This window comes from Plectropomus leopardus, chromosome 2, assembly GCF_008729295.1.
Source record: "Plectropomus leopardus isolate mb chromosome 2, YSFRI_Pleo_2.0, whole genome shotgun sequence".
In the NCBI taxonomy this organism is placed as follows: Eukaryota; Metazoa; Chordata; class Actinopteri; order Perciformes; family Serranidae; genus Plectropomus; species Plectropomus leopardus.
Window position 1 is genome coordinate 3,056,062 of NC_056464.1, and position 72,089 is coordinate 3,128,150.

Here is a 72,089-nt window from a genome sequence, read left to right on the forward strand (position 1 = left end):
GATTAGCTCCAGCCCCCCCGCGAACCTTGCGATGACAAGTGGTTCGTACAATGAATGAATGAATATATATATAGGTATAGGTTAAAAATTAGATTAATTGTCTTTGAATAGTGGAGTATTTCCTTCATCGATATTCTGCTTCCAGCATTCAGTTTGTCAATCACTCGTTTCTTTTCTCAACTGCCCTGTTTTCAGATGCTCTCAGATCCAAACAGGCTTCTTGAATATACTAAATATGAATAAGGTGATCATACCAAAACATACCTATAAATACTGATCCCATTTCATTATTATTGATGTGTTTTTGAAAAACTGTTTTGCATCCTTTATTTGCTGTGATCGCAATTCACACGACCAAAAGAAATACTGTTTTGGACTGCACATAAAATACAGTATATGGCATCTGAGTTAATTATGGATTTATTATAAAAATCTTTAAAAAGTTTTGTCTTTTCGGGGCATATTTCTGTCCCTTTCTCCAGTGGAGATTGTACAAGCAGCCTGTCAGAGTTTCAGCCAATAAAACAGAAAACTGAAGAGAACATCTTGTCCATAGAGAGAGTGCATTTCCTCCTACTCATCCCCAGTCTGATCATCATTTCATCCTGTAACCTTGACGCCTACAGCTGACAGGCAACACGAGTCTTCATTGTGCATTTCTGCATCCTGTGGGAATCTTTCTCACCCTGTCAATGAAAAACTCTTTTGTACTCCATGGACGAGCTCTGCAGATGAACCATACGATGTTGGTAGATTAGTTCAAGAAAGGCCAAATGGGTTCAACAATGAGTTTTCTGTCATGATCAGTCAGATTTAGCATACCTACAAGCAGAGAAAAGCCATTAACCTCAGCCTCCTGCTAGTAACAGAACAACACGGGAATATCTCTTATGCTCTCAAATCTCTCGCTGCTCCTCATACTCTCATACTTTACCAAGAAAGGACACCACCAAATCTGCGTTTACAACTAGAACAGAATACAATTCCTAAAGAAAATGTTCATGCGCTTGATGTTGAAATGTAGCAATTGAATTATTTGAAATAAATCATAGACTGTATCTAGAGATCATCTCTGCTCCAGTTGAATAACTCCCGAGTTCGCCACATGATGCCATTGGGCCCAAAAAGACTTGATCCCATTGGTTTACATTTTGAAGGAGATGTCTGTAAATCACTTTTTTTTTGAGGGGCGTCACAATCCCCACAAGATGGCTTATTTCCCTTGCTGGATTTTTTGCCATTTGGTCCAATATCATTCGGAAAGTCTATAGAGCTTGTTCAAGTTAGCAGAGTGTTAAACTGTAAGCTGCTGGCTCGGCTGGTCTCTAGTCTCTGGTGCGCCTGCTCCATGGGCCCAATGATGCTGATGCAGCGCCGATCATCTGGGCAATTTAAAATTCCCACCCATATGCCCATCTGACCAATCGTTAGCAGTGCCATTGATCGCAACACACCAATGGACACACAGTTGTCAGTCATTACTTCAGACCTTTAATAGCATCAAATCAATAATTTAAAGAACATTTATCAGAAAAATAAACAGTTGAACAAGCATCAGGGTGATGAGAAATACTTGAAATGACAGAAAGCATCCTTGGGAAAGATGCATTTGGGCGTGCTCTTTGAGTTTTTAGTTTGACCCATGACCTATGCGCTAACACAGAGGGGGTAGGGCTTATAACCTTATACTGCAGCTAGCCACCATGTGGTGATTGCGATATTTCGGCTTCACTTTTGAGGAGCTGTCATGTCATCCATCTTTATAATACTTTACTTTGTTTAATGCTGAAACAGCTGGAGTTGCTGTTGAAGTGGCATTAAAAATACAAGAAGCTGTTGAATTAGAAATTTAAATAAAATAAGCTGACATCAGTTGCGTGTAGGTAATAAATTTAGTGGTTGGCTGAAAGTGTCATTTGAAGTGGAAATACTTTAAGAAACTGATACTAGTTTAAGTGTATAAATTGAGAGATGATGTCAGAGGAAGGGTCAGCTGAAGTGTCGGCTGTAGTGGGAGTAATCAGAGCTGTCGGAGTTAGCTGGGTATGAGCAGAGGAAGTACGAGTTTGACAAGCTGAAAAAGTTTTTTGTTGTTGCTGTTAAAATGTGAAGGCGTGAACCCTGAAAGGGTTTAATCAAAGTGTTCATCAAAGTGTAACCACTGAAATGCCAGTTGACGTGTGAGTGGTGCAAGCGGTTGCATTTTCATTCCAAGATTAAACGATGAAAGGAGTTTAAGAGGGGGGTCCATAATGAGTCTACTAGTTGTTTTAATGTTGCTACCTTTGCCAGCAGGCACCACAAATACCAGTCTGTTTAACCTATTATTATTGTTTGTATTGATTCATGCAATTGCCTTCACTTAATTAAAATGCTGTTGCAATGATTAGGTATGTTTCCTAAAGTTTTCTTTCCCTAAAGAATATTGTTTTTTTAGTAGATTTGTTTATTTGGTAAATTGTTGTCATGTTTTGTAGGATGATGATGCAGTGGTCATAGTGCATGGTGAAAAGTGCCACACATTCAGAGGAATAGGAATTACTTACTTAAAAATGCAATTACAAATGTCAAATGAGTCTCATAATATACACAATACTTTTTCGGACCATTTTGAACCTTGTGGATTAAGTCGCACTTATTTTGACTGTTTGCGAAGTGTTATTATGTTTTCAGTTTGTCTATATGTTCACCCTTTTTCATGAATGTAAAATCTCAAGAACACCTTTGAGATATCTCTTCAAATTTGGCACAAACGTACAGCTGAACTGGACTGAAGTAACTGATTAGATTTTACTGATCACAGGTCAAAGATCAAGGTCACTATGGCCTCGTCTGTCTTATTCTTGTGAATGCAATATCTATGTATAGGAATTTCTTCAAATTTGGCACAAACCTTCACTTTGACTTATGGATGAACTGAGCAGATTTTGGTGGTCAAGGGCTAATGTCACTGTGACATCACACAACATGTTTTTGTCCAAAACCCAAGAATTCGCTGCCTTATCTATGACAAAATTAACTAGTCCACAACGCTAGTCTAAATGTAAACTTCCTTTGAAATGTCAGGGAAATTAGCTGTTAGAAACATCCTTAGCTGAACGGTTACTTAATCAAATCATACAGGACACCTGTTTGGAAGCGTCTGCATTTGTTTATGTTCTTGTGCCTTTCTGCACAATTGTTTGTTTATGATTGCAGTTTTTACTGTAGCTCTTTCTCATTTCACATGCAGATGTAGAAATGTATATTTTTGGTTTGTCCCCAGGTGCCGTGCCTGTGCAGCAGTGCAACCTGTCTGATGTGCAGCTGCTGTCCAAGCACCAGGAACTCCACGGTGACCAGGATCATCTATGCCTCCATCTTGCTGCTGGGGACCATCGTGGCTTGCATCATGCTGTCGCCCGGAGTGGATCAGCAGCTAAAAAGGGTACGAGTAAACCGTGGGAGTACAGTGAATGTAAACATAGAACAGACATTCCTATTCACAGAAACACTCTATCCTTGTGTCAAACACACATTAGATAGTAATCATACGTGTGATGAAATTCACTGAAATCACTGACACTAAAAAACCCTGTTGTTATATTTAGGCAACAAAAGCACATTGCAGGCAACCAGCGATGGGACCTTAAAGCATCACAGTCAGATGGGATGCGAACACCGACCTCCTGTGCAAAAAACTACTAACAACACAAATACTATTTACCTAGAATATACAGCTATCCAAAAAAAATCACCAAAAAAACAGTATATATACTATCATTGACATGTAGAAAAATAGAAAAATATCAGCTTAATTGACAAACATCAGGTAATCAAACTGACGCCAACCAGCGGTGTATCATGCTGCCGCCGAAGGTGCTGTCCAGCTTTCCGGTGGCATATCTTAACACTGCAAAGGTTCTGTCTGGCCACGTTCTAACGTTCAGGATCTTATGCCAAAATCTTTTCAAAAGTGGTGGTATCTTGTGATTTTGGAATGAGAATGGGCTGATATTTCCTGTATGTGTGAGCGGTTGTCAGTTGTTCAAGGTGTGCCACCTCGCCATCAGTATTTTTATTTGCCATTTTTTCTTGATTAAAATAAAATGCCCATGGCATTGTAATTATGTCCTGCTTTGTTTGAGCAGCAGTCCTTATTGATCTTACTATCAAAGAAAATAAAGAAAAGTATTTCTAAAAATTGATCAAATTTGAGAGGCTGTAGCCTTTGCCATTTTTTGCCTAATAATTGCTTAAACAATGAAAGCAATTCTGCTGTTGTCATATTCCATCTGCAGGGTGATTCAGTGCATGTATTGCCATAAGAAAACTGCTGCATCTAAAACATTGCCCCATTGTCAAGTATATGTTGTATGACAGGATGTGTTTGTGGTAGTGGTACGAATTTCTTACGTTCTATTTTGAAGCCACAGCAATTTTCTGACTGTGTTTCCATTTAGCTTTGTTTTGACCACACCACCATCATGGCCTCTTTTTTAATATTAGCATCTGCATCTGTGGCCTCAATGGTAAATTTTACAACAATCGTGCCATTTTTCTCTCTGAGTTTATTATATCGGGAGGTGAGACACTTTGGCCTAAGTCTGCTCTCAATAAGGTATGCAACACAGGAACACGCTCACTGACAGTGTTCAGTTGTTACTTTGCGTTAGATGTCTTTTAGTGTAATAAATTCAGGTACATACCAGACTTGACTTATAGTGCAACTTTGGTATTTTTCAACATGGACCCTATTTTCCCATGAGTTTATATACAAGTAAATAGTCAGAAAAATAGTTTCTGAAACTGGCCCAGCACTGAATGAGAGGGCTGAAGCTGGGAGTCACGAAACAGGCTCCAATGTAACACTTGAAGCGTTTGTTCATCATCAGTTTACATGCACTGGAGGGCTTGTTTTTTGCAACTGACGGGCTCAGATTGTTATTCCAAGTGTCTGACAACATAATGGAAAGGATCCCCATAGAGACAGATCTTTTGTTAAAGAGTAAGATCTTTTCTTTCTAACCAGACCCCGAAATTGCTAATGCCAAACCCACTAGACTCCATTTAAATAAACAGTAATTTTGGAGTGTTTAGAGCCAGCATATTTTCACATCTTATTGGGTGAAATAAGGGTTTATTTCCACCAAAGCAGAGTTTGTGATTGTTGAGACAGTGGAGACACGAGCCAAGACAGCTTCTGTGAATTTTATTTTGTTTCTATCGACTTTGAATGAAGTGTGTTTCATAGTGATTCAGTTACTGTTTATTAAACTGGAGTTTGTTGGGTTTGGCAATAGAGATTTTGGGGCTGTTTCATCTACACAAAAATGATCCTATTCGTTGACAACCTTATGTCAGTTGGAAATGCAAGCACTTTTAGAGGATTTAGATTGACTGTGCACAAATGCCCCAACCTGTTTTGCAGCTGCCAGATGCAGAAAACATAGTGCAATCATGACATAACCTGGCAATTAAAATTCTGAAGATTAATGAATGTTTTATATTTATGATTAGGACTGATGTTGGTTAAACAATAAACTCATGAAAGCTTGATTTTGAAAAGCGCATCTTATGCACAGAACAATACAAGTGTGTGTGATATTAAAGCGAGCCCTAAGGGTTAATCTAAAATGTGACTTCCTGTGATTTGCTGTAGATCCCTGGTTTCTGTGAAGACGGAGCTGGCTCTTCTATCCCCAGCCTGCGGGCTGACGTCAACTGTGAAATGTTTGTGGGCTATAAGGCAGTGTACCGCATCTGCTTTGGCATGAGTATGTGGTTCCTGGGGTTTTCCATTCTGATGATTAACATCAAGAACAGCAGAGACCCCCGTGCAGCCATTCACAATGGGTAAGCACTGCAAAAACACCTGCAACACATGCTCTTAATGACCAACACTTCGCAGTGAAAGGTGGGTTTTGAGCACACTGTTTAATATGTGTCTAACTATCATTTATCTGGGATGCTTAAGCGTGCTTCTATTTTGAAAGCTATCAGCCTCAAGACTCAGCGACTTAAGGCCCGGAACGCTTTTTACTGTTGATTGAAACAAAAAGAACTTTGTCTCTCTTTGTCCTCTCACTAGGTCAGAGGTTTAATAAGTTACACAACCTATCATTCAGCTCATGGCCTTTGTCCTGCACACAGTGCCGGAACTAGATCATTCAGCCCCATACACTCATCTGACCAGTCATGAGCTGTGCTATTGATGGCGAGCACACTGATTTTCCTAAATAGCTGTCAATCATGTTGCCAAAACCCCTTTTTTATAGCATGCAGGAGAAAGCTGGATGGCTTTTCATTGCGGCCGTCACCTATTCTTGGAGTTCTATTCATGATTATGAAGTACACAGTAACCACATCCTTCCTCTGCTGATCACTGAGCAGCTCAGTATTTTTGTACCTTGTTAAATCTAGTAGTCTGTAATTTTGTTGTTGTCTCAAGATGGGTTGCACCAAAAAGGATTGATTTAATCTAAGATTAGCTTTAATCATAGTTTAGTAAAACTAGCTTTAAAATAAGTGAATTCAGATGTAAACTCAGCATTAAAAATAAACCGTGGTTTAGTAAAAACCAAGTTTATTTCTTTAAACTGAATTTAAACTGTGTTTAGTCAATATTGTCAAGTGTCATATCAGAATTAAAATAATAAATGAATGAACAAATACCTACATAAATAAATATATAGATGCATACTGTAAAACTTCAATTAATAGCTCAGGCTTTTATTTGCTTAAACCACTGAACTCAGCAGGCTCATAGGCTATATGGGACGGGCTTTTAATTCCCTTCACACAAAACTGTTGCTCAGCAAATATGGGAAATACAATCACATTGTTTATTTAAATCTCTTTTTGCATTTTTCTTGTTTTCTATGCTGGTATTATTGTCTTCATTGGTGCTTATGGTTTCAGTAAAACGAACTGAATGATTAGATTGTAGAGAATCTCACCAAGCAAAAATGTGTGTAGCATCCATATTGACAAAAGCTTAAACATTAATATTTCTTTATGTGATCTGAGCAGCTAACTAAGCTCCAGTGGGTGGCTAACAACCTAGTTTTATACATCCAAAGAACGTCTGTAAGATAAACAGCATAGTAACCAGACCGTGCTTCCAACTAAGACAGGCCGTTATTTGTCAAAATGCATATCCACACCAGGCTAGTAAAAGGGACTGGGCGTCTGATTGAGACAAAGCTTATATTTAAAGTTTTACAGTATTAAGCATGCTGTCTGCAACTAGTAAGCATAAAAGAGAGACGGAGGGCGGCGTTTAAACAGCTGCTTTTCTGTAACAATAAGTGTTACATTGTTTATAGCTCACTACAAGTTTGCAAGGTTAATGGTACTCATAATGGCTCAGCAAAGAGGCTCACATTTTTCTGTCTTTGAGAAAAACTTGTTGGCCAAATTAATGGAGAAGTATTGCCAAATCAAACAAGATTTTTTTTAACAAAATGTACAACAGTATTTCTGCCTGTCACTGCCATGTTTGACAATTTTAATCTAGTTCTAAAGTTTAGTGCATTCGACCAAAAACTTGATTTGGTTTAAAAGTTAGTGTTAAGTGTTTTACTTAGTAGAAATGCTTTGGACACTGTTGACCTGAGGGTGACTGGATAGATGTGCTCTTGATAAAATTCTAAAATGTATGTTTATGTACATTCCACTGGATAATCAAACATGAACCTCCGTTTTCAGATTTTGGTTCTTTAAGTTTGCTGCCTTGGTGGCAGTGACAGTCGGTGCCTTTTACATTCCTGAGGGGCCTTTTACCTACAGTAAGAACTTTATATATTAACAATTTGATATGACATCCAACAAACAGACACAGAATTGTGATAAATATGATAGATGAGTAACTGAATGAACTGTGTGTGTGTGTGTGTGTGTGTGTGTGTGTGCTGTGGCAGTGTGGTTTGTTGTGGGCTCTGGTGGAGCTTTCTTCTTCATTCTGATCCAGCTGGTGCTGCTGGTGGACTTTGCTCACTCCTGGAATGAGTCCTGGGTGGAAAAGATGGAGAGTGGCAACTCCAGGGGCTGGTATGCAGGTCAGTGACTCAAGCTGTGGCACAATTACATGCTGCATACACCATCTGACTGTGGTTTGAGTGTGTACCTTTCAAACCTCTGGGAACCCAAATCACCAAAAACTTTCTTAATATGTAATTTAGGGTCTTACATGCATGATAAAAGGATAAAAAAATAATCAGGCATTATCCTCAATCCATGTTTGAAATCTTGTAAGTAGTATATAACCCCCACTTTTGCATGTGCATGTGAAAATGCACATGGTAGAAGGGATTCTTCCTTATTTGAGGTTTCTACCATTATTCCTGTTATTGGTGGCTTTTTGAGGGGGATTTATTCCTTTACTTTTGTGAGGGTCTAAGGACAAAGGAATGTTATGCTGTGAAGCCCTCTGAGTCAAATTGTGATTTATTAAGTTTATTTGAATGATAGGTGATGTAAGGTTTTATTTACAAATTGAACTAAATTGAAAGTTTCAACTGCAACATTCAGAACATGTGTTAGAGGCCTAAGACTACATACATTTTTTTCTGTTTTGTTTTTGTGACATGATTAAAGGGATTTTTACCCTAAATTAAAAATAACATTCTGGTAACTAAGAGAAAACTAAAACACAGCATTGGAGGCATTTTACCATTTACAGGATGTTTTTCAGAACTAAAAATTTCCTAGCAGGACGGCCGGAGCAACAGATAAGGACACCTATGTAATGCACCACGTGGTGCATTACATAGTGCATTCCGAGCGTTTCCATTGGTAAAAATAGTAAGCCACACCTTCTAGGGGACATGGTGTTGCGTTTAGTCATTTCAACACTACGCTCGCCCGACCGCTGATTGTGCGACTCTCCTGCAACCCTTTTTGAGTGAACATTTCGACACCTTCATCAAACATGGTCTATCCAAACGGTAAGCATTCCACACTTTTACCCAATTTAAAAAAAATCTGTTTAGTCATTCAAACTATGGTATGCTTTTTTTAAAAAAAAGTATGATTCACTAGGTGCTGTACTGACTGTGCTAGCAGATGTGGAAAAAAAATCCTTCAGCTGCTTTTAATATAGAAGGTTGGTGTTTTATCACGTTACATTTTGTCAAATATATATATATATATATATATATATTTGGTCCAGATGTTAAAGCGGTGTTTGTAGCCTAATTTTTAAAACTTTTTTGTGAATCTTAGACCTACCTTGGGTGTAGAAAGGAGCTCCTGAGCTAGAGAAGTTTTGGGTCCTTTAAACAATGTTTCAAACGGTAAGTTTTTTTTTTGTTTATGTGAGAAACTATTTTACTTTATAAATCTGTTTGTTAAACTAAATCACTATGTTTTGTGTGTGTATATAGTTCCAGGGGTTCCAGGGCTAACTGTAAGAGATCCCAAACACAAAAGGAGATCAGGGAGCAGTCTGCTAAGAGAAGGCACAACAACAATACATGGTATGTACAAAAAGGAAACAAAACAAACAAGCTATGGTTTTTGGTTCATCCAAACTTAAGTGTTGTTTTTACATATATTTAAAATGTGTTTCCATCATGTGCCTGAAGGTACAGGTGCTTGGATGAAATAGAAACGGCTGTAAGTGTTCCGGAGGGCCTGAATAAAATAGCCGTCGAGAGGGATGACAGTGCACCACTGCCACAGTAACCCATGATCAGCATCCAAGGTGATGTGCATTCTTTTTTAACGGTGAGTTGTTTGATGAATGGTGCACAGTACCTGGGGTTGTAACAGATGCTGTCTCACGGGATTTGGTGAATAATCGTATAGAAACTCACGCAGCTGTTGACTGTGTCCCTGCGGCTGATGTACACATTCAAGCTAGTGTCCCTGTGTCTAACAAATTGAGTCAAACCTTCATCTCAGTGTCTGATAAAGCCTGTCAGGTTAGTGACGCAGCATGTGATAGAGCAACTGGTGTCACTGATCTTCTCCCCACAGAGCCCATTTGTCAAAGCCAGGCGGCTTCTTCATTAGATCGAACGCATTTTCATGAGCTGACCGACGATGAGTTAAATGTGCTTTATGACATGTATGAATTCTATTAATTTACCTGCTGTTGATAATATTGAAAACAACTTGCCAACACCACAGGCCTGTGAGCAGGAGTCATTGCGCCAGATAATAACAGACAGATTTGCCCAAATTAATAACAAACTTGATACTAAATTAAAACAAGTTGACAACAGACGCCTGGAGTCCATACTTTAAAATCTTATTAAAACAAACGCTAATTTATCTTATCTGATAACTTTAAGGCAATTGAAATTACATTTGCCAACTTCATAGCACAAACAGATTTCTGGAATGCTGGATTGTCTAGATAGTCAACCGCAGTAGATTTGTGTCATAAAAATCACTCATTTTCATTTTCCTCCTTATAAAATGTTTGAACACAGTGATGGAACTGGTCGGTCGGTTGTTAATAGTGATAATAACACCAAAACTTCTCATACACGTCCTAATTTTGTAGCCTTCAAACAGTGGTCTGATGACATAACAGTTAAACTTGATGTTTTACGAAGCTGCATGCAGTGCAGGCGCAAGCGTAAAGCCGGTCTTGCTGCTGCTGCTGCTACATCAAATAACTCCATTAAACTTCCTATACATGTCCTAATTGTGTAGCTTTTAAACAGTGGTCTGATAACATGACAAAGAAACTTGATGTTTAACAGAGTCGCGTGCAGCGCAGGCGTAAGCGTAAAGCTGGTCTCTCTGCTGCTACATTAAATAATTCCAATGCACTCATACAACTTCTAATTCTGTAGGTTCTGCGGGTGTGTCTGTCGTCTCTGATAATTCTGTAGCATCTGTTGCTGCTGATGATGCTGTTGTTACTGGGTCTGCAGCACACTTGCTGTGAGTCATTTGTCAGGTAGTGTGTCAACGGCACTGTGGTAGAATCTGGTAGTAAAATGCAGACTGAGCCATTGGTTTTGTCAGTTGGTGGTCATGGCGATGTTTAGCAGGGGTCTGGAGGACAGGCTCAGGTTAGGGATATACTGGCTTTTAATGCTTTAGAGTGTGCCAGTGAGTCAATTTTCGAGACATTGGTGTGAACAGCCCAAAGCAGGTGCCTGTTAGGCTCATAGAGAGGTTGGGTGGTGTTATTGATCAGGCCTAGAAGCTTCATAACCCGGCAGTGTTTTTAATTTTGTTTTGAGAAGGCCATCCCTGGCCAGCAAAGTACAGACCATTTTAAATGTGTATAATGATTACAATGTAGATCTGTTTATAGAGGAAATTGCTCAAGTGTTAGACAGCAACAAAACTTCTATATCAGATGATGAATTGGAGTTTGTTGTTACGGTTGCACAGAACAGAAGTGGTGGTGCCTGTCTAAGACCGGGTAACATGTCGTATGATGAGATTTTGTCAAAGAAAGGGCGGTTTCTGCACAACCCCATCAACAGTTCCAAAGACAACAACATGTGTTTCTGTTTATGCCTTGCACACTCTACCAATGCTGGTGTCTCTGATATAGAAAATTTAGAGTACGCCAAACAGTTGGAAAATGCTGTTAGGTTTGACCACACACACACCAGGTATCCTTCCTTGATGTTACCAAATTTGAAAGTATTTAAATCTTAAGATTATAATTTTTTATCATGCTGCAGGGGGCGCAAACACCTACAGTGTTTCCAAACACATGACACACCTCACAAACAGACCAGCTGGTTATACTTGCATAATGAACACTATTACATGATTGAAAATCCAACTGGGGTTTTTTGGGGCTCCTCATGTCTGTCAGTACTGTTACAGTACATATGAAACCCCGCTAATACACAACTGCAAGCATCTCTGTAATGTCTGCTTTACACAGTGCAATCAGTACCCAGGCACAACACTGAAATGTGATAAATGTAAACACATCTGCAAATCAACACATTGCTATCTACAACACAAGTTAAAAGAGACCACACACTATGTGAGTCCATGTGACACACTGAAATACTGCGCGGGCGTGTGGTAAAACATACAGGCATCAGAAAAACCCCCACAAGTGCGCACCCATTGTATGCGCACACTGCAGGGAGTGCCAATTAGATGGCGACCGTCCTCATCAACCTCATTTATCCAACCACTTGAAAAACAAGAACCCAGTGAAAATTACATTCTGTATGATTTTGAGTTTTCCTCTTGGTTGCTGCAAGTAGAAAAACTCTCACCCTCCCAGGGTGAGTGCTATGTTCAGAATTCTTAAAAGCAACTCAATAAACAGTAAATAACTGAATGTCCACACAGAATTTAGAATTTTAAGTTCAAACCTTTTAGTGAATCTTTTCAAGCAAGCAATGAGCAGTTACAGAGCTCTGGATCAGAAATGCCTCTCCCTAGCGATAACATCAGCGAGTCAGCCTGCATTCTGACAACCTGTCTTTCCCTGATCAGTCTTTTATACTATTTACAATGAGGAAATGTGCATGGAGGTGTTGTCTCCCTCTGATTGGATCCTCTCATTATCTGGCTCTCTTCTCCAGGGCGCAGGGTCTTCTCTGGATTGGTCAACACCGATCATTCTGCTGTACCTGTCAAACACAATCACAGAAACCAGACACCCACACCTTTCTTGTCTCACATACACATTACATACTTCCTCTTTTTTGTCTCTGCATACGGGTGACCTTCACATGACACTCCTAAATGATTAATACAGTAGCGTTTCAGTTCTTCTAACGCCAGTTTCAGCATTCCCACTTCGGCATTCTTGCAGTTACATAACAATTCTAGCCTTGCTTGGACAGAGCCTTAAGGGCTCATGTCACATAAAACTTGTTCTCTATCTTACCCTATCCTAGCATTATAATCACATTTTAGCTGGAATCATTGTTCAGTTACAGACATTTAGGTTACATACTTACATACTCCAACAACGGCAAGCATGAGGCCAATTTTATATGTGCAATGGACATGGATGGAAACAAGATTTGTTTCAACACTCTAAAGTGTGTAAGTGCTTTTGAGAAACATTACAGGCATCCAAAATTTTGCGGCTACGCATTTTTTGCTCAACGCGTCGGGTTTTGATAACTACCTACTGTTGGAGTACTTTGCCAAACACGGCATCGCTCCTAGTGTAACCATGAGAGGTAGTAGAGTCATCCTGATGTATGACAAGGCATACCGACAGCATTAGATAGATTCATTCAGCTTTTTACCCATGCGTCTGGCCAAAACACCAACCTTGGGTTTTGAGGACCTAGAAAAAAGGGTATTTCCCCCACAGGTTCAACACCAGGGCTAATGAGTATGATGTAGATGCTTATCCAGACCCCTCCTGTTACGTTTATGAAAGCATGAGTGAGTGTGAGAGGGTTAAATTCATGGCATGGTATGACACAATCCATGGGAAAACCCTTGATTTCCAGGCAGAAATGCACCGCCATTGTGTTAATGATGTAGAAGTGCTGCGCAAGGAATGCACCATATATCGTGAGACATTTCTGCAAGGCACACAACTGGATCCGTTTGCTTTGCTTTAACCACTCTGGCATCCAGTTGCATGGGGGTGTTTCTCCCCAAAGACACATTAGCTCTCACGTACGAAGGTGCATACATAAAGCAAAATAAGTCTTATTCAGATGTGTCGATACAGTGGCTTGAATATGTCGCCCACACAGAGAACAAAACAGTACAGCATGCGCTCAAAGGAGGTGAGTAGGGCCATATTTTGTCGATGGTTACAATATCGCCACAAATACATGCTACGAATTTGCAGGCTGCTTTTTTTCCGGGTTGTGTCAAATGCCACATAGAGAGTGATGTAAACCCCATCACCAAGGTGCCCTATGGTGAGCTTTCTTTACCATCTCTTTTGTGAGAAGGTGGCTGCTTTGGGGTCATATCATGGTGTGCGGGTTGTTGTGATGTGGGAGTGTGAATGATTGTCGGCAGACCTGGCAGTCAAAGCATTATTGGCCAGATACAGAAAGCCAGAACGCCTGAACCCCAGAAAGGCCATGTGTGTGTGGTGGCTGCACAAATGCCAAGAAATTGTACCACACCGCTGCTTGTGATGAAGGTGAAAAGATTCACTTCATTATTATTATTTCACCAGTCTACAGTTCAGTCTACAAATAACTATCTGACTGGCCACCCAATAACTATTCACTATTATTATTATTATATATAATAATAACAATAATAATATCTAATTAATTATTCACTTATTCAATAATTATTATTGCTACCACCAAGAGGTCTGTATCACCCCGTACTGCCCTACAGATGCCACAACAAGCTCATGTTCCCGCTGTGTTGCACTTGTGCTGAACAGCAGAATCAGAGCAGCGAATGTACGCATGGTGACAGTGACAGACAGTTGTCAGGAACATGGGTATCATTTGAGCTGGAAAAGGCTATACAAAAGGGGTACCAAATTGTCTGCATTGATGAAGTGTGGCAATTTTCCAACAAGACTGACAATTTGTTCAAGGAGTATGTCAAGACATTTCTGTATTTTTGCAAAAATACATTGCTGAGTACTATAAGAAGGAGGGCTTCACGTTAGACCCGGCCAGGATCCGTGTTAACAAGGCTGTCAGGAGTTGTAATAAATTACTCCTGAACTCTTTGTGGAGCAGGTTCAGCATGAGGAGCAACATGGTGCATGGTCCAAAGTGCTACGCTTATCGCACACATCAGGGGAAGAGTCAGGTGAAGTGCAAAGGTGTAACACTTAATGCTGTAAATGCTGAAGTGGTTACCCAAGAGTCATTGGCTGGGTTAGTTCATGCGTTTGTAGCCAACCAGAACACAGACGCTCATTTAAGAATGTTTCATCTTAAGAATGAAGCAGTTGTTAAAGAAGTTCAGGAAGTGTACAACAAGCGCAGGGTGCTGTCTGATTACACCACTCTACCATATGGATACTAAATCAGATCAAGGGTTTGATGGCAGACTGCAGCACTGCAGTCTGGTGGTTCTAATTGTGGGAAGACTTTTTTTTGTCAAGAGTGGTATTGAAAATGCATCGAGGGTTATTTCGCACAGTATTGACAACATTGTTTATATTTACTGCTTCTGGCAGCCTCTGTATAATCACCTCCTTCAGATAACATCAACTTTGTAAATGGTCTGCCAGAGTCTTTGTGTGATGAAGCACTACTACCCCTGGACGAAAACAATTTCATTATTATAGACGATTTGATTCATGATGCTAGTAATAACATAGAGGTAAAAAATGTATTCACCAAATATGTTCACCATAGAAATCTAAGTTGTATTTATTTAGTTCATAATTTGTTTATGCATGGTAAATCCAGTCGAACCATTAGTTTTGAAGGAGTTTCCCTCTTTAGCCACTGCAAGTAGAAAAACTCTCACCCTCCCAGGGTGAGTGCTATGTTCAGAATTCTTAAAAGCAACTCAATAAACAGTAAATAACTGAATGTCCACACAGAATTAGAATTTGAATTCAAACCTTTTAGTGAATCTTTTCAGCAAGCAATGAGCAGTTACAGAGCTCTGGATCAGAAATGCCTCGCCCTAGCTGATAACACCAGCTAGTCAGCCTGCATTCTGACAACCTGTCTTTCCCTGATCCAGTATTTTTTGTACTATTACAAACAAGGAAATGTGCAAGGGTGCAGTGTCTTCTTCTGATTGGCTCCTCTCATCTTCCAACTCCTCTTCTGACTCCGTCCTTGGGTATGACCTGAAACTAAACACACACACATTCCACTCTATCGCATGTCTTACTTCTGTGCTCAACGACGATCTCCCCAACAAGGAGTTACCCTGATAGTGCCCTGTGTTTATCTTTGTCGAAAACAGAGGTCTACATTTTACCTTTCCCTGGCCTCATTGCGTGACTGTCCTTCAGCTCTACACACAATGTTCCTTTCACATAACACTCCTAAATGTCTAATACTTTGAGTACACTAAAGCATCTAATTTCTAGCGCAAGTTTCAACATAGTCACTGATAGTACATTCTTGCAGAAACATAGTAATTCAATCTTAACTGAGCAAAGCCTTAAGGGCTCGGCCCTATAGCAACAACACCATAATGTATAAAAGGTAAAATAATAACAACAATCACTTCAGTTGATTTAACAGTATAGTACTTGTGAACTGCTGATTATATATATAAAGAACACAATGTAACTCAGTACCATGATCATACTACAGCTTGAATCATCATTAGATTAAAAGCATATATACTCCAACAGTTTAAACACCAACTACCTAGTTCTGTTTAATAATCCTAGATATAAATACCAAATTTCACTTTTAGGCAGACAAATGTTTCCGGGTAACACCAATTTTGTTTTAGAAACGTTTAATGCTGCAACTGGCATCCCCTTTGGGTATCTTCTCATAGATTATAAAGCTAAGACACCTGAATATTTAAGACTCAGAACCAATTTGCTGTCAAACCAGACAGTTGTTTATACTCCTAAAAGAAATAAATAAAGGGGGCTAACGACATAGTCATGTGTGAAGAGAAATCTTCCGCTGCTGGAGTTGTTATATAAATCGTCGCCAATTGTGTGAAAGGTTATTATTAGTAATACAAGCGTTGACTTTATTAATGTGCTGTGTGAAGTAGTCCTCAACGTGATAAGAGGTAGCATTCTTCTGACTAAGCATCAGTACAGACTGTTGAAAAAGTAAAAGTCAATAATTAGACTGATCGTCGACAAAAAGGTCAACATTTTGAATAAAAAAAAGATTGTTAACCAGTCTGGTGGATTTTTATTGCCATTATTAGGTGCAGCCATTCTGTTTATTACCAGTCTAATGACTCGTGGGTAAAAAAAAATGGAGCATACACAAAAAAATATTTCTGGTCTCTCAACACCAGCTGGACTTGTTAAAACAACAGCAGCAGCAGAATACAGGATCCATTAGACATGCGCACAGAATGAGTTGGACAAAGCCGTGACTGAGGTGTTGCAACTGTCAGACTTAAATGTGTATGAGAAAGCTAAAAAATGTGCACATATTCTCCAGAGATACCTGTCATTGGTAAAGCAGGGAGAACGTGAAAAGACTGTATTGACGTTATCTTTGCCTGCTGAAAGTTGCGATGCGGCTCGTACGACTCAGGATGCTGCACATCATGTTAATGATGATATCAGTGTAAAGGATGGGATTGATGGAGGAGGTTTTGAAACACATGCCCAAAAGAAACAAAAACAAAATGCAGAGCACAGTTTGGCAGCATTGGCCCGTGCATCAGATGTTGTATCATGACATGACCAGGGTAAAATTATTATTAACTAACGACCAATCAGAGGCTGGCACTACAATTTGATAAAAACGTCATAGCAATGCACACTGTTTCTGATGTTTTTAGAGCTGCAGGGTGGGCTTTGTTTTTAAAAACACTGGCTGACTTAAATGTAGCGTTATCGGCCATCCCGAACACACAGGTGCACCGGGATGTTGCTGGATTTAAAAGGGGGTCATGATACAATTGGTGAACTGACTTTTTACACACATCCTAAATCTGCAGGTAAGAGGAGGAGGTGGGTGAGAGTTGACTCACACAGTTATAGCACTCATCTTGGCACACATGGGTCAAAACAGTTAAGGTCAGACACTGACAATGAGTGGTTAGATTATTGATTTGTTTGTGACAATGGGACTGTTTTATTCATTTTTGTTTTTATAATCTATGTTGTATATATCAGGCCTGGTGAACAAATGTATGTTTCTTCACCTAAGCGAAATGATGTAACAGTGACAGAATGAATGTATTTTATGTATTTTTTTATTTTTACTCTAAAATAAAAAATGTATTTTTCTTCTTGTATTTTTTTACTCCAGAAAACTAATGTAGAAACAACATAATGAATGTATTTTTCTTCTTTTTTATGTATTTTTTTACATGCATATTGTAAGCAAATGTTGCTATTTGTTGTTGTCCATTAAAATGTAAATAAATGTCTTTGAACCACTGTCGTGTTTTTTAAAATGTGTGTTTATTGGGAAGTATCATTATTAAATAACATTATTTAACACATTGCACACATGTAAAATTATCTTCAGGACACACAGCAGTAGGCTGTATTTTGTAAACAAATGGACAAACCATAGCATTGTTACAAATCAGACTGGTCTTGTACATGTTCATCAATTATGTATAAGGTATCCTTTTTTGTACATGATACAGAAAAAACACACAATGCTGACCACACGCCATTGCATCGTCATTTTGAACCTGTTTTCTTGAATAAGATACATCCGTACAGTTTTTCACAAGGAAATTGTATTTCTCAGGTGGAAATGTATGAGTCAGGAGGGTTGCAAAAATGTCAAAGAAATAACCCTGTTTGTCCTTGGTGATATACATAGCCACCCAGTGCTTGCCAGGTATCATAGAGGGATGGGTGTTAACAATCACCATGGTAGGAAAGGTACTGACAGGGCATTTTGGGAGCTGGTCACATGCCAGTACTCCCAGATATTTAATGAAATTTTTTTCTGTCATTTAGATGACGACTGGTGGTTTGTACAAGCTGGCAAAACTCTTGCGCGAACTGACCTCTCTAAGACCTCTCTCTCGCTACAGTACTAATCATGGTAAAACAACCTCCAGCCTCCTAATATACTGAGGGGTTTCTCTCTCTCTCACACACACACACACACACACACACACACAGTATTAGGTTTTAGTTATCTTATTAATGTGTCTCTTTTCAATTTTGTAAATACACAAAGGATGACAAAGACTATTTTATTTCTCTTTTAATTTTTTTTATTGCAACATCAGATGGTTGAATTGGATACAAAAATCACACGCTTATAACCACTTACCTTCAGCAGAAGGAGCCAAAAATGTCACATCCACTAATGCAACAGCCAATAGATAGCCAGATATAAAGAGACGAGGGGGCAGGACATATGCGTGCGCACATAGAGAGGGACGGACAGGTGCGTGCGCTGGCGGAAGACTGTGCTCTTACTAAATCCATCATCTTTTCTAAGTTGCATACTTGACACTTGACATGACTTTTACTTTTGTACTTTGTATCATTGTTCACTTTATTGTCAATGGCCAGAAAGTTCACCAATGACGTATTGATCCCAGACTGCCCTTAAAAATCTCCTTAAACAATTTCCCATGACACACACACACACACACACACACACACACACACAAAATATACAACGGATGATAATAGAAAATAGCTGCAAAATGAGTAAAACAAGTAGTATCATAAACTATCATAAACAGGAGTATAAGCCTCTTCTACAGTACATCAGACCAATAGTCACTAGCTATGTAAAGTTCACCTTGTTTAACAAGATGATCACCAAGTGTTATGTTATACATTTCTAAGATTTTATCTGTAACACTCCACCGATTTCAGTTCATGTAGAATCGTCTCAGCCACAGCTTGGAGCACACACGTGCACGTGCAAAAGTGGGGGTTTTATACTGCTCTTGTAATTTTATTTTTTTTTCACAGTTTTCTGAAGTTGGGTTAATTTGGGCGTGGTTATCCCCCAATCCATATCACGTAATATGGATAAAGCCAATCAAAAAATCAAAGTCAGCTGTCAGTTGATACTACTTTAACACGCCAAACTGAAATCCCTCAGCGCTACTTTCAGTACTGTTGATGTAACACTATCAGACGAGGCAATGTCATCTTGTTAAGTCTTCAACTAACGTAATGTTTTAAGTGCAGCGTGCAGTGTTTGTGTGTGTTACCTGGCTTTTACCAACATTACACAGATGGTCACCAGTGAGTATGTGGCAAATAGGAAAGCAATTAAATAAGAATAAATTATTAATATGGCACTAGCATTAGCTAACCCTACAGTGCCATCATTTATCATTGCATTCATTTTGATAACAAACGGGTGCATCTCAGCTCGTGTTGTATGTGATACGTTATGCTAACTGTATGCTGAAGCAATATCATAACAAAGCAGTTTGTAAACTCACCATTCAGTGAACGAGTGATGTGTTTTATTTTGAGAATCTTCTGATTCTGGAAGTTCAGAGGGTGCGTTCGGAAAGACTCTCTCTGAGTGGTGGCACTCTGGGCAGTCTGTCTGAGGAGAAGGAGCAGCAAAGCGCCAAATGGAGTGAATATATGATGAACTTAACCGCACATTAATTCACAAAGAAATAAAATGATCTGTGGCTTTGAACAGCAGCTCTCTCATGTTAGTGCAGAGCTTCAGATTGGATTTAGGAACGCAGCCAGAGTCAGAGGGCTGCAACAGATTGAGCTGTACCACGCCGACATTGCTTTGCTCCATGGCTGTCATCGCGGAGACGAGAGACAGTTGACATAGGTGGGATCCAAGGAGCTGTCAATCAAAACCTGATCTGCCACGCCCACACAGTCTGGAGAAATGCTATTATCCTCAAAATGAGCCATTTTTAACTTGCTTTTCTAATGGTTGGAAACATTTATTTTCATGTGCATTCTTACTATTTCAAGCCACATTTCCAGAGGCTTTAACAATAAGAGAGCATAAAGCTCAGCTGGTAGCGATGTAATCCACTGTGGAAAATGAGTTTTGAAACCGGTAAAAATATTCAGAACCAATATGTAGCAATAAATCAATATTTTTGACAACAATATGAGGTACCATTACTAATATACAGTGCATTGTTATTGAGTTATTGAGTGAAATTGCTTGATTTTTCAGTGTGGTGTTGATGTACACAACACATCCACAATGTAGTACACAATAGAAAACTGCTCACAGCTGAAATAACACTTAAAATTTCTTGGTGCAGGGACTGAACATTTCAAATAAAACAAAAATGATGTCCTATATACCTCTTTATGTATGTTTTGGGCTATTTTTTTTCTGCTATTTACCTTTTCTCCCTTTTCAGCTTTGCTGACGGTCACAATCCTCAACTACACCATGTCATTAATCGCCATCGTTCTGTGCTTCGTCTTCTACACCAAGCCTGATGGATGCGCCCTCAACAAGTTCTTCATCAGCTTCAACATGTTACTCTGCATTGTGGCCTCTGTTGTCTCTGTGCTGCATAAAGTTCAGGTACAGGACAGAAACTTGTTCTGCAGTGTCAAACATTCAGTCAAGCAAAAGCAGATGTTTGATGAAAAGGCCAAAAATGTGACATGCTCTTGAGGTGGAAACAACATCAATTTACCATCCATCTAGGTCCGATGGGAATTGATGTTGTTGAAAGGAGCCAGCTGAGGTGGTTCATATTTCTTATCAGGATCCTCCTGGAAACAAATTTGCATTTCCTATGATAGTGAAGGCATGACACACCCAACTCCTCCTCTGAGTTGCTAGTACTTGTTGCCTTAGTTGGTTGTAATGGTTATGTTAAGGCAGGAGGAGTGAGACTGGTAAGGATAAGAATGTCATTATAAGCCAGTCAGAGGCAGAGGAGGGCAGGTCATTCCTTCGCTATCCTAGGAAACGCAAATTTCACTCTGGACTCCTCCCGTTAATGGTTTTTGAGCCAGGTACAACTGGTAATTTTTGATCTAATCTGGCCATGGATGGATGGATGGATGGATGCATGGATACATGGATACATAGATGGATGGATTGATGGGTTTTCCCGTACTTTCAGCCACATTAGAGTCTTAGTTAGAGTCTTCATCATTGAACTGAGTTTGCTCAATCATGGAGTTTTTCAAGCCTGAAACTTACAGATTTCTCTTTTATCTGTGTGTGTCCCCAGGAGTCTCAGGCACGTTCAGGTCTTCTGCAGTCCTCCATTATCACCCTTTACACCATGTATCTGACCTGGTCTGCCATGACCAATGAGCCCGGTGAGAATGTTTACTGGTCATCTGAAATATTGCCATCCACTGGCTCCAAACACAAAGCAGGATGACGTGTTTGTCTCTGGTTTTGTTATGCATTGTTATAATCATTTTAAAGAAATAGCATCCTGTTTAGGTCATATGACCATGAGTTATTGCTTTTGTTAGTAAGGTCTTTTGTTACTCTGTTCAGCACACATGATGTATGTTGTGCTAGCAGTAATTTGTAGTGAATTAATTCCTCAATAGAATGTGAAGCACACACAAAGCATTAATATAGATTTTGAATGGTGTGTCACTTTCAAGCTACTTTTCATGGATTTCATGTCTTGTGCTCACGTTTTTTTCCCCCAGAAACATGCATTTAAAGGGGAACACCTTACATTTTTTTTAAAGATGTTATTGAGGAGGCTATATAACATGATGGAAAATATACTGCAACCTGCACATGAACACGCATATTGCAAGGGCATGCTGGGAAACCACTAGGTGGCAGTGTCATCAGGGTAAACAGAAGTTGCCTGCTCAGGAAAACAGTAAAAATGACAAATTCCAAAGCAAAAGCCCAGAATGACACCCAGAATACAGAGCACGTTTTTATAATTTGATGTCTGTGGGATCAAAAAGTGCAGTTTGAATGGGTTTCAATGGCACATTATTATGAATAAACGTATGAATGTAACAATCTGGTTTCCACAATGTATTTTAGACTTGTTGTAGGAGATGAGCTGGAAATTTCTAGGTTAAACAAAATACACAATGTTGCCAAATGTACGCCATATGCACGAACACAGCCAAAATTGTCAAAAAACGAAGAATGAAAAGCATGTAAAATGCAGTCCCTAAGGGTTAAACAATATTTACAATATAAGTAAACATGCTGTCACTTGTAAAATGAGTTTTTTTGTTAACATTAAACACTTATAAGACAGGGAAAATGTGTCCAACCTTTCTTACTTCCTTCATCTTCCAGTAGTTATAGTTTATGCAGGACTTGTCTTTCTGAACTGAAAAATCCACTGGAATGGAATAATCCATGACAGGATTTCTGTACATGATGTGATGGTCATCCGGCCTGCCCATAGGACAATTGCTGCTGTCAACTAGCAGCAACAGGCACACCCTGCAAATTACATTTCTGATGACTAATAAAATAACACTAGCTATAGCTAATTTCATAAATATAGCACTAACATTAGAACTTTGGTGACTGGTGTGCTGCTAGCTGACAGTCACAATCCTGTCATGGATTACTCTGCTTGAGTGGACTTCTCAGTGTTTAGCCTCCTGAATAATGTCTTTTTTTAAAGACATTAGAAGAAGAAGAAGAAGATATGTCTGCAAAAAGGGGCCCTTATTTTCCATCAGACTCAGTCTCTTTCACCATTTTTCCTTAAACACTGACCTACAGATCTAAACATGGCATTTGTTTTTTTTTTCCTCCTCCCGTCAGATGAAGCATGTAACCCCAGCCTCCTGAGCATCATCCAGCAGATTGCTGTCCCCACCGAGGCCCCCCTGGAGATAGAGAACCAGACGGCTGTGGTGATCATCGGGCCAGAGGAGCCTGTCCCAACGTCCCCGTACCTGCAGTGGTGGGACGCCCAGAGCATTGTGGGGCTCGCTATATTTGTCCTGTGCATCCTCTACTCAAGGTAGGATCACTGGGTGGGATAAGAAACAGTGTGACTGTGCTGCGTGTAAACTATTTCACAGTCAAGCTTCATTCACAAGCTTTCTATGAGGTGTAGAAATAGTCACATGAAAATCACGGTTGGTTCTGGTCAGGTGGTTGCCGTGCCGTGGGTGGGCACTGATAGGCAGAGAACTGATTATTGATTTTCCCCCCATCGCCCGCATCTAACTGCGTTGTTGTTGCTCAGTCAGTGTGACTCAGACACATTTTCCGTATTTTCATTTTTTGACCACAAGGATTTCATTTGTATGGGCTGTCTGTGGGATACTGTGGAGAAATGTTTTTTGTCACAGGACCTACATTTTTCACAGCTCAGCCCAGTACTGTTACCAGAGACTTGGGGCTGCTGTGGCTCAGAGGTAGAGCGGGTCATTCTCTAATCGGAAGGTGAGTGGTTGATCCCCGGCCAGTCAACATGTTGAAGTATTCTTGGGCAAGATACTGAACCCCAAATTGCTCCCGATGCTGCGCCATTGGAGATGGCGTGTGTGTGAATGATTACCGAGTAGCAGGTGAGACCTTGTACGGTAGCATCGGCCATCAGTGTGTGAATGTATGTGTGAATGTTTGTCAATGGGTGAATGTAAAGCGGGCGCCCCATGTACAGAGGCTTTGTCCTTGCTGCAGTGGCCGTGGGTTTGATTCCAGACTCAGCCCTTTGCTGCATGTCATTGCCTCTGTCTCCCCCTTTCACGCTTAAGCTGTCCTGTCAATAAAGGCAAAAACCTGAAAAAAAAAAAAGAATCTTTTAAAACAAACTCTGGGTAGCTTAATGTTATAAACTAACAACCAATCAGTGTGAGAAATGTTGCTGTTCCCGTGTCATCATTTGTTTTTCCATGAGATGTTGTGGCTGGCACTGTCAAAGAAACCACAGTTTGTATTTGTAAATGAACTTACAGTATTCATTTATCCATTCATCTTTGTCCTGCCCTCAGCATTCGTTCGTCCAGCACCAGCCAGGTGAACAAACTGACCATGGCCTCCAAAGACTCCACCATACTGGCTGAGGGCGGCAGCAGCACCGACCTGTCAGAGGAGTCAACAGGACCCAGGCGGGTGGAGGACAATGAGCGGGACATGGTCCAGTACAGCTACTCCTTTTTCCACTTCATGCTCTTCCTGGCCTCCCTCTACATTATGATGACCCTCACCAGCTGGTACAGGTCAGTCACTTTATCTTACAACTCAGGATACATTTCCAGTTACAGCTGAACAAACTGGTACTGAGCAGTCAGATAGGAAGCTGTTGCTGCACCTGGCAACACACACAACACTCACTGACAGGTGTCAATCTGAAAGCCCCCTTTCAGACGGTTTGATTTTTGCAAAAAAGTGAGAGACTGGCGTGCTCAAAGTGTGGAGTTAATTTTTATAAGACAAGGTGCTGTGTGTTCTGTTAAATGTTTAAAAAAAAAACAGAGCCAAAAGGAACCAGCTTACTTAGATGTGGTAGAGTGGTCCTGAAGCAGGTACAGGCACTCGTGTAACAGAGAGAAAAAAGAGTAGGAAAGTAAAGACAGGTAGGAAAAAATTGCTGATGTGTTTCATCACAGCAGCCTTCGTCAGGGCGCTGTGATCCTGCACAGGTGTGCTGGGATATAATAAGAAATTAGTATTTCCTTATTGTGTGGTCACATGACATCTTACCTCATGTGGTGTGTAAATGTTGATAGTATGAGAAATGTGTCTAGAGCAAAAATAGTAAATTAATTGGAAAAGGAAAAAGATGCAATAGTGAAAAATATATGTATAAAAAAGGGTTTAGTAAAAATTTCCTCATTCAAAAGTCATGGCATTGAGTTTGAAAATCCACTATGTCTCTCTGGAGACGTTTTTTGACACGGTCACTCCCTCTTGTGGCTGATTTGATGTGCTCTCGTCCTTCTGCTTTTAAGAGAGTTTAATTGCTGGAGAGTTTAGGTTAAAATGTCTTGTTTTGGGGTAATCCATATTGTTTGTTTTGATGGTTTCCTTTTGGGAAAATATTACACTATTAAATGTTTCAAACATTTGGAGCTGCTGCCATGGCAAATATTTTAAACAGAAAAATGCCTGCATTTCTTCCACTGCTAAACAGTTGATTTGTTTTTGCTTTGCTAGGAGTTCCTGAAGAAGGTGATTTTACTCATATTAAACCACAACTAACACTTTGTTTGTCTTCAACTTATCTTTTATTGGCTAAATAATGCGACTGAGAGGAGTGGTACGTACACACAGAGGGGGGATGGGACAGACGCACAGAAAACATACATACAGTGTTTTGAGGAGCAAGAAGCTTAAGGGGGAGGCTATTTACTGATTTATATTCCTTCAGTTGAAAACTAAAACACTATCCACCTGGGTGGACATGTGAAAAACTCACTCAGGTTGGCTTGGTTTCTTTAGAAAAACATGGAAAAAAGGCAATGAGCTATGAAAGCAGAAATTACCCCAAAATTAGCAAGAAATTAGTCAAAAGTACAAGAAATGACCTAAAAATTAATTTAAAAAAAGATGAAAAATGAAGCAATGAAAAGAAAAAAAGGTTAAACAAACAAACAAACTATAAAAACAAGATTTGAAAAAAGTACTTAAAGTAAATTATAATAATTCTATAACCACATTTTAAGTATGTAATTATGAACATTCTAAATATTTCTTTCCTGGACATTTTTCCCCAGTCTGTATTAAATATTATTTTCTACATCTACTAATTTCTTGCAGTTAGTGTAACATTTCTTGCCAAGTTGCTAATTTCCTTTTTTGTTACGTTTTTGAAAGAAATCAGGTTTAAATACTTGTAAAAGGCGTCTGAATGCAGCACAAGAAAAGTGATGTTGATTTATGTTTCTAGGGGTTAAAAGGAATAAAAACCTGTTAAAAAATCTTGACTGAGGTAGTCATAATTAATAAATGAAAGTGTTAAAGCCGTCTAGTGAGATTCCAGGAGACACCAGGTTATGTTGAAAGTCACAGATGTATTTTCAGCATTATGAGCAGAGAAATGCTGATGACTGACGATGTGTTGTTGTCGTTCTGCTGACAGCCCTGACGCAGACTACACCATCACCAGCAAGTGGCCTGCAGTGTGGGTGAAGATCACCTCCAGCTGGGTGTGTCTAGCGCTGTACATCTGGACCCTGGTGGCCCCCCTGATCCTCACCAACCGGGACTTCAGCTGATCAGTAACTCCACCTGCTGCTCCACTCTGTCCTCCACAAACCTCCTTCTTTCTTTCTTTTTTTCTTTGCAGAAATTCTGATCATGTTGCCAATATGTTCCTTTTAAAATGGTCTCACATTTTAACGTTTTAGCAGGAGTTTAGTTTGTTTATGAAGTTAAACATCGGGTCTGATTCAGGGGTGCCATAACAGCTGCTTCAGGTATTTACAGTAGTGATTTCATACCATCACATAGCAGCAGCTCATTCATTGCACAGGACAATCATACATTTTCTACTGAGGCACAAAAACACAGCGAAGAGAAAACATTCAATGTGCTTGTCTGCATTTATGTGAGCATTAACCCTTTAAAACTTGAGCAAATGTGCTTGATTTCTATGAAAAACATGGAAAGACGGCAACGAACGACTTCACCAGAAAAGACCCCAAAATAAGCAAGACATTAGTAAAAAGTTACAAGAAAATTAGGTGGGAAAAAAAGTATAGTGCAAAACAAGGAGATGACCAGAAAGAAATGCTATATATATGCTATGTATATACACACGCATAAAAATAGTGATATTTTTTCCCTGTAATCTCATTTTGAATATATGATTATAATGTTATTTAATTTAGTTTTCTTGATACTTTTCCCTTGTTATTTGACAATTTTCTAAAGATTCTCTTAAGGTAGAAGGCAGATTTATTTGCGATCTTAAATGTGGTTTAAGAAAAAATGAAATTAAAGTTAAATCCCACTCTCTCTCTTTTAGTTAACTTTCAGGTCATTTCCTTGTTACCTTTTACTCCTTTTTTGCAATTTTATTGCCTGTTTTCCATGTTTTGGAAAGAAATCACATTTCAAAGGTTTAAGTTCTTGTGAAAGGTGTATGAACGCAACACAAGAAAAGTGATGTTGATCCAGGTTTCAAAGGGTTAAATCAAATACAAGGTCCAAAATAAAACCAGCATCACATTTTGACACAATGTGCTCTTTAATATCTACATTTATCTTTGTAACTGTAACTGTAACAACAACAAACATTAGTCAGATTCAGTGTTGGGGGTAACGCGTCACAAAGTAACACATGACTTTAATCACATAAAACGCAGTAATGTAACGCATTACTGTTCCAAAGTCATCAATCACATTACATTTAACAATGCATCAAACAATGATGTCATTACTTTCTTTTACATGATTCTTTGGCATAATGAGTGGACAGAAAAAAAATCGAACGTGCCGTCAACAAAACCATGAGCACCAAATTATAATTTATTTACCACAATATACCATAAAGCATGGAGACAAAAAGTGGTGATTCCCTCCCTTTGAAGCGGCCATAAAATCCAAATGTGTCCAAATGTGTTCCTTGATTATATTTACCTTCAGTATGAAAGGGCCCACTGATTTAAAGACTTAAAACAGACTTTAATAAAATGTAATCCGAGTTGTAGATGCTGTTTCCACTGAAAAAGTGCTGTTGAGGTTGTTGACGAAATCTGTGTTCATTTGATCGCACTGTGAGAACAATCCTTGTGTACACATATCTACAAAAACAACCGAAAACGCTGTCGTATGCATGCCAGGCCAGTGGTTGTTGATGTAACCTCGTAGGACATACCATAGAAGAACACCACGTGCAAAGTGCGGCTGTGACGTCACCGTTCTTGTTCTTGTTTTCAAAAGATCGCTCACACTCTGGAACCCAGTTTCAAAAGTTTGCCTTTTCAGGCTCCCAAAATGCTGTTGTCGTTTGAACAAAAGGCCAAACTGCACCAAAAGTTTAACGTTTCATGCAAGAACCATTGCAGCCCTGAATTTAAGTAATGCATTACTCCTTTTAAAAGTAATGATTAATGTGTAATATATTACTTTTTGGAGTAACAACCCCAACACTGTTTCAGATTGAATCAAACCATTTTTACACCGCTTAAAGACATGAATGTATGACAGTATTAATACTGCACACAGTAGTGAGCTCATGTAGTTTGCTGCAATGCCTTATAAACATGACTCAAAGTCAAGTTTCTGCCAAATATTTATGGACTAAGATATTTGATGTAAAGTGGTTTTAGAGTTGTGGTGATTTTTAGGCTGTAAAATAAATCCGGGTGACACAGCTGCACTGAACTCATATGCTGTCAGAATATGCTTAAAGCTGACGCGGGTGATGATTTTCCTTTTTTCTGTGCACCATTGTATGACTCCAAAATGTATAGAATATCTGTAATGTTTATGATTTTACTCGTAAAGAATGCCATCTTTTTTAAATGAAAAAAAGCTGTTTTTTTGTTAGAAATGTCAGGGAATGAAATGGTTACATATGTTAAAGAATATGAATCAAACCAGATTTATGTGATATAAACACTGACCAAATGCCTTGTAAGCCAAAGTGATTTGCTGTAGTTGCTGTTTGATAAGCGGATACGCTTCTGCATTTTCTGTTTATTGATAGTCATTTATGTTCACTTTGATTCCATTTTCACAACAGAGATTCAGTGTGCAAAACTTTAAACACACAACAAAACAAGCCAATCCAGTTTGCATCATGTTTATCAGTTTATCATTATATATGTCCAATAATGAAATGTCATGTCATGTTCAAGCGATCATTGTGAAATGATTGTTTCAAACAAAGCAGAGAATGCAGCGGCTGATGCTGCTTTGATCTGAGAGTTCTCATATATTTATTTGGTTTTACACTTTTTCTGAGTTGCCTGTAGATGTTCAAATTAGCGAGGCAGTTTGGCTTTTTTTCAAGGTTGCAAGTCCAAACACTGAAACTCTGTTGTGACTTACATCAATTCTGCGAGTACCATAAAGAATAAAAGCAGATTTATAACTGAGCTTTAGTCCTGATTCAGTCACTTGTCTTGGTGTGGATTAAATTAAATTAAATTGCATATTAATCTACACATTTGTGAATATTTGAAAGCCCTGTGTGGGTGGTAGCTGATGCCGGAGGGTTTATGTTTTTTCGGGTTGGTTGTCCTGTGAACATTATATTTCAAGGACCCCTTGAGAAAATGTCTTTAAATCTAGCACTCAGACTGAAGGACGAACTGATTAAATTTTGGTGGTCATAAGTGAAAGGTCAAGGTCCCTGTGACCTATCTGTCTCATTCTTGTGAAAGCCATATCTCATGAAAATCTTGAGAGAATTTCCTCAAATTTGGCGCAAACGTCAAAGGATAAGCCCAATAGATTTTGGTGGTCAAAGGTGAAGGTCATGGTAACCTTGCAGTCGTTGGTATAAGATGATAACACTGCTGGACGGAACTAATCCTACTGCGTGATATGTCGCTGGTAATGTCATAATTTAAGGTCCCTATAAGGCTGGCAGGAGGGGTGGTGGATGGGTCTGACAAACTCCGAACTTTGGTCTACACTTCCTGTTTGAATGTGATGTTTTTTTCTACACCAGACTGTGTGCCTCTTTTGCCTAATTCTAACCATGTGCTTTTGACATCCCAGCATCGGTAGCAGAACCCCAGAACGTCAACAGCAGATGCAGAAGTATACCTTGAGCGTAATATGTAGACGCTGAAGTCCACTGCTAGGTGGCAACATGTGATGACTGGGGATGAAAACGTGTTGGATGATCTATGTCTGGATGCTTCTTGGAGAACAAATAATGTAGATTACATAGTAGTATAAAGTCAGAATGGTGAGTGCATTGGCAGACCTACAGGGCCAGCACAGGAACGTGTAAAAGCAATATGAGGGTTGTGCAAGAATGTCTTGTCATAAGTTCAAAAAAACCCAGCAGCTTTAAAAGATCTCAAGATCCACAAATTCACAACAACATGCTGTGGCAAGCTGAGAGCCTGCCTACATGTCATGTTTCTGCAGAGCCTCAAATCAAAGAATCGCGGCTCCTGCCAGCAGAATGACTGTGGGCCACATTCTGCCTGCTGCTGCAGGTTTGCTGAGTGTGTGTGTGAAAGCCGGCATGAGACATATCTGGTCCGAAGTGAACTGTGGTGAGAGAGAGGCAGCTCCTGGATCCCGTCTCACCCAGTGGACTCTTGTTATTGTATCAGCAGATGCTTTAGTGTATTTTAGGCTGAATGAGTCATTTCCGTTTACATACTTCTCGCTAAATCGCTGCATTAACTATTTTCAGAGCCAGGTGAGAGCACTGGTGGTCCGTCTTTGGTGGGCAGATGTGTAGAAGAGACTGAGGTTGACTTTGAGGGGAAATAAGCATCAATTACGACGTTAAACTGAAACAATTTCTGTGGTGGGCTTTTGATGCTTTCAATACACATTATTCCAAAGCAAATTAATCAGTTTAATTTATGTTATCCATTATATCAGTGCATGAACACAGAACCTGAATGGAACCATCTAGTCATGTTTAACCCTTTGAAACCTGAGCAAATTGATAACCTTCCAAAAACATGGGAAAAGGGCAAAAAGCAACTTTAGAAGACATGGCCCAAAAATTAACCCAAAAAAAGTAAAAAGTACAAAAATACCTAAAAAAATAGAAAGAAAAGAAAAGTTAAAGGAAAAAGGGAAACGACCTTAGAAAAGTGCTTCAATATATAAATGATTTTGTAAAATAATTTCAAATTATATAATTATGTTAATTAGAAATAAAATTTTTTGGACACTCTCCTCTAAAAAAACCCTAATTTTTCAAAGCTACCAATTTATTGCAATTTGCAGAACAGTTAAAAGTTGCTCATTGTCCCATGTTTTCAAAAGAAAGCAAACCAGTTTGCTCAGCTTTTGAAAGTTTAAATGATGATAAAAGCGTCTGAACGCAGCACTAGAACACTGATGTCAATCCAGTTTTCAGAGGGTTAACCTGTCAGGCTCAAGCCATCTCTCTCAACAGTGTTCTCTAAAGCTTGGATCTCACTAGGACATTCATATCCTTATCTAAGCGGATGAAAAGACAGCTTCCATATTCAGATTTGTTCTAATTTCATCTGACAGGAATAAAATGAAACCCTATACATGTAATGGGAGCTTTATCAAGATCATTGAAAAAAATAAATTAATAAAGCAACTTGAGTCTTTTTTTAACAATTCTTACGATCATATTTGAATGCAGCTACTTGACTAAAATAAAGTGAGATGTGGCAACAATGAAAAGTCAGACACTGAGATTTGTTACAAACAAACCTTTAGGTCAGCCAGTATTTATAGATCACAGCCAGTATTTATAGATCACAAGAATATCAGTTATACACTGTGAAAAAGGCTGAAAATATCATAAAATAGGCATGTAAGCGTAGACAATATAGGCATCGAGACTGTACTAGGTAGGGATCTATGGTGGGAGCGAGTCACACCAGATGCAAATACATCTTTATCGTGGTCGCCAGTGAAAGTCTGAACATTGTAGGCTTATTCTACATATGCCATTAAAACTCAATAAATGAATATTGCCTTAGTTTCTTTGCTAATTGTATTTCAAATAAAGATGAAGAGGGGATTGCTGGGTAATTGGTGTATGTTATTGTCCAATCGTACGTGTATTTGATCATGTGACAAGACTACAAGACTCCGGTTAGGTGAAGCCGAAAATCTCTCAACACTGAGGAGCTGAACACACCATGGCCAGGCCAGCCAGCAGTCATGCTAGTTTAACGCAGAAGAAAAGACAGGAGAGAGATGAACATGGGGAGAAGGTCAAAAGCTCCCTAAAATACTTTTTCTTTTTTTTCCTAAACAGTCCCTGGCTCAGGGACAGGCCCCTCGCAGCTGCCCTCAGTGTGTCAACAAACATGTAGCAGGTGAGCTAACGTTAGCAGCAAGCTAAATAACAGTGTTCTGTAACGTTTAGCCATTGTGTTAGATTTAAGTTTTTAGACAAGGCAGACATGTATTATGTAACCTAAGTTGTAGGCTGCTAATGAATAAATTTCTCTACAGGTGGATAGTTAGCCTATAAATTTTTATGGGAAGCTAACTAATAACCTAATAGATAACTGGCATATTTACATATTTTCGGTTGCAGGTTTAACCAGTCAGAGACATAAGCGTTAAAATAGTTACGTACAGGTGTGCTTTCAGGGGGATTTGGGGTATCTGTTGGGCCGCCTTGCTCCTGTTTCAAAGCTTGTTATTATGCAGCCTCAGTCAGAGCTAGCGGGAACCACGAAGGTGGTTATCAGCTTTCTGTCTTAGCTCTGGCTTTCTGCTTCAGACTGTGCGCGTTCACAGAAAACGAGTTAAACGAGGCGCTGAAAGTCTTTTGACACATAAGACCATCACGTGCTGCCGCCTACTTCCGACTTTGAAGAATATTAAAATGTATTGCAACCGATTTCTAATAGATCCATGATTACAACACAAAGCAAAAGTGTTGCCTCAATTAAGGCAAGCGCTGACAGAAAATGACGTATGGTAAATGCAGGTTAATATAGACGATCTTTGTAGGCGATATATCATTCCGTTATTCCTAACGGGTCAGCCGCTCATTCTGCAGCGCCGAAACTTTAAACTTGATGCAGCAGATTTAAACATAATCAAAAACTTTATTTAGGTCTGACACTGTCCCTTAATGACAGAGGTAAAAATCACTTTAGTTTTTTGGCAAATTGAAGTAACATGGGTTTCACGGATAGAATAATATCTGTGATAAATACCAACGCAGTGTAAAAACAGACTTCAGCCAGTCAGCACCAAGCATATCCTAGACAGAAGAAGTTATAATAACAGAATGATCCGATTTAATTTAATTATGTTGCATTTAATGTGAAATTAACATCATCAGAGTTAAAAGTAGAGTGACCTGTTACTTTATAATGCAGTCAGTGGTTTTAGAGCCACTGTGGATTAATTGAGCAGAAAACACCATAAACACATTCAATAGTTCAGTGAGAGCCATGACCAGATGAATAAGGTGAAAGATATTCTGTCTCAGGTTTCCTGCATTACTGATAAACTCAAGGCTCCTGAGGGGGGGTTGAAATGCATATAGCGATATTGTAACTGTGTGGCTTAATTACGAGGCATTTTTGTAACATTAAGGCTGAACAAGTTGAATCAAGTGTATTTATCACGTGTTCAGCTCATATGCTGACGCTGATTAAGTCAAGTCAAGTGAATTTTATTTATACAGCCTATTATCACAAAACACAGTTTGCCTCAGAGGGCTTTACAGCATACAGCATCCCTCTGCACTTAGACCCTCACATCGTCTAAGGAAAAACTTCCCCAAAAAACCCTGTAACGGAGGAAAAAATGGGTAGTGAGTACTGAGTGACGCTCCTCAAAGAAGCTGTGAAAGATGCTTTTCAGCTGACATCAAGATGAAACTCAGAACATAACCTGCTCCTGACCAGATTAAGTTTGACACACAAGTTACCATGGTGATCCAGTCAGGTTAGAAGAGAGCCACCTTCGTAGTACAGGAAACCCTGGCTTTAGACTCAGCAGACCTCGCTAAGGCACTAATCTCACTTCCTAGTACACCCCTCTGTTTCATTGTGTGTGTGACTTTGGTGGGTAAACTGTGGCTGGATCCCAAGTCCTTTAAATTGAATCCTTGCTTCCCTCACTTGCGTCTTTCCCTTGAGTCTAAGCCCCGCCCACCAAGGATGCATGGAGAGACGCAAGGAAACCCGCTTATGAGTGAAGTGAATCTAGCAGCCACAACATGTGGCTGGTGGTTGGTGCTAACTCCAACTCTGGCTAAAAGGCTTTGATAATAATGAAAATCAATAGAGAATCATTGGGTATGCTCTGTCCGCTCTAGATTATAGAGCAGACATACAAAGTGAACTTCTGCCGTGTGTGTTAGACATACAGGAATTGAAAATATGTTTCTTTCCATGCCCACGATGCAAAGAAAAATTACAAAGAGAAAATAAAGAATAAAAAATATAAACATAGAATTAAATAATAAGACATTAGAAGGAAATAAAGAAATAATATATATACATACCTATATATTATATTTAAAGCACAACAATTACATTACAGAACAACTGATAAATTATACAATTAACCCAAATAGTGAACAAATTAACTGTAGGAAGTTTGTGTAAAATTAGTTATTTGCATGAATTTTTGTTTTTGCTTCAGATGACCTTTTTTTAAAACCTTTTATATAATTCTCTGTCTGTGTTATGAACCTTTACATTTAAACAAATATATTTTATAAGACACATTTAAAATGTGAAAGTCTTTTCAGCTTGTGTTAACCACAGACCTTATTTAAGGCTTCTAACCAAAAACCCATTAAAAGAAAAAAAAAAAAAAAAAAAAATTGACTTTAAGACGAAGGAGCCGGAGGTGCTGAAATGCTAACTGATAGTGAGAGTCATTTCTGGTGGCTCTTGATACCATGTTGTTTGGCAGTATAGTTTGTCTCAGTAGTAGGCTACTCCCTCGACTCTGACTGAACCTGATTGTGATGCAGGCTGCTGTCATTCTGTAGCCACGGGCGATAAACCTTATCCATGCAGATTAACAGTTTAAATATAAACAGGGATTGCCATTAAACTACCATAACAGGGAGCCAAAGTCAAACAAAGGATAGGAGGTAGGCTTAATTTTTGTTGTGTAAGTCAAAAACTGAGTGAGTATTGTCTAATTTATTGTTGTGTAACCATTATCTGGCATTAGCTTGTTAGCTAGTATCAGGCTAACCGTGTTATTCAATTGAGGAAATCATGTCTATTAACTAAAACATCAGTTAGACTGTTAAGTAATGTATTTTAGGCTAATTGAGTGTCTTGTTGTTAATTCTACCGATGTCTTTTACATGGCCTCAGTGAGTGACTGACAATTATAAAAACATTTCTGAGGTAACGTTAGCTAGCTTGTTGGTTCAAGTAAGCTGGCCTGGTTTAGTTAGCTTGGCTGTGGCTTTTTCTTGCAGAGATAACCAGACCAAATTAGTTGTCAAAAATATGGAAAATTATTTACCTTACCCTTTTGTCTTCATTAATGTGTTACTGCATGACTTGAACACATGCAAAACATTTTTATTTATTACATTTTAAATGACCATCTACAATAATAAGCTACAGACAACAGTGACATTGCGCTAACAACAAAAGTCACTTTGGGGTAGAAAACCAGCCACTGTTTTTTTTTGTTTTATTGTTTTTGTTCATCTCAATTATTATTTTTATTGTGGTTTTTCAGGCAAATAATAACTCATACAACAGATACATAGAAACAGAATTTACATAAACAATAACACAACCGAGGCACAAAAACTAAACGGAACAAAACAAAAATTAAAAACACACACATCTCATATGAGTTTTAGCAGTAATGTTGAGTCATATTAAATTGTTTAAAATCTAGCGGTGCAGCATTGTCCTGCTGTGGATGGGGCCTTGGCAAAACATATTTTAGCTCCCTAAAAAAAATCAGTATCAGTTTCTATACACAGAAATGAAAGATTTGCTCTGTTTTACCTTATGTAATAGCTGATAGAGGCAGTGGTAGAGCAGCAACTTTGCTGTTGAGTGGAGTAAAATTATGTTTTTTTTCTCAGTGGAGTCTGGTGTTTTTGATACAACGGCTTCAAATCCCTGTCGAAAAAGGCTCTCTTGTGACAAGGTAAAGTGGTGTAAATATTCTAATACATAACATATACTTAAACAGATATTGATTTTTTTGGCTTAAAACTAATCAGTTAAGGTTTGCTCAGTGCTATTTGGATATATGCATGTGATGTGGTGGTTTTCTACCTGGAAGTTATTGTAAATTTGTATTTGTATTTGTATTTATTTATTTAGCAGGACAGTGTGCAGAGACATTGAATATTCTCGTAGAATATAAAGATGGCTGCACCAGATTTAGTGTAGCGCTAATTTCCATCTGTAGTCCTCACATAAAAGACAACATAAAATCAACATTGCAATTCAGTCTATTCATAGGATTCATAGTGAATCCTATGATTTAAATGATGACATGGGATTTTGAATAATTGTTCATAAGCACACTCACAATACAAAAAAATATAGAAGTTCATATTGTTAATAATCAGTTAACATAAAACATGAACCTAAAATTTAATTTAAGTAATGTTGAATATTTCTCACAGAACAATGAGTTCCTTTTTTAAAGAAATTTGTAGATGGATAATTGCCTTTTTATTTTGAATGTGATGGGTTTCCATTGGTATTAGGAAACTGTGGAAGGACAGGCTCAGTTTGTAGCGCCATAGTTGACAGATTTGGGTAGGTATGTTGTCAGATTATTGACTGGCTGGTAGGTTTAGGCATGACTTTGGACTTTGGAGTGGTCAAAGTAAGCAGCTGAAGTGCAGACACACCGATAATCTGTTATGATTTTATTGGTTGGCATTTTTTATTTCCCTTCTGTGGTCGACATTCATGACACAACAATCAAGGTTAAGGTCAAAGTTACATGGTGGATTTTGGATTTTTGTAATGCATTGACATGAGATGAATCATACATTGTTTCCTTTATCTTAAAATCAGGATGTGTGATGTGTTAAATATAACAGGGCAGTAAAAACTTTATTTTTTATTTGATACTATGACAATGGTGCAAAGGTGGCCTTTCAGTTTCATTTTATGTAACTCATAACATGTTTTTGTAAACATTGTCTCAGACATTTCTGAAATACACACTGAATTGTTGCCTGTATGGTTGTGTATAGTCCACACACTGTTAATGAATATATATATATGTATGTTACAATTGCCATGGATGAAGTCATGCAGGCTGGTACAAGCTCAGATGAGTGTGAATCCAAGGAGGTCAGTACGCAGATGGATTCTCTCACAGACCTCCGCAACCAAATCCTACAGCTGCTCTGCACCACCCTGAGTGACCACTCCTTTATGGTTAGTATAACACAATATAGAGCGGGTTACAAGTCATATACTTTTCTATTGTTGTTTTTGTGTTATCATACATTATTGGTCTACATATTGTAAATTACATCTTGACCTTTAGTGGGCAAAGGCAAATGGATGGGCCATGGGAGGTGTAATTTTAAAATATGAAGCCATCTTTGATAGTTTTTCCACATCCAGGCAAGGAGCACTTCTGGTCTCCCTCAGACCACAGGTGCTTATGGAAGGGAATACCTGGAGGGGGGGGGGGGTATAAAAGATCCAGTTCCAGGCACTCAGGATGTTTTCAAAAACAAAAAATACACCAATGCATATCAGCTTGCATCTTCTTCATGGTGTAGTGACACACTGAGACACTGTCCACATGGTCTGCTTTAGATTACCAACACACTAAAATCCCACACTGTCTAAAATCCCATCATTTGTATATGATGCTAACTTGCAAACAGCAGCTACATTTGCCTCATTTTTGCCGAACGAATCCAACAACAGCCAAAAAACAAAACAATCCACAAAATTTCAAAAACTTGTTCGAAATACTCTCAAACTTTACGCAGTTATTGCTCTCTATTGTCTGCTGCTGCTTCCGCCACACTTCTGCTACACTTTCCAAAGAACTTGATTTCCTGTCAACTGCAACTGTTGCGCATGCTGCTGGGGATATTCCTACTGCACATGTGCATGTGGACCTCTGCTATGTCTGCAGCCAGGTGCCTCTGGGTTTTTTAACCATCTTCAAAGTCCTTCACTAGTGTAAGTAGTTTCTGAGGGATGTGATGTAGCCTGAGAGCTGGGGCACATAGCAGAGCACCTGTAGACTCATGACTTCATGTGATGTATTATCAAGGTGATACAGAAGGAGCTGCAGGTCATGCAGAGGAGCTCATACTACTTGAAAATCGAATGTGATGATTTGCAGCCAAGTTTAGAAGAGGAGGAGCCCTTTTTGGATTTTTCTGACAGCTCAATGTGGCATTTCCTTGAGCAGCGGAGGCTGCAGCATGCCTGGAGCCAGGCTCACACCCATGTGAAAATCCTCATTTATTTTCTGGGAATGCTTTACAAAGAGATCTTCCGAGGCTGTCGTGAGCTGGAGGCCTTCATCGTTGAATATAACCAGGGTTTGGTGGACAGTGACACAGCAGCTTCCATCAAGCAGAAGCTCCAGCAAACCCACCAGTACGTGAACAAGTTTAAAAGGAAAGTGACTTGGAACATCGGCCCGCTGAACCTGCAGAAGAAGCTCTTCTACCACGTGGACAACATCCCCATACAGCTCAGTGCATCAGTGGTCGTCAAGATGCCGGTCATATTTAACAGGCTCAAGTCGTGCGTGACATCCACCGCTGTGCATCTCTTTTGGGACGTTGAAGGCGAGCAGTCTCAGGAGCTGGACCAACAGTTTGAGATCCACATAAAGAGCCTTCAGCCAACCAATGCTGAACAAGGCCAGTTGACTTCATGTAAATGCCAGTCATACGACACCAGTGTCAACGAACTGGTGCCTGACACGTACTACGAATTCTCCGTCCAGAGAGCCGATGCTGTAAACTTAGTGTATGGATGGTGGCTTGACACCATCACCCTGAAGACCTTGGACATTCCCAGTTAAGAGTGTGATTTCTCTTTTGGAACATGAAGAGAATGAAGAGAGCTCAGTATATTTACAAAGAGATCATAATTTTATCTGCTTTATTGCAAATAAAATAACTTGTTGGATTTCTTGAACTGAAGACTGTGTTCTGTACATGATACACTATAAAATGGTTGGTCAAATTGACGGCTCCTGGTGAACAAAAATCTAAATAAACACACAGTGGTACCCTAGAGCATAACATTTTGGACACAGCAAACTTCAACTAATTAAAACCCATCTTTAACCCTTTGAAACCTGGATCGTCATCACTTTTTTTTGTGCTGCATTCAAACGCCTTTCACAAGTACTTAAACCTTTGATCATCCCTGATACATTTGTTTTTTAAATAAAACCAAAAAAAAAAATAAAAAAAATCAATATTCATTTCCCAAACCAAATGATAAAAACAGAAAACAACTTGTTTTTCCTATTTCTGAGTTTGTGTTCACATAGAAAAAATTAAGAAAAAAAATAACAGATAAGGAGGGTGGTCTAGTGTCCATGTATCATCCGTTCATTCATTATTCAATTCCTTCTGGAAAAACAAAAAAACAAGTGAGAATTTCATTTATTTGTTTTTCTGTGTAAACCAAATATTGAAAAAAAGATGTTTCTTTTCTCATCATCTGCTTGAAGGGAAAAAAATCAACCAAACAAAAATTTACGTTGTTCTTTATTTTTATTTATTTATTTTCTTAATTCTGATGGTGCCATTCTGCTGCGGCTCTGAGCTTCGCACATGCGCCATCAGGAGAGTGACACTCAGAATTAAGGAAATGATGATGGAGAAGATTTCAAAAATATTTACAGTATTACCAGAGCAGAGGTCACCAACTTTGCGTATGCCTGGGTGTAACTTTTAGGTACAGTTTGGAGCAGCTGTAAGCTGTAAAGTGAATCAAATATCCATGGTAATGCATCTTGTGTATCTCAATAAATGGATCGTTGTGGATTTTTGAAGTGGGGCTGTATGAGATACTTATGTACAGTCAGTGTGTTACATAGGCTACAGTAGCTGGTGGTTGGCGTGCTCCTGGTTTGCAGAAACAGAGGGGGCATTTTAGCAACTTGAAAAAAGGCCTACCTAAAAAAAAAAAAAAAAAAAAATATCCGTCTAAGTGGATGCTATATTTAGAGTTTTTTCACCACAACCCCACCATCACACAGTCTTTTCCTTGGGCACTACATTTCTCATCTGCCACCGGTGTCGTGCTGTTACATGGATCAAACAGTCAAAGCATGTAAATACACATAACTTAATGTCCATGGTAAGAGCATAGGTATGTCTTTTTGAAACTTTAATGTTTTTTGAAACCCAATTTTCAGGTGTTTGCGATTTATAGTTTGACCAAGCATGACATTTACGCCTAAAATTTTGTTTACATTTTGAAAGTAGTCTATCATTCTTTACAGATGGGTCATGTAAAAATGAAGGTATTATCTGCTATTATCCTTATGAGCCTGCATAATATTACCTGCTCTTTGCACGAAATTTTAATCACTCCAGTCCTTTTTACCTCCTTTTACCTTTTGAAATACCTTAGCCAGTACAACACATAAAAACCTGTCAAAAAGTGTTTGCAGCTCCTATCTTGTCACTAAAAGGTTGTTTCTGCCTCAAAATTTCATTCATAGTGACATATTTGACAGTCTGCAGTTCACCCAGTCCTTTTTTACCTGTGTAAATACCTTCATTTATTTTCATTCGTTTATTTTATTTAAGATTTCGGAAAACACATTGAGGGTAAACCCTCAATCAAAAATACAAGGCTTTCCCAATATAAGAAATAAAAAACAAACAAACAAATCTAAAAACACAAACCAATCTAAAAACAATGACAGTCACAATCAGTGAGATCACAAATTAAACCTTTGAATTCCCTTTGTGTTATTAATGAGGACAGCTTAAAATTTGAGTGTTACTCAAATACTCAATACTCAATTACTTGAGTATTAAGTAATACCTGAGTATTCCAAGTATGAGGGGCATAGTAGGAAAAGGCTGTTCTTCCTAGCTCAGTGCGAATTTTTGGCACTTGCAGTGTGAGCAACAACTGTGAACAGGTACAAACAATCCATGATAGCATGGTTAAAAGACAGGAGGGGAACTTTTGCAGAAGAGCTTTGTAAATAAATAAGAATAAATGCTGGTCCGTCCTCACAGAGAGAGCAGGGGGGGCAGTTTTTTGATAAAGAGGATAGTGGTGTGTCCGATAGGTATCACCAGTGATGAATCTTAAGGCTGAATGATAAACTGCATTTCATGGTTGGAGAGTGGAACTGGATGCATGCCCATAAATAACATCACCAAACTCCAAAATGGAAAGGAAAACAACTTCAACAATTCTTTTTCTGGTGTATGATGGAAAGCAGGATTTGTTCCTAAAAAGAGAGCCTAATTTCACCCTCAACTTTGACTGAAGTATGTCAACGTGTAAGTAAGTTTCTCATCAATTAAAATGATCTATTTATAATGTTGCACATTTTCGATTATGAAATTGTAAGCAGAACAGATTTCAATGTTTCCAATGTCAGTATTTCTTGTATTTGTGAACAGGATGCATTTTGTTTTTGTACAGTTTAGAGCTAGTTTAAGATCAGGAGATGTTTTTGAAGGAGGTTAGGGTGGCCTGAATCTGCACAGGAGTAAAGGACAGTATCATCTGCATAAAAATGGAAATCACAATTGTACAATGGAGAGAGGCAATATTGTTTATGTAAGTGGTGAAAAGGACCGGCCCAAGGACAGAACCCTGATGGACACCCTTTGTAATAGGAAGAAAAGAGGATTGGTAATGACCTATCTTGACGCACTGCAATTTGTGAACCACAGATAGCTGATATGGTCAAAACCTAAAGAAGAGAGCGTTTGTAACAGTAGAGTGTGGTCAACTGTGTCAAATGCATTCTTGAAATCAATGAATAGAGCTGCACAGTGTTTTTTGTTATCTAGAGCAGAAACTATATTTTTGATTACTAGAGCAGTCGCAGAAACCAGACTGAAATGGGGCTAATATGGAGTCAGTGGATAAAAATAATTTCAACTGTTCGTTTACCAGGGACTCAAGTATTTTTGCTACACAAGATAGCTTTGATATTGGACAGTAATTGTTCAAATCGGATTTACTTCCACCCTTATGCAAAAGGAAGAGAATAAGCAGTTTTCCAGGCTACGGGAATGATACCTGAAGTAATGGTTAGATTGAAGATATAAGTTCTATATTCAGAAATTAAATGTGCTGATGATTTCAGAGCAAATGGATCCAGTTTGTCATCACTTGTTGATTTCCGTACATCAGTACTGTGTAAAAAATTAGCTGCCTTTAAACTGGAGTTTTGGGATAAAGTAAAGCAGGGTTCCCCAATTAATTTTCCCCAAGGGCCAAAGTATGTGAAATATTCCAAGCTAAGGGCCAGGTCCAGTTTTTTTTTCCACTTTGCTAAGAAAATTTCATTTATACAGATAAATCGTGTTGCTGCCGCTATCGTTGTTATTGTTGTTATTTAATTACAATATTAATACAATGTGGATGTAACAGTTTTTATCATCATTTTATCATCATGTTTTTTTTATCATTATTTAAAACCTCTCCAACCATGTCTATTGCACACTTTTTGATTAACTCGGCATCAACAAATGGTTTTTTAGCTTTTGCTAAATTCCATGTCACTTGCAGGGATGCAGCTGTGGCGTTCTCCTGTGCAGAGGCTGATTTTACCATGGTTGAAACGGAGTGCTTGTATGAGGCCATCATGTTCGCAATTTTTTGTTTGCGTTGGTCTGAATTGGCTGGGTAGTTGGAGGTAAAACTTGCAGAATGCATCGTGTTAAAGTGTCACTTTTCGCTTTTTACTACAGGCCATATTGTTATTTTTGTCATATCTCAGTACGTGGGACTTACTTTTGGCAGGCTGCTTGCTGCTGAATGACAGATGCGCATGACACGTGCAGTTTGTTATTGTTGAATACCCGCTCTCTGTGTAATGAAAGTGTACGGTGTGCGGTGAGGTCAAAATAACAGAGCAGCGGTAGCTTTGTACGCGAGCCTGAGCATGTGTGTTTGTTTGTGTGTGTGCGTGTGTGCGCGGGCGCGAACCTCTCCGAAAGGTGAGTTGTGTGCATACTGCATTAATGCCAGTCGGTCGGTGCAGGGCCAGATGTTTGGCTCTCGTGGGCCGGATGTGGCCCGCGGGTCGCCTATTGGGGAACCCTGAAGTAAAGGATTGGCTTGCTACAGTGATGTTATTTAAGAAGGACAAATTTTCTCCCTACAGCAGCTTGGGTTAAGATTGCCAAATAACAGAGAGGATGTGGCAAAATGGTTGTTAAATGCAGCACAGATCTTATGGCTGTCAGTTATCTGAGAAGGACCAGTAAAAACATAGGTGGGTAGGGAATTGAAAATGACTTAAAGCTAGCTAAAGATCTGGGATTTTAAGAGTGTCAGTGATTGGGCTGGCATCGAGGTCATGTAAAAAGGCTTGATAATTACATTTTTTCAGGTTTCTTCTAACTACTGTGTGTGACTTTGAATTCCTCTTTTCACGTTTCTTATGCAGACAATGGGGCAGTGGTAACTAACTCCAAGGTCATAAACACCATGGGCAGGATATTTCTTTGGTCCGTTAGAAAGTATTAAGTCAATTAAGGTTGACTTAGAGGGATCCTTCGAATTTGGGCAGGTAGGATGACAGAATAGTTGTGTGAATTTGAGATTGGAGGAGAGTTCCTTAAATTTATTAGATGCTGCAGTCAGCCAATCTAGGTTGAGATCACCAAGGATAATCACCTCATAGTCAGTTAACGGAGCAATTAATTCACATACTGTAATTTGTGAAGTGCTTCTGAAAGCGCATTAGGAGGTTTATAGACACCAATTACTATAACTGAATTAATATGCCCCATATTGATTTATAGGGAAATAAATTCAAAACATTTAGGAATTGACAGTGAAGATAACTCAGTTACAGAAAAGAATTATTTCACATATATGTATTGCCACACTGCCACCTTTCCCTGCTCTATCAGCTCTAAAAATATTAAAACCATTTAATGAAACACTATGATTGACTATTTCTGTTCTTAAAAACTTAAACTTAAATCAGAGGTGATAAGTGATTTAGAAGCCTTTGGCTTTGGAGCTGAGAGAGCAAAAGAACTTGGTTTCAGGCTCAGAGTGAACATTAAAAGTGATGAGTTTTTTGGGACATGCATCATATTGTTTATCTGCAAAACATATGGGGCTGTGATTTTAACAGGAATGTTGTAAGTGTCTGCATTTGGTCCGAGACTGATAGAGACATTACCAGTATTAGATGTGGAACCATACAGATAGGAACTGGGACCAGGGGAACATCATTGTCCATCGGACGGGCCATTTCTGGTAGCAGAAATTGCATGATGGCAGTGTTGTTTACAGTGATGAGCGCTAGTGCAGAGGATTTTATATGGTAAATTGGGTGTAGACCATCTGAGCCGAAAAGTTCACCACGTTCCCAGAAAATATTGAAATTATCAATATAATTCACAGCGTGAGCGTCACAGGCAGAGGACAACCAAGAGTTCAAAGAAAGCAGCAGTTAAAATATCCAAAACATGAATGCTACCATCTGACGCAGGTGATGTCATTGAGAGCCCACATCCGCACAGTAGTGATATCTGTGGTAGGGGAGTTCCTGCCCACACACCTGTCCGACTTATCATGAACAGCTCCATTGAAAGCGAGTGTGCAGATTGGCTGTCACAGCTGTCAATCATTGCGGAAAAGCCCCCTTTTGTATAATTTAATAACTCATTAAAATCAAACTTATGTAAACAAACACTTGAACAAACATCAGGGTGATGAGAACTACCTTCAGTGACAGAAACCAACTTTGGGAAAAACTGTTTTTGGGAAACATTTGTTTGGCTTGCACTTTTGAGTTTTTAGTTTGGCCTATGTCCATTCACTAACATGGAGGGGTGGGCTTAAGGACCTGTACTGCAGTCAGACATCAGGGGGTGATCCAGATTGAACAGCCTCACTCTGGGTGAGCTGTCATGTCATTCATCTTTATATACAGTCTATGGGTAGAGTGCAAACCATTTTGACTGAGCCCTTATCCCAGCAATGCAGGTTCCAGTCTGGCCCCTGGACTTTGCTGCATATCATCAAAAAGCAGAAATATAAAAAGAAAAAAAAGTTGACTGTTACAGCTTTGATTTTTTTCTGCTGTTTTATGTGCCACATCTTTTTTAAGTCCATCTAACTCTCCTCCTGGACCTGTAACATGTGTTCCCTGGTGGCCCCGGTGCTGGGGCTGCCTGGAGCAGAGCCACTAGCCGGTCTGCGCATCCAGTCCAGCATGTAGCACCGCAGCATCAGGGTGAAACCTGTGAGAACAGACAAGAACCAAGGTTCAATCACCCGTTTTTTTCTCTATTGATTTAACTTTACAGTGATTACAGTCTAACATAAAGGGACCAAAAAATGCTCCATTGAAACCCATTCAAACTGCAGTTTTTTGACACCACAGCCATCAAAGCAAATAAACATGCATTGTATTATTTCTGGGTGTCATTCTGGGCTTTTGCTTTAGAATTTGTCATTTTTAGTATTTTCCACTTGATGATGTCATTTTTACCATGTTTGGCATATGGCAAAAACACATGCTATTTCCACTTGGTGCACTGTCACAATCAATGTTGCTGCTAAGACATCCCAGGCTGTGATAATTAATAACAATAACAAATAAATAAAAAATGTATAATATATTAATGTATAATATTTTGTATAGCCTGATTTTAAAAAGTGCATTACGTGTGCAAAACGGTATAAGTGTGAGCATTTGACACTGCACAAAAATAATAATGCATAAAAATCAGTGTTGTTGCTAATCATTGACATATCCTAGGCTTTGATAATGAAAAAATAATAATCTATTTAACATACAGTACACTGAAAATAATTAATTATTCATGGGTTTTTTAATCTAAAAACAAGGTGGCATCATGACAAAAAACTGGACATTGAAAGGGTTAAAATTCTCAAAATTAATGAACATTTGATATTTATGATACAGATTGTTAAAAATAGTAAAATATTAATGTATAATATATTTTAAAGCTTGATTTGAAAAAAAAATGTGTGCAGAGTGATACCAGTGTGGGTAATACTAACGTGGGCCCTAAGGGTTAAACTGTTAGTTGGCATAGAAAATTCTCTTCCTGAACTACAAATTAGGGGTGGGAGAAATGGCAAAAATATGATATGATTTTTTTTAAGGCAGAGTCACGATCACGATTTTATCACTATTCCTTTTCATTTTGGATTTTAAGACTATTGTGCATGTTACTGAACAGTACAACAGTACAACCAATTAAAAAAATATAGCCCTAAAATAAAAAAGAATAAGAGTACATTTAGGCCAAAGTACCTTTTTGAGCAGATTTTAATATGTGTGTAATTTTGTTGTGATGGGAACCATATCTTTTATAAGGTGAAATAACAGCGATGTTGAATTTTTTGGTGGGACAAACTCTTCTGTTTTCATTTTCATCCATGACTTCCCACTTTTGAAATGAAGAGGGAAGGAAAAGAAAGCCAAGACTCGAGGGTTTGCTATGATTTGTTTATCTGTGTATCTATAGAGAAGGCATGAAGTGGACTAGCAAATAGTGTCAGCTAGTGTTCAGCTGATAAAACAACAAGAGTAGGGTGTACAGTGGTTTCCAACCTTTTTCCTTCATGGACTTATTTACTATCACTGAGTACACTGAAGACATATTTTGGGGATATTTCATATTAAATTAAGAAAAAAGGTTGAAAATAAGGCAATGTGCCTGTGGCCCAGGGCCCCCAAATTACTACATCTGCCCCTGGTAATAATAACGAGAATTCAGCATGAGCGGCTGGATGACACACGGAGCGATGTGCTCTAAATCATTCCATCCAAGTGTCTGACTAAACCTGAAACTAACACAGAATAGTATTTAGAAGTCTAAAGAAGTCACTTTCCACCCCTTAGTATTTGTCTGTTGGTTCATTCAGACACTTTAGTGCTGTGAGGAGATGCTCCGCTCTGTCTGTCTGTCTCTCTCTAACTGCGCTGCGCTGTTGGGTAATCAGCGGTTTGATCTGTGATAATGAAACGCTGCTCTTATTATCAAATAATCAGCTGTACAGTCAGTCCTTCACTGCATTACATGATTGTTCAACACTTCTGCTGTCAGTGTTTTGGCGTGAGATTTGACCGGGCAGCTTGAGAGCACGAAACTGACAGTAAAGGTGTGTGTCACAAGCCAGGAGCGTGAGAGTTGGCAACCCTGAAATATGTTAAAATGCAGAACAATACACATATAACATTAAACGCAGCCACACAGTGGAGTGGAGCTGCTTTCTCTGGAGCTGTACCTGCTGATCATTAACACATCCTCCCTCTGCAGCTTCGCTGGTCACACGGGGATGAACGTCCCTGTGTGACCAGCGGAGAATGCACCAGAGCCGATGGCATTCTGAGGTCTAGCTAAAAGGTTTGGATGCATTGCGTGTATGAGCATAGAACTACAGCAGATAGATTGGCACTGTAGCATTATGCAACGATCTCTCCATGACGGCGGATTGTGGACACATTCTAATTCTTCACAATCTAATATAGTCACTTCCCACATCCCTACTACAAATGTGCAGCAAAATTGAGTTAGTGAAAATAGTTTACACAAGTTGATAACCAAGCTCCTCATATGTCCAAAATGAGTATAACAACATGATCTATCTGGCAAAGCCCACTGTAAACACAGACCTTGAAAAGAGTTGAAAATGCAGGTGCGGAAGAAAATTGGGCCAAAGTCCAGGAAGGTCAGACTCCAAGTTGTCCCGAAGAGGAAGATGAGTCCCCAGATGCTCAGAAAAGCCATAAGGTTCTGCCTCCATTCATCTGTGGTGTGGATCTCCCTGCACACTGCGAAGAGCATCAAAATGCCAGAGAACACCAGGGTGGCTGGGATTGTCACACTGGTGCAATAGTGGGCCAGCATGGCCTTGTGGGTCTGTTTCATCCAGCACCTGGAAACACCAAATGCATTAGAGAAGGAGCATATAAGAAAAGCATATAAGGGTGTAGGCTACAGTCTAAGGAAGGTGCAAGCAAAAGCAGGAATCCACTGAAAAAGCAGTCATATGTGATGACTTGGAACGAGATCGTGTTGGTATTCTACAGCAGTCCATGTGGACAATGTCTCAGTGTGTCACTACGCCCTTAAGAAGACACAAGCTGTTAAACATTGGTGTATTTTTAGTGTTTCTAGCCCTATGAATTAAAGACCTTTTATGCTTTTCAAACCATCCTGAGTGCCTGGACCTGGATCTTTTTTACCACTGTTTTTTGGTTTTAGCCCCCCCAATACTTTCAATAAATTTGAAAGTATTCCCTTTGTGAGTAGCAGTGCTTTGAGGGACACAAGAGGCTCCCCTGCTGCCTCTCTTTTTTACCCCCTGGTTTCCAGGAGGTAGCAGAAAGCTGTTTTTGTCTATTGATGTGTTCTGAAACCAAACTGCATTGGATGCATAGTATGTAACGTGTCACCACCAGTAGTCAGTTGCTCCATAACAACCATGTCAGCATCTTAAGAGATGACTGGTAATATGCTCACTGCTCTGCAGTTAATTAGTTTTCAAGATTTCAAGCTTCTGTGTTTCCTTTATGTTTGAAATCATCAATGCAATACTGCATATGTTTCTCTGCATAAATATCTTATCTAACAAAATAATGCTGCTTACATCAGATAAGGATCATCATCACTTGTTTCCACCTCTTTCATTCCATAAACATCACCGACTCTGGCCAGGATGATTATAGGAGCAACAGGTAGAACTGAAAAAGAATGTTGTAACAGCTGAACATTTATTTCATGTTTACCTTAATGTGTACATTTTAGAAGTACATTAGTAGTACATGTTTAGTACATTTTTAGAAACATTAGTTCAAACACACTCACCAAAGCCGACCACGTTCCATTCTCTGGGCATCAGAGAGGGGTTGAAACCCACATTGGCCAACCAGAAGGTGTGGAAAAATTCTATGCCCATCCAGGTGAAAGAGCTGAGTAGGGTGTAGTGGAGGCCTGCCCCTAACCAGGTGCACACACTCTCGTTTCCAACATTGGCATTGTCCCCAGTAAGGAAGAGGAGCAGATGGAGGAAGGCGAGAGACACAGCTGAGCCCAAATGGATTGACTGCTCCTTAGATAGCTTGCTAGATGGAGAGTGGAATGGAGATGAGTGTCAGTAGCAACATTCAGTGTCCAGCTGATCTGCTCCCACAGATGGACTTTTCTGCCTTTGAGATGTGAAAACTCAAGTCACATGATGTAGTCTTGATTGAGACTGAACAAATTTGATTACTTTATACTCAACTTGTTACCTTCCCCTAGCTCAAGAATAGGAAGTATGTTAGTTTAAAAAAGTGTGCCACGAATCAGTTCTTTCACAATGTCCCCTGCTGTTAAAAAAACCCCTTTCACTGGGACAGAGGTGGCTGCCGTGGAAAGGTTCGCTTTTGCTGGAGGGGGAAGCAGAGAGGGCGAGTTTGAAGAACTAAGTTGGCCATTTCCCACTCGTGGGTGATAAGTTGGACTCTCTCTTTGGCTCTTCTACTTTGGAAAAACGGGGCTGCAGCTTGTCAGTGTGGTTTGGCAGTGTAGTTTTTTGTTTTTGTTTTCATAGTTGAGGAGTAATGTGCATAGGCGGGGCTAACCAGAGCTCCTCACTATGATGCTGGCTCACTTGCTGCATCATGTTAGTTGTACTGTTTGTGTAGTTCAACACCCTCTTTTATTCCATCTTGTATTTCAATATTGTCTGTCCCGGGGCCTTTGCTGCCTTTGCTTCATCTTGTTTACGTTGGCGGGGTCATAGACATGAAGTAGAATGTTGAACACAGTGACATAGCAAATCGAGCAAGCGCCCTCTGCTGTTCAAAAAGTGTATTGCAGCTCATTTTTCATTTCATGGATTTGAATCTTACACAGTTTTTGTAGATTTTTAACTGCCTTGCGATGCATCGTTTCATCCCTACTTATTTCTCCCCATGGGCACTTTGTTTCAACCAATCTGACAGCATCGTATCAAGTTGCAGGGATGAACCATGAAGTACAAAACATAATTTTACTGAGTGCCAGTTAGAAAAAAATATCCCAAAGGTCACTGCATTCATGCAATTAAACAGAGTATAAATTACTGACTGGTAGGGGTGGGTATTGTTTGGATTTTATTGATACAGATACCGATACCGGTACTGTTTATCAGTATCGTTACTTATCGATAATCCTATTGATACTACTCTCTATAATTTGTTGCAGAAAATAAAGACATGACATGTAAAGCAGTCAAAAGAAATCATTCATCATCATCAAAAATATATTTTGTTTTTGCCACAAACTGGGCAACTCAGTGATTTGTATGACCTCTCGTGTGACACTGACTACTCAAATGTCCTTTGACAAACTATTTCCACAAACTTGACATGACCTGAAGGTTTCTGTACAATAGAACTTCTCATTTCAATCCTCACAGTTTCCTTTGAATACAAAAAACAGAACTAAAGTCCTTGTTAGTCAACAGTTATTGTTATTAGGGCAGCTTAAATTTTATTCTTAGCATACCTATCAGATGTTATCTAGAAAACCTAAACCAACTTCACTGCACTGAAGTGAGGGGCTGTCCCTCATGATAAACTCGGCAACAGCCCTGTGACATTCTGTTGTTTTTTCCTGTGTCATCCCCCCTCGTTTTGCATTGGTAAACGGGTTTCGACTTTGGTGTCTGACTTCCATCTATTGAGAATGAAACAGAGACTGCTGCTTTACTGGCATCGTCTATGGGATTAGATAAATACATTTGAGAATAACATTACATTAGAAGCGCTTAAAATCAATGCCAACAACTGTGACATAGCTATTAGCTACAGCCTTACTAGTATAAATGAGTGTTGACTGCATGTTTAGTTTTGCTGCTCCCTGTAGCATTGCTATCAGAGCCACCGGAGCTCAGGTGCTCCACTGCTGGACTAATGTTAGCATTAGCTGCTTTGCTAAAGCTATGCTAAGATGCTGCACTTGCAACTACCCTTGGACACAAACTGCATCTAGCTAAACCGCTGTGACTTTTAGAAAAGTAAGCTCACACTCTCAACCGCTCAGTCTTGTCAGATGTTTGCTTTACTACCACTGCAGAGCAGTCAGCAGCAGCACAATAAATGTTGTACATCATCACCTGATGACAGCAGCTTCGTCATCACAAGGAGCAAGTTGGCAGTTACGTTAGAATCAGGTTAGAATGAATTAACGCTACACTGTTATGTCATAAATACAGATAGCAACTGTTTGTCATAAGAGCTTATCAGTACTTAAGTACCGACCCAATAACGCACTGGTACCATTTAATACCGGTTCTCCATACCCATCCCTACTGACCTGGGGCCGTTTTCATAAAACATTTAGAGAATCCTCCCAGAGAGCTCCTCTCATTGTTATTTGAAAACAAACAAAAAAAAAACCACATAATACTTTGCTTATTTCAAACAATACCAAATGTTTTTTATATCCTCAGTCAAAGCTCACAGCATCATATTGCATATATTTTAACAGCATTTCATAGTCTTTGATTTAATTGATTTAATTTCACATGTTCGATTAAATTCTTAACGAGGTCTTAACGAGAATGTGGTCACAGGCCCTTACCTCTTCCTGCAGAGAAATATGATGAGAGTGACACAACTGATCATAGACATTGCACAGCCGAGAGATGTAATGACGGTCAGGGCCAGGAGGGGGCGCACTGGGCTAGGTTCCCTTTGCTGTGAGAGGACACAAAGCAATTACCAACAAGTCCTTCATGCACTTAAATATCTGTAATATGAGAGTAGGTTTATTGTTTTTAAGTATTTTGTGTGTTTCTTCACTATAAATTCATGTGTGTGTTGTACATGTGTGTGTGTGTGCGTGCATGTTTGTGTGCGTGTATGTTTGTAAGTTGTTTATGATGCCAGGTACATACATTTTCCTGCATCATATTACTTTTTTACTATTTTGTTCGTTTGTTTCTAGCAGTGTTTCAGCTGTATGTCTCACCACAAGTACAGTGAAGTAAGCCAGATGGTTACAGAGACACTCGGTGTAATTTGCTCCTTTCTGTCGTGTCTCACATCCATCCACCAACCAACTGACCTGCCATGGATCTGAACAAAGAGAAATACAGACTTAGCCATACCTAATTACCTTCTATGATAGTTGCAGTAAATAAGATGTTGAATGAATATTATTTATAAGGTTTGCTGTAAAGGGTTCCAACCTCTCCTTGTGTCCCACGAAACACATTTCCTGGAATACGTTTCCTGATACAGAAAAAGAAAGACAGACGTCAGGTGCAATCTCTTCCCATCAAGATGTTGCTCATTTTCAATGATATTAACAACATTTTAAGGAAACCACTGCATCCTTTGGTTCAACTGCAACTTGTATTATTCACATTCAGTACTTAAAGGTCCAGTGTGTAGGATTTAGGGGGATATATTGGCATAAATGGTCCTTTTTCACAGAGTCTGCCATGTTGTTTCTACAGTAGCCTAGAGTACGTATATATACGTATATATATATAATCTTAGGTGCATGCTTAGCTTAGTGTTTGTAAAATGATACTTGTGTGGGAGAAAAACTCAACAACAACATATATTGATGCCATTTGAAATGTTTTTTGGTCTGGTTTGTGTTGTAAGTAATTGCACTGTCTGTAGTTTATGTGTCTCTTGGCGTTTGTGGGCAGCTGTAGCTTAGAAGTAGAGTTGCTCATCCTCTTATCAGAAGGTTGGCAGTTGGCATTACAGATTTGCGCAAAACTTGAATAATATTTTCGAAATGTTGATGAAGCACAATTGTGAGATGTCTGCATTTCCTTTGAGTGATTTAATACAATTTCTCCTCTAGCAATAACATTGCAAGAAGCATAGTGATAGATGTTCAAAACAACAGCAAGTTTATTTCATTTGCAGCCACTGCACTAGCCATCATTATTTCCAATTAGGGATGTAAAAAAGCATCATGAGGCAGTCAAAAATTGAGACAAATACAGTATGTGAGATTCAAATAGGTGAAATTAAAAAGTAACCAGGACACGTTTTTGAACCAGCAGAGAGTCTTCTTTTGACTTCACTTGCTCAACGTGTCATGTCACGACGTGTTCAACACCCCACGTCATGTCAAAGATTAGAAACAGCTCGACAACATAAATAAGATGAAGCAAAGACAGGAGAAGAGAAGATGCACCCTCCAGTTTCAAATTGTGAATGTGGCGGCATTTGAGCTTCCTCAAGTCAGTAAGAAAGAATGCAAATATTGCAAGAGGGTGTTGAATTACACAAATAGTACAACTAACATGATGCAGCATGAGAACCGGCATCAAGAGCTCCGGTCAGCTCCGCCTACGCACATTACTCCTTAACAACAACTACACAGCCAAACCACATTGCAACCCTGCTCGCCCAAACAAATTCAAGAGCCAAAAAGAGAGCCCAACTTATCACTCAGGGGTGGAAAATGGCGAACTTAGTTCTTCAAACCTGCCCTCTCTGCTTTTCCCTCAAGCAAAAGCAAACCTTTTCACACCAGCCATCTCTGTCCCAGTGAAAGTGTTCTTTTTTAACAGCAGGGGACATTGTGAATGTCCCAAAATGTATTCATTGCATTGCTGGTATTTTGCATTTATACCCTCCCTCAGAAATAAAATTCTTTAATTTCTCACAGAAAAGAAGAGAAAATGCAGTATTTTGTATATTTTTTGTTTGAAATAATTTATAGAATATTTTTCAGTCATAATTTTTCTGTAATCTCATTTTGTTTAAAAAAAAACCAAAACGTAAGAAAATCGTATCGTGAATCTAGTGTTGTGAATCGTATCGAATCATGAGTTGAGAGAATCGTTACGTCCCCATTTCCAATCCATTGGAAAGGTTGGGAGGTGATAGTCCACGATTTTACAGAGAAATAGTTGATTCAAAACTTGTGAGGGTAGGGCTGCAATAACAAATTGATAAAATTGATTATAATCGATTATCAAATGTGTGATTATTACATAACTCGCTGTGTGACTGGTTACATTACATGCAGACGGGAGAAGCCAGTGTTTTGAAGAGGCATGGCGGAGGCAGAGAGAACATTTCGTACGAAAACTTCAAAAGTTTGGAGTACTTCACATTATGCAAAACAAGGAAGTGTTAGCTGCAAAATGATGCAGCATCTAAAGCGAAAGTGAGGAGGAGGAGCACAGTGGCAGGGTAAGTCTCGACGAAAAAACACATATGTTCAAGTTTAAAGTAAGGAAACATAACAGTATGTTGTAAAAGCTGTCAACATTTAGTTTTTGAATAGTTTCATATTTGATTTTGTAGTTATTCATAATTTAATCATTTTTGACAGCTCATGGATGTTCAAGCAACTGCCTGTTTATGCACTGCACTTTTTGCACTGTTGTCAATGATAATCTGTTTTTGATCAAAGTGATGGGAGAAAAAAAAGTTTATTTTATTATTATTTCTGTTGTTTGTTTTTTTTTTAAATGTGATTAATTGATTAATCGAAAAATTAACCGGCCAATTAATTGATTATCAAAATAATTGTTAGTTGCAGCCCTACCTGTGGGAGCCAGTTCCTACTGACAAGCACATGACCTATACAAGCCAAAAAAGTGTTTGCATTGCAGTTTTGCAAAATATGGCTTTTTCAGATCACCTGAAATACCACCTCATGCAAGTGTAAAAACTTTTTTGGGAAACATTTATTTATTTATTCATTTTTTTAATTGAAGTGTTTCCATTGGGCGTATTTTATATTCGCTATTTCAATTTGTGCAATTTGAGGGTTAATGGAAACCCACCTGGTCCGATCTGCGGCTCCTGTAGTCCGCATATCAAAGTCTCCTTGGCCAAGATATCCAACCCCAAATTGCTCCCCAAGAGTGTTCCATTGTTGTGTGAGTGGGTGTGATTGGTTACTGAATAGCAGGTGGCACCTTGTATGGTACCCTCGGATGTAGGTGGTCAATATGTGTGAATGGAATAGAATGTGGCATGAAGTGTCGAAGAGCTTTGAGTAGACTAGAAAAGCACTATTCAAGCTCAGGTCCATTTTACCATTTTTGAAGGTCTTTACATAAAAACAATGGATTTGAGGTTTTTGGTTTTTTTTCAGACCTCAAATTTTCTGGCACTGGACATATTTTGGCTTTCACCAATGCCTGGGCTAAGACAGCAATTTAATTTCACAGACTGGAATAAGTGACAGACAGTAATCTAGTTTAACAAGCTAACTTAGCTTGCTGTATACTGACCTAAAGTGGCTGACCTAACCACACCAGTGTAGTAAATTTCAGACCTCCAACTGTCTGAAATGGGACCTAGTCTTGCCTGGATCATGACTACAGACCTTAAACAAAGCAGGGCTGATGAGGCTGCTGGCTAGCTTTGCCTGGTTGGCTGTGCCCGGCCCCTGGACTTGTTGGCGTATGTAGAAACTGTGAACTTTGTTAACATTGTCTGCAGACATTGTCCACTGTATCTCAGTGGAGGTACAGTGGACTGTTACTATCACTCACCATCACTGTCACTATCACTGTTATCACTGTTATCCTTAAAGATGCTGCCACTCAAGATATCACAATTAATCTTAAGAATATGCATCTTCTGTGACATCATGGTTCAGTCAGGGGACAAGGAGGCATACATCATCGCCAGAGCACGACTGAGCGCTGGCATCAAGGAGGCTAAGAGGAGACACCAGCAGAGACTGGAGAGAGACCTCAACAGCAACAGCACTAAAGATATGCGGCAGGCGATTCAAAATGTCGCAGGCTACAGAAGCAGAAGCGACCCCGTCATATGTGAGGCCATGCTGCGGGATGAGCTGAACACATTTTACGCCCGCTTTGACCTCCTTAGGACTCAGCTGTTAAGTCTACTCCGCCTCCAGAGGACCGGCCACTCTCAGTGACCACAGCAGATGTGAGAAAACTCCTGCTGAGAGTGAATATAAACAAGTCCACCGGCCCAGATAACATTCCTGGACGTGTACTAAATGCTTGTGCTGATCAACTAGTTAATGTTATATCTGACATTTTTAACATCTCAGTCTCACAAGAGACTGTTCCCTTCTGCCTCAAGATAGCCATCCTCGTTCCTGTACCTAAAAAGTCTGCTGTGTCTAGTCTTAATGACTACCGCCCTGTGGCTCTTACCCCCATCCTGATGAAGTGCTTTGAGAAACTGGTTCTCCATCACATCAAAGACAACATCCCTGCCAACCTGGACCCTCAGCACTATGCTTTCAGAACCAACAGATTCACAGAGGATGCCATATCTACTGCTCTTCACTTAGTCTTCACTCACCTGGAGAACAGCTACATCAGGATGCTGTTTGATGACTTCAGCTTAGCATTTAACACAATCTCTCCCATGGAACTGATTGGAAAACTTAACACTCTGGGCTTCAGTACAACACTGTGCAACTGGATACTGGACGTCCTTACATGTAGATCCCAGAGAGTTCGGATTGGCAGTCACACCTCCTCTACATTAGTGCTCATATCGGAGCCCCCCAGGGCTACGTGCTCAGCACCCTCATGTTCACATTGTGCACCCATGACTGCACTCCCAGACATCAGGAGCACTCTATTGTGAAGTATGCGGACGACACCACCATCACTGGTCGTATTACAAACAACAATGAGAGTTCATACCGGGAGGAAATCAACAATCTTGCAGAGTGGTACACAGAGAACAACCTACTGCTCAATGTCAGTAAAACCAAGGAGCTAATTGTTGATTTTAAAAAGAAGGAGGCAAAGACACACACCCCTATCTATATCAGTGGAGCTGAGGTGGAGCAGGTGAACAGCTATAGGTTCCTTGGATTTACTATCAGAGAACCTATCTTTGTCATCACACATCACCACCCAGGTTAAAAGAGCACAGAAAAGGCTTTACTGCCTTTGGAAACTAGGAAGGCTAAATTTCAGAGCAAGATCCTGGTTAACTTTTACAGAGGAGCAAAAGAAGCACACTGACTGGAAACATCACAAACTGGCATGGTTTGTGCACGGCTCAGATCAGGAAGGCTCTACAGCGGGTGATTAAAACTGCCCAGAACATCACTGGTTCCCATCTACAGAGCATCAATGACCTTGATGAAGTGAGGTGTCTGCACAGAACCAAAGGATTCTGCAAGACAGCAGCCGTCCCAGCCCAGTCTGTTCACCCTGCTGCCATCTGGAAAAAGATACACAAGTATCTGCTGCAGAACCACCAGACAACGGAGCAGCTTCTTTCCCCAGGCTGTGAGACTCCTCAGCTCCTCCTTCACCTCCAAAAGATGTAGCAGGATTAGGGTCACCTTAAAATTTCATATCTTCTTAAACTACATTTAAGAAAAATGACAAAGTCTCCTTGTACCTTGTCCTACCACTACCGCTATCACTATCATTGTCACTGTCACTATCACTGTCACTTTCACTATTACTATTACTATTACTGTCACTATCACTGTCACTGTTACTATCACTATCAAAACCACTGTCACTGTCACTATTACTCATTATCACTGTCACTGTCACTGTCACTATCACTACCACTGTCACTATCTCTATCCCCTCTCAAGGCATGGGGTTATAATACAGGACAGAGCAGGCCTGGGCTGGCTGCTTAGCATGCTCCCCTACACAACTCATTAAGAAAACATCAAAACGGTCTCTTCTTTACATTCTATTTAAATGTTGATTCGTTTTTTAAAACAATTAAACTGCAATTCTGGTGATCTTGCACATTGCACCTTTAAGTCCAACATGCAAAAATATGGCATGCTGCTCATCAACACATCATACAGTAAGTCAGTCAGGTAAGACACTAAACAGTGGTTGTGTGCATTAAAGAGAGGGAGCAACAGACTAACCACAGCAGATAAACAGCCCCACCTGTTTCTGCAAGCTGCGAAGTAAGAAGAGAAACCTTTCAGTGGTTTCTGTGTTTTCAAGAGGTCGACAGCTTGAAGCAGACGTCACAGAACCAACAGCAACCACAGCAAACCCACATTTGAAAAATTTTTGAAACATTTCCATCTCTACTGTTCATAAAAGTAATAAATATATGTCTGTAGCCACAATTAAACAGTGAGTAAGATATGGAATACCAAACACTTTCCCTAAACCAGATTCACCAGATTCCACTGCCATATTAAAAAAAAAAAAAAAAAATTAACAATAACAGTATATTGGACATTGATCACAAAAAAGACATTCAGACTTACGGGTATGGCATCATGGTGAAAGAAGATCCTCATTGGCTGGGATAGATGAGGGATGACCTCGTTCTTTACAATGACTCTTACCACATCATTGAGAATCCTGTGACCGTCCTGGAGCGTGCACAAACACACACGCACACACATCTTTTACCTGTCCGCTGATATAACATGACCCACATATTTACATCTATCTATCTATCTAATTTTAAAGTCTAGGCTTTGATCAAGAAACATGAGGCAGGTGCAGGAAATCATGTTGACATCTCTTCTCAGCTGCCTGTTTTAATTATGGACCAATAGCACCTTACCTGGAACAGGGAGTTGTTTTTGAAGAAAGTGCAGACTACTTTGCTGCTATTTTTTGCAGCTTGTTTTAGAGCAGCAGGGAGGTAGACAGTGCAAGTTGATTCTGCAGATGCACTTTTGGTGGTCTGGAAAAGAGAACATACACAGAGAAAGGGCCTCTTCCCTTGTTAACATTGTTAGCTTTTTTAACATTGTTGCCATCATTTTCAGTGGAAAGATCAACATTAAGGTGAGATCATTTCAGAGTAAGTTAGTTAAAGTTAACTGAATTGATGAACTTAAAAATGAATTGTCAGTCTCTAAGCTTTATACCCATGACTGCCACTGAAGAGTAAACTTAAATTTATCAAATCTTTATAGCAGCTATTACTTTCTTTGTTGTTGTTGTTTGTTTGTTTTTTTTACACAAAATTGAAAAATCTTCCTTTTATTCTATGGTTAAAGTAAAACAGGCATAAGATCATAAGTAACTACTTGAGTTTCTGCTGTGGAGAAATTAAGTAAATGTGCTTCATTTTGAATATGCAGCTAAAATGCAACTATGACAGAACTAATGCAGTGACAGATGTGGTCTGTAAAGGGTACACTGTATATAGGTTACTGCATGACCTGAAAAAAATTGTTCAGGGTTTGTTCTTGACCTAAGAAACAGCAGTTTATATGTTCTGAACGATTTTTCTTATTGTGCTGCGAAAGAAACAGATATTCCAGCACCTACAATTCCTATACACCTGAGCAAACTCTTTGTAACTCTTTGTGTATGTTTGTCTCACCCATGACGTGACTTTGTGGCCTCTGAAATCCTCCTTCATCTCTACCTCAGAGCTGTATGGGCAGTTATGCTCAATAGTCCTTCCAGCTGAGGACATCACCACAATGTCTTCTGTCCTGGATACACACATCAGCATGCAGCACCATGACATCAGTCAAAAACTGAGGTTTCAGTCGTTCATTTCACAGAAGCAAGGTTATTTTTTCAACCCCCACTCTAACATAACATAAGTTTAGCTCCCTGTTGTCGCAATTTCCCTTGATTACATTAAGGTTTACAACAGTAGCCTCAGCAATTTAGACAAAGTCCAAGTCAAGACACTTATATCACAGTAAATGTGATGGTGCAAAAAGAGAGAGGAGTTTACATGTTGACTTGAGTAGATCCCTGGCGCTCTTGATCACATAATGCTTCTGCAAGAAACAAACAAACACAAAAGCTTTGAAACTGTGACCCTTTAACAGAAATCTCTAAAGTCCATTTACATCATCTTGTTTGGTTTAAATGGAGTTTAGAGTCTTTGAGTCTCATTCATGAAATGCTACTGAATCTGTAAGTAAATTTGCACAACCTGCACCGGATTCATGAACAGCTCAGGAAATTCAGATTTGATTTTATGCACATGTATAGTTCCAGAATGCCAATCAATTGTAAATAGACAGTGTGCTACACTAGTCAGCAATAAGCATACATCCCCGCCCATGTGATCATTACTATGGATAGGTGTATCCCGTCCATCTGCGAACCTGTTGAAGTTATTTTGGGCTGGGCAGTAATTTCTTACTCTTCCCTCAGGCCTGAATTGATCTGGTTCTCGATGATGTGATGCTCATATCTTGTCTTTTATTTTCTTTTATGAAACAGTTGTGAACTGCCTCGTGCATAAATGGTACATTGGCATGATTTTTAAAGGATTGAGAAAAAGAGCGCTTGTGAGAAGAGATGGAAAGGGAGAGAAAGAGAGAAGAGGACTGCAAGGTGACTTGGTTGGCGGTATTTGCTTCTGCCTCCCCAGCAATGGCAGACGTGGGTAACATGCAGCAGAGAATGGTGATCATCATCTGCATGCTGCATCGCCATCGATATCTGTGTGCATCAGATGCACCGAGGGGCGCAGCCCACTCTGCCAAACCTGCCATGCATGAGATGACAGACAAAACAGAAGGAAGAGAGGAAGAGGTGGTGCGAGATATATGCCAGCCCTTAGCTTGTAATACATGTTTTAACATTAAATATAGATTTTGGGCTCAGGCCCAAAACTGAACATAACAGAGTATAATACAAAGTAAAACTGTAATTTCTAATAATGAAAAGCAATGCTTGTGTGCATTCTGTATTTAAACAAGCACTACAAGCAGCCAGTGGCACTTGTTAATACCCAAAGAAAGATCAGAGCTACTAAGATATTCATGAATGATGGAATACATGTAAATTTCCTTCTGCCAACAATTTCTACACAAGTTCGTTCTACTCATGTTTCATGAATGGGAGTCTTTGTGTTTTAAAGGTAAATCACTGACTCTTTCATGCATTTGACTGAATAAATTTTTAACAATCAATGTGGAAACACCGACTTATACAGCAGAAAATAATACAGAAAAACTACAATGTATGCACACTCAGTGAAACGTTTATGTTGCTGAGTATATTTCATTTGCAGATGTACAGCAGATAACATTCTCTCTTCCTTACTGCAATCCATGGCACATGCATCAAACTTGTAGGCTGTTCGTGTTTTGTGGCTGATGAAATCATTTTTAGTGATTGCATCTATGATGCCATAACGTGCTTCAGGTGTGGAGGCACCAACAGACAGATCAGTGCAGCAGGGGCCCTGCAGGCTGGCAGGCCAGCACAGAGTGAGGCGCTTTCCTCCAACCTGTACAACACAATGCAAAAAAACTTCAATTAACAACTTTTATTCAGCTCTTAAACAATACATGCAATTGAGAAATGGTAGCTAACTGTCTGCGGTACATATTTTCTGTTTGTTTTTGTAGTTCATGTTTTTCACTTGGTAGTACAATGAGTTGTACACACCTCACACACACATTTTAGTGTAACACCTTAGTATTACTTTCAGAGCTGATTCTGCACTGGCCAAGAGAAACCTTTTAGACTGTAGGATGTGTCCTTGCCATCCTCTTACATTGGAAAAAGCAGTAAGAAAGTGCTAGTGAAAAAATCTGGGTTATATTAGTGTTGAGATGTTTCAGTAATCAAAAACTCCTCAACAAAATCTTCATCTTGCCCCCTTCTGGTTTTACTGTTTTACCTGCAGCTTTAACTGGTCCAGCAACGGCTCCCAGTACAGACAGAGCTGAGTTTCCTCCTCTGATTCAGGCACCTTAAGGTGAATCACTTCAGACCGCTGACACAGAGCAGTGACCTGCCCATCGATGGACAGATAGCTCTCATTAGCTGAGAATGAGATCCCACGGCAGCCTGTGGAGAGGTTGACGTTCAGTCTCAGGGAGCCCTTGCCATGGCGCCAGACGCCACAAAAATTGAAGTCTAGGTCATTTTCGCTTAAGCCTGAAGAAAACAAAAGTATGCAAACAAAAAAATATTTGATTTTCCTTAAATTATACAGTATTAAATATACATTCAGTCTTAGGCCACGTTTAGATGAGAACAGCCCTACTAAAATTGGGAAAGTCTTTCCTTTGTGTTTAAAAAAAGAAAAATATGTGTTCATGCAGTAACATTGTGAAGGTGATCCTCATATACAGTACATGGATCCGCAAAAACAACAGAAAACGCTGTAGTATGCGTGCCCGGCCAGTAGTTGGAGGTGTAACTTTGTAATGACACATTATAGAAGAACACAATGCTCATGTGTGAAGTGCAGTCGTGATGTCACCGTTCTCACAGGATCCGCACATCACCAGTTTACACAGCGATAGAAGGAGTGGAGTTTAAAGAAAATTACACTCTGAAACCTGATTTCAAAAGTTTCCTTTTTTAGGCTCAAAATATTGTTTGTGAATGACAGGTCAAACAGGTTTAAAATTTCATGCAAGAACCATTACCGTGTAAACGGCCCCAAACTGGAGATGAGGGATATAACGATGCGTCACGAACAGCAGAGGGTATAATCTGCTTTTGACTTCGCTTGCTGGACGTGCTACGCCACTATGCGTTCAACATCCTATGTTATGTCTGAGACGGGAGACAGCTTGCCAACGTAAATAAGACAAAGCAAAGGCGCCAGAAATAAGTCAGAAAGAAATAAAGGCGAGAAGATAACAAAAGACAAAAACAATCAAGAGGGTGTTGAACTACACAGATAGTACAACTAAGATGATGCAGCACGAGAGCTGTCATCATACTAACAAGCTCCAGTCAGCCCCGCATACGCATGTTACTCCTTAATCACAGCTACACAAGCTGCAACCCCGCTCGCCCAAACAAGTACAGGAGCCAAAGAGAGGGCCCAACTTATCACCCACGAGTGGGAAATGACCAATTTAATTCTAACCTGGCCAAAAAATAAAAAAGTGATTCTTTAATTTGAAAAAAGAAAATGCAGTGTTCTATAGAATTTTTGTTTGAAATAATCTAAGAATATTTTCCAGTCATAATTTTTTTTAGCCAAATTCCATTTTGTATTAAAAAAAAACATGAGAAAATCGTTTCTTGAACCCAGTATCGTGAATCGTTAAGACTACAGCAAAGAAATATAGCTAAAAAAAATATAACCAGCTTAACTACACCAAACAGTACTATTATAAACCCTCAAGAGATTTTAAATATGGAAGTGGAATATTTTCAAAAACTATTTTCGCAGGAAAACACAGAATCCTGCAACTACAATATTTTTCCTCCCGAGTCCAATAGGTACGAACTTACAACAGAACTACAGCAATCTTGTGAGGGAGATTTAACGGAAGATGAAATCCTCGAGGCTGTTAGATCTTTCTCTCCGGGTAAAGCTAGTGGTTTGGATGGTATTCCGATAGAGGTATATTCCACCTTCTTCAATGAACTCAAAACTTATCTTTTAGCTTCATTTAATTACTCTTATGTCAATGGTTTTCTGTCAGAAACACAAAAACAAGGTGTCATTTCGCTGCTGTTGAAACAAAATTCTGATGGCCAATATAAAGACCCAACAAAAATGGAAAATTGGAGGCCCTTAACATTACTTTGCTGTGATAACCGCATACTTGCTAAATGTATAGCTTCACGTATAAAAAAGGTTATAGGCAATATCATAAATCATGAGCAGGTAGGATTTAGCAAAGGTAGATTCATTGGTGAAAATATTAGACACATCATCGATTTAATAGAAGATTGTCAAACACATAATAAACCTGGTATTCTGTTTATCTCAGATTTGGAAAAGGCTTTTGACAAAGTAAACTGGAATTTTATTTACAATACACTTAAGTTTTTTAATTTTGGGAAAAATATTATAAGATGGGTACAGACTTTTTATAATCAACCAACCAGTAAAATACTAAATTATGGATATTTATCGGACAGTATTGCACTATCTAGAGGAGTCCGGCAGGGGTGTGCTCTATCACCTTATTTATTTATTTTATGTATGGAAATATTGGCCATCAGAATCAGAAATAATGTAGCAATAAAAGGTCTGCAATTGCACAATAGAGAATGTAAACTCACAATGTATGCCGATGATGTAACTTTCTTTTTACAACCAGAAGAAGAATCTCTCAATGAGCTAATTAAGGAATTGAATATATTCTCAATTCATTCAGGGCTAAAGCCAAACTACGAGAAATGTGCAATTATGAGACTAGGAAATATTCTTGGAACAGACTATCAGTTAAAATCTGCAGCACCAGTGAAATGGACAGACAATGATGTTAAAATTCTGGGTATACATATATTTAATAATTTAAAAGACACGGTAAAATTCAATTATGAAAATAGAATGAAGAAAGTGGAGAAACTATTACTTCCATGGAGAGGAATTCCTTTATCCTTAATGGGTAAAGTTACATTAATAAACTCTTTAGTCATTCCACAATTTGTGCATTTAATGATTACAATCCCTTCCCCAGAGAAATCATTTCTAAAACTTTTTGAACAAAAAATGTTTAAATTTATCTGGAACAATAAACCAGATAAGATTAAACGACAATACGTGTACAATTCACTAGAAAATGGGGGACTCAATTTAAAAAATCTAGAGATGATGAATGAATCTCTGAAAGCCTCATGGATAAAAAAAATCTATCTTAATCCAAACTGGATATCTAGCCTTGGATTAACAAATAAATATGAATTTTTCAAAAGTAAACTATTTATCTATTTTCAGTTAAAAAATACCCATATTGATTATATATTACAAAACAACCTTGATGGCATATCCACATTCTTCAAAGATGCATTGAAATCATGGCTAAATTTCCAATACTATCCTCCAGACGGCGTTTATGAGTTTCAAAATCAATTATTATGGATGAATTCTAATATATTAATAAATGGTCAACCTTTCCTGTGGAATACATGTTTACAAGCCGGAGTTATGTTTATCAATGATCTTATTAATACTTCTGGTGAAATGTTCTCATATTCAGAGTTTTGTAGTAGATTTGGAGTTTGTGTCAAACAATTCCAGTATAATCAATTATTATCTGCAATACCAATTAAATGGAAACAAGCGATAAAAGGAAAAATTAAGTTATTAGTATGTAAAACCACAGAGTAGGTGCAATGCATGGCAAACGAGGAACATAAACAAAAAGATATACATGTTTTATTTACATACATCTGGGACAGCCTTTTTCCCCCATAGAATCTGCAGGAAATGGGAAGATGAATTCAACCTCCCTATTCTTTGGAAACACTATTTTAGGAATATATATGTTAGTGCTATAGACACTTACTCAAGGATGTTTCAACTAAAGATATTTTATAGAATTATAGCAACTAATAAGCATCTTAAATTATGTAACATCACAGGAAACTCGTGGTGCAGATTCTGTGGGGTTGAAGAGGAAGATTTAATGCATCTGTTTTTTACTTTTGCCCATATGTGGCCCAATTTTGGATGGCTGTTCAGAAATGGTTGTTTGAATTCAAAATTAAAATAGACATTTGTCCCATTAACGTGATGTTTGGAGAGTTTGAGAACTTTCAAATCAATGTAGTGAATACAATATATTTTGTGGGAAAAATCTTAATTTTTAAGGGGAAATCAAAGGAAGATCTATGTATAACTAGATTTAAAAATAAATTACACCAAAAATTCACACTTGAAAAAGTCATAGCGGCAAATCTAGGCAAATTATGCACTCACAAAAAAAAATGGGAAAAAATATTCTGGGACATACTCTGAATAATTTTGGATTCAAATAAGAGACTAAAAACAACCATTTTCTTTTCATTTGCTGTGTACAAATTTATTATAAAACGTACTGTGTATGATTAATTTTGGGTTAGAAAGGGAAGAAAGAAGAAAGGAAAGAAAAAAAAAAAAAAAAAAAAAAAAAAACTTAAATAAATTAAAGCTGTGTATGTATAAAAAATGAAATATACGAATTTAGATATGTATAAGGAACTTGCATGATGAGAAGAGATTATGTCAAATCTTTGGTATATATGTAGGTATGAATGTACGAGTGTTTTTTTTTGTTTTTTTTTTTTTTTTTTTTTTTTTTTTTTGGGTGGCTCTAGTGTACCAAGAGTGCGCACAGTGTATGGTGTAGGTGTTGGTATATATGGAAATTTGTATGTAATATTTTCTTTGTAATCATTGTATGTTGGTACATACATTAATAAAAAAAAAAAAACCACAATACGTCACTCATCATTAAATATAAACAACACACTATGGCAGTTAGGTCATTAATTATAAATCTGATGACATATTTTATCATGTGTGCCATAATACTGTCATGGAGGTCAATACAGTTTCAAGCTGCTGTGTTTTATTCAAATGTTTAAATGTACATGGCAAATGCTCAAAAGTTTAATCTGATCCTCTCCACAAACACGGTGTCATTTTCTGTCATGTTGTTACTGAATGTCTCTTCTTAAATATTTCTACACATTACACCTTACTTCACATACAGAGGTAGAGAGAGTTTGGACAAACACAGTTGTGACAGTGACAGGACAGCTATAGTGCTTTTCCCTGAGGGGATCTTTTTCCCTGTAGATCTTACTGTAGAGAGGAGATGATAAAAAAGAGCACAGCTCTTAGGTTATCTGTCGTTCGGGACTCCATTGGTAACAGCTGTTATTGGTAAACAAAAAAAGAGAAATGCAGGTGTAAAAGACAAAATCTATACTTTCTTTCTGCAAAAGCAGCGAGAGCTGAAGTTTGGCAGCCTAAAAACTTTACAAAAATCATGATAATTCATCAGATTGGTGGAAAAGAGATAGGCCACCTTAGTAAAGGCAGTGTCCAAAAATCTCTTGCAGTTCAAATCTGCTGTCATACCGTAATTATACCTCTTCAATGTTTGTAACTTTGCATTCAAATGAACTACTGGACTATTTTTCAAACGTGGGAAGAAAAAGTACACTTCAAGATGTGAGGGAAGTGGCCAGTGTCACCTCCCCCACAGACAGCTAGCCACAAGTGAGAACACACATAGTGGAAGACCCAGTTCTGTTTGACAAAAATTAAAGATGTCCCCCACCGGCAACACAAATCCCTTCTGTGTATTTGGATGTGTGAAAATGTGTGCCGTATATGAACATCTGTTAAAAAAAAAAAATTAAAAAAAATAAATAAAAAGTGTTACCTCTATACGTGCAGGGCACAGGGTGTGTATGCATGTGCATTTAACTTGTCCTTTCCTTTGTATGGGGCTTGATCTTTATATACACAGCTTAAACCACTATAATCTCTTTCACAATATGTTTCAACTTGCTAAATTGGCATGACATGTTAACTCACTCTCTCTACCCCTACAATACAGAGAAGTCTGAGAGCTGAAATATTAACCCTCTGAAACCTGGATCATCATTAGTTTTCTTGTGCCTTTCCCAAGCATTTATACCTTAAGCAAACATTAAGCAAATTTGTGATTTCTTTCAAAAACATGGGAAGAAAGGTCATGAGCAACTAAGCATTAAATATCTCACCAATTGCAAACAATTTGCAAAAGGTAACAAGAAAATTACCTTAAAAATTAGCTAAAAGAGAGAATCATTTGAAATTTTTCAAATAACTGAGGAAAAATACAAAAAAACCCATATAATTATTAGATATTATTATTTTTATTTATATATAAATTATCTTTCTCTTATTTTAGCACTTTTTTCAAGTAATTTTCTGTTATGGTTCTTTTACTTTTATTTTTGTTTGGCTAATTTTGGTTAATTTTCTTGCAACTTTTTACTAACTTTCCATGTTTTTGAAAAACATGAGCCAATTTCAGGTTTCAAGGGGTTAAAGCGCTGCTCAAGGACACGTAGAGCACAGTGCATTGCACTGCACCACTGAAAAACCTAAAATCTGAATTGTAAATCTAGCACAGACAGAAGCTGAACTGCATTACTGAAAAAATGAAAAGCTGAAATATATTTCTCTTAAAACTGGAAGCTAATCTGTAAGTAAAGTGTAGGGTACGGGCCGTCGTCACCTACCTTGGTGGGGCTGGACATACTTTCATCAATAAATCGATTCTTCCTTGCTGCGTGTAGACTGGGACAAGGACAGTAGTTAATGGCTTAATCAAGCTATAACCGTAGCTCCACTTAACTGTGCATGTAAACGTACGAAGTAGTTCCCTTTTTTCTACCAAATATACCTAATGTATGCAGGATTTTTTAAACGCTGGAAAACGGGTTACAAATAGGTGATAGACTGCATTTCTATAGACAGTACAAACTTGTGTGCACTCCTTGCAGAAAACGAGTAGGCCTGTGCTTTTCCGTTTTGTTGTTGTTGTTTTTAAATATTGCATCATTTTTGACATCACCAACCTAATAAGTATAACACCAAACACAACCACTCACATCAGGGACATAGGATGGGTGCTAAAAGAATGGGTTTAGGTCAACAAGCACCTTATATAATCTATAATTTTGGGTCATGTCTTGTTGTGTTGCTTATTCCCCTTTCTGTTTTTGAAAGATACCAAGGCAATTTGCCCAGGTTTCAACAGGTTAACACAGCCTTATATATGATTATATATGTCATTTAATCTGGGGTCTCCACTTTAATCAGTGATCATAAAGGAGTCCCTGAAAGAAAATGGATGGGAACCACTGTACCACTGTACACAATCCAGCCATATACTAGGTCTTATTTACTTAGGACTGTGCCAAAACGAAAGGGACCAAGCTTTTGCTTCCAAGTCTAGAGTCAAGCGATCTTGTCGCAACTATTTCAAGTGTCACATTAGGTTTATTGAAATGACTCATGTATCCCGCTCTACATTTGACCTCTGCTCTGACAGGCCCTTGATTAGTGTACTGTAAAATCCAGACTTAGCTGTTGATGTTTAACCCAGGCTGATTTACTGCTAGTTAAATTATAATCAAGAGTGAAAGCCCTTTTGTCGACACATGGAGTACATCCAATGAAAGCAGATAAGCCACCAGTCCTTTGTGAATAAATCTGACACAACAGCTAGGTGGAGACAAATCACCATTATAGTTTATCATTATCTATAATTACTATTATTACTATAATCGTCATTATAGTTTCCAATTCTTTGTAGCTGTGGTGTGCTGTAAGGTTAAACAAACATTTTACAGCATCATATCCAATAAACCTAGATTCAAGTAAGTCTCTCTGTTGGAAAATTTATTCATTTAGCCCATGCATGTGTTGGCTATGGAAACTCTGAAATGATGTGTTCATTCTGGTTTTATTTTTGTGTTATGATTTTGTTTCACATCCTTAATCAATACTTAGTACATGTAATAATTCAAGGTGAGTACTCAGAATTCAGAATCAAATTTAATCATGTCCACACAGCTCCATCAAACATTATGGTAAGTGGGAGTTAAAGCTGAGAGTGTGCAGAGACCAAATGCAGTCACTAATGATGAATAACAAACACACAGAGGACACAGGTGGAAGAGGACGGGGAACCATAGGTGCATGTCAGCCATTAGCAGTGACATTTATTATTTTATGTTTCAATACAAGAGCTATATAGAGCAGCTGTGGCCAAACAGCAATGCAGGATATTGCAATCATGGAAGGAAACTAAGATCATCACCAGTCAACATGTTTTCATCCAAAGTCATAACATATTGCTGCTTTGTCAGTGGACTTCTGCATCTACATATTACACTCTAGGTATCCTTCTGGATGCAAACAAAAGCACATGGCAACTGTAAATGACCCTTAAAAAGGTGAATAATTTGTAAATAAGGTAAAAGCTAAAGTTACATTCATGCTTTCACCTGTGTAAGAGCTGATTTTATTTATTTGTGTCTGCTTTCAGCTCTCGTGGTGTGTTTTGGAGGGTGTATTTTGGATATGGTGTTAAAGAAAACGGTGATTGCTAAAGAAAACCCTTCTAGACCCGACAGTATGCTACATCATTGTCTGGCCTAGAGTTCGCTACAGTAACAAAAAAAAGCACGTGCTTAGGAATAGGCAACAAAGGCATAGATGGTTAGGTTTAGGCAAAAAAAAGGCACATGACAAGGTGAAGAAAAAGAAAAATTACATTCTGACAAGAAGCAAAGACTGTGCTACGGTATGAAAGTCCGCAGTTTGTTGGACCAATCCACCACTCCTCCCACCAACCCTATAGAGACCTTTATGCTCATTATATCACATCGTTATTGGCAGCATTAATATCCGCATATAATAACACCATGAATGATTCTGTTCGCCCATGTTTTCAATTGACGATGTCCAGCAGCATATCATACCGATGCTAAAGGTTGTTTACGGTATTAGATCTTATGCAAAAGCAGCAGTATTTGACGACTTTGGAATGAGAATGGGTTTTACTGTACAGACTGCAGGCCATTTTGCTTGAAGTGTAAAGAAAACTCACACATTCGTTCATTAGGTGCAGACATCAGCCAGGTACGCTTTCCAGCGACAGCCAATCCGATTACACCAGGCACTGCCTGAAAAGCCAGTAATAGCCACATAATAGCCTCACAAACCCACACTCCAAAGCGCTGTTGGGCCCCACTAGGCTCAGGTCATTTGCAGTACTCTAATTGGCTGGCCTGTAATTTCCTCCATGATAGGCATCTGTTACAGATGTCCATTAGCCAACATGCTCTGCTTTCTTTAATGGAGGAAAGCTCATTGAACCAGTCTTGTGTTTTGTTACAAGACTGTTGTGATGTACGTAGGGTGATTTAAAGGTCCAGTGCGTAGGATTTTAGAGAATATATTGAAAAATGGAATTTGATGTAATAAGTATGTTGTCTTTCGTGTGTATGTGAAATTAGAAATGTCTTGTTTTTGTGATTCTACCCGCAGCGTGTGAATGCCATTAAGTCTGCAATGCTGTTTTGCTCCGTCCTCCACTTGGCTCTATATCCCACCAGGAACGTCCATGAGCATTTCAGAAGCAGAGCGTCCTGCTGGCTGATACTGCAGACAGATGAGATTGTGCTTATTTTATTATTTTTTCCTTGATTTTGTGGTCATTTTTACTTGATTTTTGTGATTCTTACCATGGCTGAGTAGGCTACATATATAAATACATTCCTTTTCTGTCTATTTAAATTGTGTTTATTGCTGTTTTTACCCACTTTGTTGTGCTGCAGCCTGCAGTCTAGTCAGGAACCAAGTATATCAAAGAAGTTTGGCCGTGTTTTCAGTCTGTAGACATGTTCATTTTGATCATTATCAGTATAAATAAAATCCAGATATACATGGAATAGACTTATGATTTGTGGCTGTTTTAGTTAAAAATATATCCATCTAATAATTGTACAGATGAATAATCAATAATTCCATTATGAATGAAATAGATATGCAGAAGATTTTAACTGTGTTTTTGTTACAAATACAGTGCTGCCATTATGATCCCCTTTCTGTCTATTTCATGTCCAGTGGCTGTTAGCAGGAGCATTAATTCTCCTGCTGGACAGAATACAGAAGGCTGTTGGAAGGAGATGAAGCAGATACTGTTAATGTAACGTTAGTTAAGCAAAACATGATTCCCAGTCTGTGTCTTATTTTGAAATTTGACCGGATGCACCAGTGGTTGATTTGCTGCCAAGTGCGCTGCAAAATTGCAAAGCCACTGATTTGTAATACAAAACTGCTTTATTCAGTGTTTTCACTGAATCAATTCAAGTTTTAACCACCTGGGGCCTCATGTACAAAGACTTGCGTGGATTTCCTACTGAAAGATGGCGTACGCTCAAATCCAGAAAACGTCGTACGCACAAAAAAATCCTGATGCATGAATCTGGGCGCACGCACGAATCCAAGCACATTCCCTTTGTACATCCCAATCAGCGTGGAATTGAGCGCACATGTTGGAGTACCCGACCACTCCCTGTCCACGCCCCCATTTAAATACGCAAATCATATTTAAATAAACCCTGCACCTGAGATTCCCCTCTCTGCACGATCAGAAAATAAGAAACAAAAGATGAGTAAGACGGGATTTTAAGCTTCCATTCATTAAGTTTATACACTTACACGGATCACACACTATTGTTGCAAATTAGTGCAGAAGTGCGCCGGGGAGAAGGTGAGGCAGATAAGTCTTTATGCACGCACGGGTTA

At 38.8% G+C, this 72,089-nt stretch overlaps 3 protein-coding genes across 3 annotated transcripts; 2 read left to right on the forward strand and 1 right to left on the reverse strand.

Moving 5' to 3' along the window:
• Window positions 1-3,264: 3,264 nt before the first annotated feature.
• Window positions 3,265-27,368, forward strand: si:ch73-267c23.10 (serine incorporator 1). Its single transcript, XM_042498520.1, has 9 exons — window positions 3,265-3,427; window positions 5,642-5,835; window positions 7,690-7,769; window positions 7,902-8,039; window positions 20,836-21,005; window positions 21,667-21,757; window positions 23,205-23,406; window positions 24,386-24,613; window positions 26,476-27,368. Exons 1-9 carry the CDS (start codon window positions 3,299-3,301, stop codon window positions 26,609-26,611), a joined length of 1,368 nt encoding a protein of 455 aa, XP_042354454.1. The 5' UTR covers window positions 3,265-3,298; the 3' UTR covers window positions 26,612-27,368.
• Window positions 27,369-37,246: 9,878 nt separating this feature from the next.
• On the forward strand, window positions 37,247-39,011 carry LOC121951156 (fibronectin type III domain-containing protein 11-like). Its single transcript, XM_042497402.1, has 2 exons — window positions 37,247-37,387; window positions 38,247-39,011. Exons 1-2 carry the CDS (start codon window positions 37,247-37,249, stop codon window positions 39,009-39,011), a joined length of 906 nt encoding a protein of 301 aa, XP_042353336.1.
• Window positions 39,012-45,280: 6,269 nt separating this feature from the next.
• On the reverse strand, window positions 45,281-66,638 carry LOC121954708 (adhesion G-protein coupled receptor G5-like). Its single transcript, XM_042502388.1, has 14 exons — window positions 66,590-66,638; window positions 61,710-61,984; window positions 61,127-61,313; window positions 59,802-59,847; window positions 59,436-59,550; window positions 58,665-58,787; window positions 58,360-58,467; window positions 52,364-52,406; window positions 52,144-52,250; window positions 51,754-51,869; window positions 49,012-49,268; window positions 48,794-48,887; window positions 47,817-48,079; window positions 45,281-45,408 (listed from the first exon to the last, which is right to left on the reverse strand). Exons 1-14 carry the CDS (start codon window positions 66,636-66,638, stop codon window positions 45,281-45,283), a joined length of 1,911 nt encoding a protein of 636 aa, XP_042358322.1.
• Window positions 66,639-72,089: the final 5,451 nt, after the last annotated feature.

Coding starts and splice junctions, on each gene's coding strand:
- si:ch73-267c23.10 (XM_042498520.1), top strand. CDS start 3,299: ATGTGCAGCTGCTGTCCAAGCACCAGGAACTCCACGGTGACCAGGATC. Junction 23,407..24,385: donor CTGTGCATCCTCTACTCAAG/GTAGGATCACTG, acceptor TCCTGCCCTCAG/CATTCGTTCGTCCAGCACCA. Junction 24,614..26,475: donor ACCCTCACCAGCTGGTACAG/GTCAGTCACTTT, acceptor TTCTGCTGACAG/CCCTGACGCAGACTACACCA.
- LOC121951156 (XM_042497402.1), top strand. CDS start 37,247: ATGGATGAAGTCATGCAGGCTGGTACAAGCTCAGATGAGTGTGAATCC. Junction 37,388..38,246: donor TGAGTGACCACTCCTTTATG/GTTAGTATAACA, acceptor TGTATTATCAAG/GTGATACAGAAGGAGCTGCA.
- LOC121954708 (XM_042502388.1), bottom strand. CDS start 66,638: ATGGAGTCCCGAACGACAGATAACCTAAGAGCTGTGCTCTTTTTTATC. Junction 48,888..49,011: donor ATGGAACGTGGTCGGCTTTG/GTGAGTGTGTTT, acceptor ATTCTTTTTCAG/TTCTACCTGTTGCTCCTATA. Junction 48,080..48,793: donor GATGATGATCCTTATCTGAT/GTAAGCAGCATT, acceptor TGGTGTTTCCAG/GTGCTGGATGAAACAGACCC.